The 71,003-nt window shown below is 45.1% G+C and overlaps 1 protein-coding gene and 1 long non-coding RNA gene across 2 annotated transcripts; one reads left to right on the top strand and one right to left on the bottom strand.

Annotated features, from left to right (window-relative positions):
* Nucleotides 1-16,934: 16,934 nt before the first annotated feature.
* LOC147436735 (protein STRUBBELIG-RECEPTOR FAMILY 8-like) lies at nucleotides 16,935-60,877 on the top strand. The gene is made up of 16 exons (XM_086486167.1): nucleotides 16,935-17,382; nucleotides 17,461-17,593; nucleotides 17,724-17,795; nucleotides 17,885-17,950; nucleotides 18,037-18,108; nucleotides 18,196-18,267; nucleotides 56,708-56,779; nucleotides 57,227-57,292; nucleotides 57,418-57,483; nucleotides 57,574-57,881; nucleotides 58,862-59,124; nucleotides 59,221-59,498; nucleotides 59,580-59,715; nucleotides 59,800-59,936; nucleotides 60,033-60,189; nucleotides 60,274-60,877. The coding sequence occupies exons 1-16, from the start codon at nucleotides 17,310-17,312 to the stop codon at nucleotides 60,373-60,375; spliced, it is 2,073 nt and encodes a 690-aa protein (XP_086342293.1). The 5' UTR covers nucleotides 16,935-17,309; the 3' UTR covers nucleotides 60,376-60,877.
* A 1,505-nt stretch (nucleotides 60,878-62,382) lies between these two features.
* Nucleotides 62,383-66,441, bottom strand: LOC147436734 (uncharacterized). The gene is made up of 2 exons (XR_015184754.1): nucleotides 65,225-66,441; nucleotides 62,383-63,675 (listed from the first exon to the last, which is right to left on the bottom strand). It is a non-coding gene; the product is annotated as an uncharacterized LOC147436734 (long non-coding RNA).
* Between the last annotated feature and the right edge of the window lie 4,562 nt (nucleotides 66,442-71,003).

The raw sequence follows: 71,003 nt of genomic DNA, 5'->3' as shown, positions 1-71,003 counted from the left end.
ATCACAACGACATCAATGGAGGAGATCAGAGAAGATGCTCAATCAGAAGCCGCTGCGGTGGTGCCAGACGAGCATCAAGATGCTACTACTCTATATGGGGTGCATGTAGAGGAGCTACAAAATGAAACAGAGGATATGTGTTTAAACGGAGAGCTCTATATAGATATAGGAAGTTATGCTGAGTTATACGAGGATGAGAGAGAGATCTCTTAAAGCCACAAATATTGTATTTGAACAATTTTGCTCCGTGTTGTAAAAGCTCTAGCTCTCTAAGTAGCTTCCATGGTGTGTAACGCTCTTTTCTACTCGCGCTCACATCTTTTGATTGAAAATTTTGAGTTTTCGACTTGCCTCTTCTACCACTCGATTCATTGCGTCATTGTATTTATATGCGTCATTACGTCATTGTATTTAATGGTCTTTGCGTCATTGTCTACTCTATTCATTCAATATTAAGTTTAAATATTCGTGTGTTTAATGCAGGTATGGATGATGAGGAGTTTCTTTCTTCTTTGTCACCGCAGCAGAGACAGTGGTACGCGGAGCGTCATCGCTCTGGCGCATCATCGCGCGTTCCTACACCATCCGCATCTCCCTCTCTTTCGGAGCATTCGGCGCGCTCCGAAGCTTCGGCGTCGACGAGACGAGCGTCACACTCGTCTAGACACCGGCGCTCTAGTGGTGGCGGTGGCGGTTGTTGTGGGGATTCCGCCACCGATGCCTCCACACCGCCTCGGTTCGACGAGGCTCTTTACCCTCCCCTTCTTTGCCCGCCCCCACACCAGCCACAGCATCGCCGTCTACGCCAGGTTTTGCACGGCTGACTGTTCCTAGAAGCTACACACCTCTACCTACTCCGCCAGGAGCCACCCCACTCGACACTCCTCGCTTCGGCGCCCAGACGCAGATGGAGACACCTGACGTCCGTACCCCCATCGACACGCCGCTAGAGACCCCTGCTGGGACACCCAGGTTCACGCGTCACCGGCCAGAGGGCTTGCCTTACTCCGTCGACATCAGCGGCGGCATCATCATGGATGATGACGGCAAGAAGGTGATCTCGCGCATGCGTGGTCTTTGCTCTCAGCTGTTTAGACACTATATACTAAACAAATGGAGTGAAGTACCAAGTGATTTAAAAAACAGAGTCATCAGCATACTTCATGATGAGTTTCCCGTTCCAACACGGGATCAGCGCTTCAATGAAGACCTGATGAAGATTCGAATGCGCGAATACTGCAAACACAAGCGTTCCGAAGTGCAAAAAGCAATCAAGAATGGGTGGAATAGGCCAGATTGGCTGGCCAAAGAAGATTGGAAGAATGCGAAGAAAGCAGCGCGCGAGAATCCCGACAAGTGGAAGCAACAAAAGGATGCAGCCAGAGCGCGAGTAGAGGCAGGGAGCTCGCACCACTCGGGGAGCGGTGGATGGGCATCATTTGAGGCCGATTTTGTAAGTCTTTTCACATTGCTCTTTATGCATGTTCGATAGTTTAGGGTTTATGAGTTTTTTAGTTCTAACATAATGAAATCTTTGTATGTTTTGACAGTGGTCGATGACAGGATGTGATCCCACACCGTACGAGCGCGAGTACGCAGGCAGGAAGGGCTTAAACGCCCTGATGGACATTCTCAGTTCTCGCGGCGGCATGGTTAGTATTAGGGTTTACTCTTTTTTATTTTTTGTATTGTTTTATAAATGTCGTTATATGTTTATATTTACTGAAAACTGTCTTATTGTCTTTTTTTGCAGAATCTGACAGATACGCCGCTTGGACGCGATGAGACGTCTGATTAGACGACGTCAGTTTAGCCGTAGCTAGATAGCATTAGTTTAGGGTTTCTCATAGCTTATGTATCATGAGACGGATTTTATACGTCTTTTTGAACCATGTATATTATTACATTTGTCACCGCAATTCCTTTTGCCAATCAATTCTTTATGCCTATGATGTTGTACAATTGTCATTATTACATTTGCCAATCAATTCAGTTTGTCTATGATGTGTACAATTGTCAATTTTGCAAACAATGCGTCTTGTGGGTGACTATTTTGGGTCTATTATTTACCTTTGCACTTTTTTAAAAAAGTGAATCAAGTACAATATGGTTGATGGGTGAATGCCCTGCCACCAAAAAAATATTCTCTCAGGCGTCGCTATAAGCGTCGCTATTTATGGCTCTGTAGCGTCGCTATATGCGTCGCTATACTCTTCTGTGAGAGCGTCGCTATCTGCGTCGCTATAGGCGTCGCTATGAGCGTCTCTATATAGCGACGTCTATAGCGACGCAGATAGCGACGCTCTCGTAGCGACGCTTTTAGCGACGGTTATAGCGACGCCGGGGGTTATAAAAACCCAGTGTATTTCCGTCGCTAAGAGCGTCACAAGAGCACACAACCTCTTGTAGTGCCATTTGTTTAGTATGTAGTGTCTAAATAGCTGAGAGCAAAGACCACGCATGCGTGAGATCACCTTCTTGCCGTCATCATCCATGATGATGCCGCCGCTGAAGTCGATGGAGTAAGACAAGCCCTCTGGCCGGTGACGCGTGAACCTGGGTGTCCCGGCAGGGGTCTCTAGCGGCGTGTCGATGGGGGTACGGACGTCAGGTGTCTCCACCGGCGTCTGGGCCCCGAAGCGAGGAGTGTCGAGTGGGGTGGCTCCTGGCGGAGTAGGTAGAGGTGTGTAGCTTCTAGGAACAGTCAGCCGTGCAAAACCTGGCGTAGATGGCGATGCTGTGGCTGGTGTGGGGGCGGGCAAAGAACGGGAGGGTAAAGATCCTCGTCGAACACGAGGCGGTGTGGAGGCATCGGTGGCGGAATCCCCACAACAACCGCCACCGCCACCACTAGAGCGCCGGTGTCTAGACGAGTGTGAAGCTCGTCTCGTCGACGCCGAAGCTTCGGAGCGCGCCGAATGCTCCGAAAGAGAGGGAGATGCGGATGGAGTAAGAACGCGCGATGATGCGCCAGAGCGATGACGCTCCGCGTACCACTGTCTCTGCTGCGGTGACAAAGAAGAAAGAAACTCCTCATCATCCATACCTGCATTAAACACACGAATATTTAAACTTAATATTGAATGAATAGAGTAGACAATGACGCAAAGACCATTAAATACAATGACGTAATGACGCATATAAATACAATGACGCAATGAATTGAGTGATAGAAGAGGCAAGTCGAAAACTCAGAATTTTCAATCAAAAGATGTGAGCGCGAGTAGAAAAGAGCGTTATACACCATGGAAGGTACTTAGAGAGCCAGAGCTTTTACAACACGGAGCAAAATTGTTCAAATACAATATTTGTGGCTTTAAGAGATCTCTCTCTCATCCTCGCATAACTCAGCATAACTTCCTATATCTATATAGAGCTCTCCGTTTAAACACATATCCTCTGTTTCATTTTGTAGCTCCTCTGCATGCACCCCATATAGAGTAGTAGCATCTTGATGCTCGTCTGGCACCACCGCAGCGGCTTCTGATTGAGCATCTTCTCTGATCTCCTCCATTGATGCCGTTGTGATTGGCACATGCACTACAAGAGGTTGTGTGCTCTTGTGACGCTGTTAGCGACGGAAATACATTGGGTTTTTATAACCCCCGGCGTCGCTAAAACCGTCGCTATATGCGTCGCTATTTGCGTCGCTATATAGCGACGCCTATAGCGACGCTTATAGCGACGCTACAGAGCCATAAATAGCGACGCTTATAGCGACGCCCGAGAGATTTTTTTTTGGTGGCAGGGCATTGAATGCCCTGCCACCCATCAACCATATTGTACTTGATTCACTTTTTTAAAAAAGTGCAAAGATAGATAATAGACCCAAAATAATCACCCACAAGACGCATTGTTTGCAAAATTGACAATTGTACACATCAGAGGCAAAATGAATTGATTGGCAAATGTAATAATGACAATTGTACAACATCATAGGCATAAAGAATTGATTGGCAAAAGGAACTGCGGTGACAAATGTAATAATATACATGGTTCAAAAAGACGTATAAAATCCGTCGCTTGATACATAAGCTATGAGAAACCCTAAACTAATGCTATCTAGCTACGGCTAAACTGAGGTCGTCTAATCAGACGTCTCATCGCGTCGAAGCGGCGTATCTGTCGGATTCTGCAAAAAACGACAATAAGACAGCTTTCAGTAAGTATAAACATATAACGACATTTATAAAACAATACAAAAAATAAAAAAGAGTAAACCCTAATACTAACCATGCCGCCGCGAGAACTGAGAATGTCCATCAGGGCGTTTAAGCCCTTCCTGCCTGCGTACTCGCGCTCGTACGGTGTGGGATCACGTCCTGTCATCGACCACTGTCAAAACATACAAAGATTTCATTATGTTAGAACTAAAAAACTCATAAACCCTAAACTATCGAACATGCATAAAGAGCAATGTGAAAAGACTTACAAAATCGGCCTCAAATGATGCCCATCCACCGCTCCCCAAGTGGTGCGAGCTCCCTGCCTCTACTCGCGCTCTGGCTGCATCCTTTTGTTGCTTCCACTTGTCGGGATTCTCGCGCGCTGCTTTCTTCGCATTCTTCCAATCTTCTTTGGCCAACCAATCTGGCCTGTTCCACCCATTCTTGATTGCTTTTTGCACTTCGGAACGCTTGTGTTTGCAGTATTCGCGCATTCGAATCTTCATCAGGTCTTCATTGAAGCGCTGATCCCGTGTTGGAACGGGAAACTCATCATGAAGTATGCTGATGACTCTGTTTTTTAAATCACTTGGTACTTCACTCCATTTGTTTAGTATGTAGTGTCTAAACAGCTGGGAGCAAAGACCACGCGTGCGCGAGATCACCTTCTTGCCGTCATCATCCATGATGATGCCGCCGCTGATGTCGACGGAGTAAGGCAAGCCCTCTGGCCGGTGACGCGTGAACCTGGGTGTCCCGGCAGGGGTCTCTAGCGGCGTGTCGATGGGGGTACAGACGTCAGGTGTCTCCACCAGCGTCTGGGCCCCGAAGCGAGGAGTGTCGAGTGGGGTGGCTCCTGGCGGAGTAGGTAGAGGTGTGTAGCTTCTAGGAACAGTCAGCCGTGCAAAACCTGGCGTAGATGGCGATGCTGTGGCTGGTGTGGGGGCGGGCAAAGAAGGGGAGGGTAAAGAGCCTCGTCGAACACGAGGCGGTGTGGAGGCATCGGTGGCAGAATCCCCACAACAACCGCCACCGCCACCACTAGAGCGCCGGTGTCTAGACGAGTGTGAAGCTCGTCTCGTCGACGTCGAAGCTTCGGAGTGCGCCGAATGCTCCGAAAGAGAGGGAGATGCGGATGGTGTAGGAACGCGCGATGATGCGCCAGAGCGATGACGCTCCACGTACCACTGTCTCTGCTGCCATGATTCCACAATCTTGAGTAAAACGCTTTTTGTCGATTCGTTCCACCCTAAAATGTCGACCTTTACACCATGCTGCTGTGTATAACTTATACTACAACGAACAAAGATTATGAGTGGCCGTTCAAACGTTTAGAAATAAATTCACTAGCTAGTCGTACATTGCAAACTTACCTTGGTCGCGCAACCCCGAGAGTACTCCCACTCTTCTTCAGTCACTTCGTCACCGCATTGTTGTGCGCTTTTCAATTGGTTGTGCAACCATCTTAAGCTCATGAAGGTTGGTAGGCTCTCCAGAACCGCTGGATAGTGCATCGGTGGTCGTCTTCCCCGTCTCCACTCGATTCGTGCCCTTTGTCGCTCTTGCTTTGCATCCTCATATTGTGAAATACACTTTTGCATCACTGGATTGTGAAGCATGCAAAATCGGTTGATTTTAGCCTCTAGATCTTCCGTCATCTTCTTCTCAACACCAAGATTGCACATGACAATCCCAGATATGCGCTCATCATCTATGGTTCGCCATAGCGTGTCCCGGGATTTATCAAATCCGTCTAGCCACTCTTCAATGTACACTAGGGACTCTGATACCAACCAACCTTCTGCCATGCTACCCTCCGGATGTGCCTTTTGACGCACATATCCCTTAAGCGTTTTCATGAAACGCTCTAAGAAGAACATCCATCTGGAATGAACTATGCCAACTATTTCCACCTCATCAACTATGTGAACAAGAAGATGCACCTGAATGGTTAGCATGGTAGTAGGAAAATGTTTCTCAAACATGCACACAAGCTCCGCAGCATTTAGTTTGGCGAATGGTATGGAGTCTACGTTGATCTCCTTTTGTGAGATCCATTGCACCAGCTTTGCAAGTTTGTAGATTGTGTTACGGATGTCGAGAGACAAACATCCCTCAATGGCAACCGGTAAAATAAACTGTATAGTATGTGCAGCAATGATATTAAAGTCCACATTTTATGCAATGATATTAAAGACCACTATGAACGTACCTGACACATTTTATGCCAATCGTGTGACTTCAAACCGGTAAGCTTTCCTTCTTTAGTAAAACACGTTCGGAGCGAGTGCATTACGCCAGTGGGGGTCCGCAAAGATCGATGGCCTCTTTTACTTTGCGTTCTTGGGCTCCTGTGAAAATCCATGGTGCTTTAGGGAGTTTTATCGATCCATCAGACGCTGTTTGCGGCCAATATTGCTCCATACGATCCACATTTCTAAGGTCAACTCTGGCTCCCAAAGTATCTTTCTTGCCGGTCAAATGGTCCCATAGTAGATTACCCACATTCTTGAATATGCGCATTGGATCGAGCAAGTGATTGATCATGAGTCGGGGCCAGTATGGTAACTCGTACCATAGAGATAGTCTCTTCATCCCTGGAGGCAATCCGTCATCGCACATCTCCTTCTGCTCTAACCATGCTTGTGCAGACATCCTTGGTGGCTCTCTTCCCAAAAAGCCGTCGCGTAACACATGATTCTCTGGAAGATACGCTTGATGACCTTCGTAGATTTGCTTCTTCAGTGAGGGCGCCCTCCGTGCATTCAGTCTAGGTCCACATGTGACACATGCTCTATATCCGCTTGTTTGAAGCCCTGCATGTATACACATGATAATAGATCAACTATGGGAAAAAACAATATTTACAGTGTCTGAGTAGTGAGTGTCAATAGATCACCTGAGCATTCTGTTAGCCCGGGATAGTCATGCATGGTCCACATTAGAATGCCTCTGATCAAAGCATTCCGTCGTCCTATGTGTCGGCTCATATCCACCACCTCTATGCCAATCCACAATTGTTGTAGCTCTTCCAATAGTGGACGAAGATACACATCCATATTCCCCACTTTATATCGCCCTGGCACAATCAAGCTTAGCCATAGGTGCCCCTTCTTCGTAGTCAACCACGGGGGAATGTTGTAGTTGACGATGACAACGGGCCATGCACTGTAAGATGTTGATCTTTGACCAAATGGATTTACGCCATCCATAGCCAGGCCTAAGCGCAAATTTCGAGCTTCCCTGGCAAAATCCGACCATGTTCCATCTATATGTTTCCAGGCTGTGCAATCTGCAGGAATTCGTAGCACACCATCCGAAGATTTATTCTCCTCATGCCATGATGCTAGGGCGGCCATGGACTTACATTCGAAGAAATGTTTGATGCGAGGAAGCAGAGGAAAATGTCGCAAAACCTTTTGTGGAATTTTTGCCCCGTGGAGATCTACTCGATATCTTTCGGAATCACATTTCGGACACTTCTCCATGTCTGTGTATTCCCCTCTGAAAAGAATGCAGTCATTAGGACAAGCGTGGATAGAATTGTAATCCATCCCCAAGTTTCGCAAAATCTTTCTTGCTTCATCTCGGGAATCTGGCATCACATTGTCAGCTGGTAGTATGTGCTCTTTCAGCAATCTACACAACATAAAAATATGATACAGTCGTGTAAAAATCTATCAGATCATTGTACATTTAGAGTTCTGTTAAAGTAAACTAATTGTAATATATCACCTGAAAAGCGCTGTGACGCTAGTGTCACTCCATCCAAACTTTGCCTGCATGTTGAGAAGAACCAGGAGTGCTTTCAATCTAGACATACGTGCTCCATTATACAATGGCGTATCGGCTTCACTTTTCATATCATCATAGATAAGCCTTTCTGAATCCATGATCGTCTCGATCATTTCATCAATCTCGGGCTCAAACATTGCCTCGTTGGGAATGTGCTCTGCATGATCATCCCCCGAGCTGTCAGAGGCTACATCTTGTGGCCTCACATATGCTGCTTGACCAAAGCGCCTGCGAACACGTCTATTGGGTTGCAAGATTGCTGCTTGTTGGCCAGCGTCAGAATCCGACGAGTTATAATTGGCAACAACTCGATCTATAATAGATGGATCGAACTCGCCAAATTCGCGAACGTGCTGCAAAGAAACACGTCTTGTCCGTCGCACAGCATGCTTGCATTGATTACAAGGACATAAGACCCTCGTTGAGAGATAGGTGTTTCGGTTGGACGGTCCCACATCCTCGTCGCTACTCATAATGAGGATAAAAAACTTATAACCTGGACAACAAATTTAATATTCTATTGGCATTCTTCGTCTTATCTCTCTCTCTCTCTCTCTCTCTCTCTCTCTCTCTCTCTCTTTACCTCACATTCTCTAGTCATGTCCAATCCCCGCACACCTCGGTCTAGAGGTGCACGGAGATCAGAACCACCGGGTTATAATCTCGTCTTTATTGGTCAATACTTATATTTGTGGGTACAAGAAATCTACACACCCACGTCTACATGATACTGCATGTAGTGGACAAAACCCCTTTGCCTCTTCTCTAGCTGTAGCACTTCACTTCATTTTAACATCTTTTCACTGTTCGTCTAACTCTAAACCCTAAACCGTAAGTAATTCTTGCGTGGACTCGATCTAACGTAAATAAGCGTAAATCTAAATAAACATAAATCTAACTAAAAATAAAGCTAAATCTAATTTAACGTAAGTCTAATGACTAGAGGTTGTCTAGATGGTCATTGTGTCGGGGATGTAGTGACTCTTGCCGCCCTGAAGATCCACCTTCTTCCCTATCTTCTGAAGACATTTCACCAGTACTTTTGGATCGACGGAGCCCACCATGAGTGAAGGCAGCAATACCCTATATTCCATTGAGGGCTTTCTTCACCCGCTTCATGCAGGCATCGCAGTCTATGGAGACCCGCATCTAATCTAATATAACGTAAATCTAAATCTAGCTTAAATAAACGTAAATCTAGTTAAAAATAAACCTAAATCTAATTTAATGTAAGTCTACATATAACCTAATCTTTAACGTCTTTTAAGATAGTTTCCTACGACGTTATAACTCTCTTCTTCCTGTGTGTGTGCGCGTGTGTGGATGTGTGTGCCAATAAAAAGAGATAAATGGTATAACCTTTCTATCACCCATGCCAAGTATGATAGATTGATTATGCCATTTCTCTCTTGAATAATAGGTCTTCAGTTCAACTCCTCGTCGGCTAGATCTTTAGGTCTTTTAATTTTAATTAGTTTCCTACGACGTTAAATTAGTTTCTCTCTCTTTCTCTCTCAATGTGTGTGCGTTTTTTTGGATCGTATGCATGTTTTCTCTCTCTTTTTCTCTCTCAATGTGTGCGTTTTTTGTTTATGCATGTTCTCTCTCTCTTTTCCTCTCTCAATGCGTGCGTTTTTTGTTTATGCATGCTCTCTCTCTCTTTTTCTCTCTCAATGTGTGTGTGCATTCTTTGTTTATGTATGTGTGTGTGCGTTTTTGTTTTTGTTTGTACTCTCTCTCTCTCTCTCTCTCTCTCTCTCTCTCTCTCTCTCTCAAAAACACTATGTGTGTGCGTATGTGTGTGTGTGAGAGAGAGAGAGAGGGAGAGAGAAAGAGGGGAAGGGAACATGAGAATGAGGAGAGGGAAGGAGCATACCTGGCTCTCCTTCCTCTCCTCGTGTGTGTGTGTGTGTGTGTGGAGAAGAAAAAGAGAGAGAGAGAGAGGGAGAGCGTTACCTGCTCTTTGCTTGAGGGCGCCGAAAAACTCAGATCTAAGATCTGAGTTTTTGGGCGCGCTCGGTTATTTTTTTTACCCCTGCCGGCGTCGCTATGAGCGTCGCTATAAGCGTCGCTATGAGCGTCGCTATAAGCGTCGCTATGAGCGTCGCAAATTTACAAAGAAATTTGCGACGCTCATAGCGACGCTTATAGCGACGCTCATAGCGACGCCGGGATTTATTTTTTTGAGCGTCGTTGTGTGAGCGTCGCTAATATGAAGAGCCTCTTGTAGTGATGGTAGCCTTCATACGTCCTTGCACTACGAGGGGCTACCTCTATGACGTACCACCAGCACTTCACAGCATCTTAACATCTTTTCACAGTAGATCTTTTCACTGTTCGTCTAACTCTAAACCCTAAACCGTAAATAATTCTTGCGTGGACTCGATCTAACGTAAATAAGCGTAAATCTAAATAAACGTAAATCTAACTAAAAATAAACCTAAATCTAATTTAACGTAAGTCTACATCTAACCTAATCTTTAACGTCTTTTGGGATAGTTTCCTACGACGTTAAAACTCTCTTCTTCTTGTGTGTGTGTGTGTGTGTGTGTGTGTGTGTGTGTGGGTAAACCTAAATAAACCTAAGTCTAATCTAATATAACATAAATCTAAATCTAACGTAAATTATGTTATATTAAAAACAAAGAACTAAACTAACAGGGATTACAAGAACCTTAAAACTGATTTAACACATAATTTTTCCATAAACTCGGCAAGAGTTGGCATTCTCATCACTAAAGATGTGAGAGTTAACTTCCGGCGGTGACGCTGCCTCATCTCCATCCACATCTGACGACAGCAATTGGCCCTTTAGACCGTTCTTGCTCTTGTTACTAACTTTGAAGTTGCTGTTGAATGACTAGAGGTTGTCTAGATGGTCATTGTGTCGGGGATGTAGTGACTCTTGCCGCCCTGAAGATCCACCTTCTTCCCTATCTTCTGAAGACATTTCTATCTTCTGAAGACATTTCACCAGTACTTTTGGATCGACGGAGCCCACCATGAGTGAAGGCAGCAATACCCTATATTCCATTGAGGGCTTTCTTCACCCGCTTCATGCAGGCATCGCAGTCTATGGAGACCTAAATCTAATCTAATATAACGTAAATCTAGTTAAAAATAAACATAAATCTAATTTAATGTAAGTTTACATATAACCTAATCTTTAACGTCTTTTAAGATAGTTTCCTACGACGTTATAACTCTCTTCTTCTTGTGTGTGTGCGTGTGTGTGGATGTGTGTGCCAATAAAAAGAGATAAATGGTGTAACCTTTCTATCACCCATGCCAAGTATGATAGATTGATTATGCCATTTTCCTCTTGAATAATAGGTCTTGAGTTTAACTCCTCGTCGACTAGATCTTTAGGTCTTTTAATTTTAATTAGTTTCCTACGACGTTAAATTAGTTTCTCTCTCTTTCTCTCTCAATGTGTGCGTTTTTTTGGATCGTATGCATGTTTTCTCTCTCTTTTTCCTCTCTCAATGTGTGCTTTTTTGTTATGCATGCATTCTCTCTCTCTTTTTCCTCTCTCAATGCGTGCGTTTTTTGTTTATGCATGCTCTCTCTCTCTTTTCCTCTCTCAATGTGTGTGTGCATTCTTTGTTTATGTATGTGTGTGTGAGTTTTTGTTTTTGTTTGTACTCTCTCTCTCTCTCTCTCTCTCTCTCTCTCTCTCTCTCAAAAACACTATGTGTGTGTGTATGTGTGTGTGAGAGAGAGAGAGAGGGAGAGAGAAAGAGGGGAAGGGAACATGAGAATGAGGAGAGGGAAGGAGCATACCTGGCTCTCCTTCCTCTCCTCGCGTGTGTGTGTGTGTGTGTGTGGAGAAGAAAAAGAGAGAGAGAGAGAGAGAGAGAGAGAGAGGGAGAGCGTTACCTGCTCCTTGCTTGAGGACGCTGAAAAACTCAGATATGAGATCTGAGTTTTTGGGCGCGCTCGGTTATTTTTTTAGCCCAGCAGGCGTCGCTATGAGCGTCGCAAATTTACAAAGAAAGTTGCGACGCTCATAGCGACGCCGAGAATTTTTTTTTTGAGCGTCGCTAATATGAATAGCCTCTTGTAGTGATCGTGCTTTTCGGGGGGGGGGGTGAACAGATTAGAGAAGTGGGCTCTTGCGATTTCCAGGTTTTTGGTCTCCGATGTTGCTTTACCATTGGGACCAACTAGTGGAGGAATGGATTCCCTTTTGGTTCTTTCTTCTAAGGTGCTTGAATATCTCCTTGGTGGGTTTTTCCACTTTCCTTGCCTACCACTCTTTGAAGAAATCTACAGTGTGTTTCATGGTGAGGTCTTTCTCCATACGGAGTTGCTGACGTAGAGTGGAGATTTTGTCCTGGGTTTCGGTGTCCTCTTTCTTGGATGATTCGAGGTCGATGAGGGCATTGTAGATATTGTCTTTCCTTCTGATCTCCATGAATTATTTCTTGTACTTTATAAGGGTGCGTTGGGTGTTTGAAATTGCTGCCACCTAGGCTTTGGCTGGGGTGCAGCCTTTAGAGAACTCGTGCAACCATATAGACTTCACGCTTTCTTGAAATTTCCCTAGTTGGAAGAGGGAGGAGTATGTGTGGAACCAGTGTTTCGAATTTTGTTGCACTTGTCATCCATTGTAATGACTAATGGATAGTGGTCAGATGCACAAGAGGTTAGTCTGGGTTTGACTTTAATTCGGTTAAAGTTCTTGGCCAATGGAACACTAATGTAGCATCTATCCAGCCTAGCCTTTCTTGCGTTTTTCCCTTTTGAGTAGTTCTGCCAGGTAAACTCCCCAGCAGGCGTCCCATCATCCCAAAGTTCAAGCTTGGATTTGAGGAGTTCCCATTCTTTCCTTTAAGAGGCTACCATGGTTTGCCCTTTTTGCTGGTACTTGTCCTCTGTGGCTTCTACCATGTTGAAGTCCCCAAAGATTATGACCTGCCCTTGTAGGCGGCTAAGGTGGCTCCATAGGCAAGTTCTGTCTCTGAGAGAGCCTCCTGCATATACAGAGACCAACAGACAGTGGAAAAGGGCTTCAATCGCCAAGGCCACCCAGTATTCACCTTTTGAGGAGAGGTGAGGATTAACCTTCCAGTTTTGAGGGACCCGAAGGGCTGTGCCACCAGAGCCTCTAGTGTGAGAAGAGCAGAACCAACTATGCTCCCTAGAAATAGTAAGGAGCCTTTGGTCTAATTCTGGACCAGTAGTCTTGATCTCTTGGAGGCCTATAACCTCGATCAGGTAGTTAACAAGCCATTCCTTGATTTTCTTGGCTTTGTTAGGGTCAGACAACCCTTTAATGTTCCAAGATAGAGCTTTCATCTAATATTGCGACTATCCTTATGATTTTTGCTATGGGTCTGCGAAGACACCTGCATCACCGAGTTGTGGGTCCTCTTGTTGTCCTTGTGCATCTCCATGGGGGAGGGGCCTGTCTCCGAGGTTCCCTTTAGTTTGGGGACCATGTTTTCTTTATTGTGGGGGATGGGAGAGGCTTTGTTGAGGTCGATAGTAGTCTCTCTATCAACCTTGTTTACTTGTGTCTCTAATCGAGACTTTGAGTCCTCATCCTCACCCGAGTCCTGCCTGATAGAATTTGCCACTTGCAAATCTTCCCACTCAGGTAGCAAAGCCAGGATAGCATATCTGTTGGGGGCTCTGGGTCTACTCCTCTCGTTGGATTGCTTCTCAGCAGGAGGACTGTCAGCCTTAGCCGGGTTTTTTTTTTTTTTTTGGGGGGGGGGGGGGGTGTCCTAGCAGGGCCTGTGGTCTTCTGATTGTTGTCGGTTTCTATAGGGGTGGTAGGTTTCTGCGCCAGTTTAGGGTTCTTGACAGAACAATCACGAACGAAGTGACCCTTAATGCCGCAGTGGAAACATGCATTTGGAAAGTATTTGTATGTCAGAGACTAGACAAAGAATTCACCATCATCTAATGCTATCACCATCTCTTGAGGAAGGTCCACTGAGGTATCCATCTCTATGAGAGCGTGCGGATGCCAAGCAGGAATATAATCTCCCCTGGGGCGACCCCCTAGCACTTTCCCGAGTTGAGCCCCTATGACCCTAAGGTGGTTATGGAAATGCAAAGGGAGGTTAGGGAACTCCACCCAAACAGGGAAGTTTGAGAGAGCATTCCTTTCTGCATTGTAGTCCTTGTGCCACTTGAATAGGCACAGGGGAGAGGTTCGGAGTAGCCATTGGCCAGAGCTAAGCACACTGAAAGCCATATCAGAGTTTCAGAAAACAAGCACATATTGATTTTTTGGGAGGGCTTGGATGGTCTCAACCTCTGCTCCTATAGGACCCCAGTGGTTCCTGATCCAACCTATCAAGACGTCGGCCGGGGGGCGGGGACCATCCAGAAGACCTATTAGAGCTGCGTTCTCTAAATCTACTTGAGTTTTATGAACTTGGGCAATAGGAAGAATAACAAGAGGCTTACCGTTTGTAGCTTGTCCAAAGCCTCCTATAGCAGTGCTTCCGCTGCCTCCTTGGTGAGGGACTGGGGGAGTTGTAGAGGCAGTTGGAGCGGTAGAGCCCTCAGCAGTCGGAGGATGAAACCCTGTTGTTGGATTGGTAGTAGTTGTCTGTGAGAAGAATCCTACTCCATGACAAGCTAGTCGGGTTGCTTCTAATCTGCTCATGCTTTCAGGTGGGAGAAGATAATCGCCTCCATTAAGGAGCATGGTTAGGTGGTTGTGGTGGGATAAAACTTCATGGTTGAGGCCATTAACTCCCCTGACGTGGGCTACAGGGGAGTTATTGTGCACTGGAGAGTGGTGAGGTAGCTTGCCCTAGGCCCATATGTTAGGGGGTCTGGAGTCGGGGCCTAGCGGTGGTGAGATGACTTGGGAGGTCATCTCCCCGATGGGACAGATTAGGCGAGGAAGCAGCAGTGCTGTGTAACCTTCACGCCATCGCTCTTAGGGTTTTCGAGTTCTCTCTCTCCGTTCTAAGCGCCACCTTTTTTTTTCCATGAAAAGCTTTGGGAGTGTATTAGATAAGAAACAAGGTTACAAAATTCTGGGGGAGATTACAAAACCAATGAAGTGCCCTTCGAAGGGTGATACTGCTCGATCGAAACACTTTGATCAAAGTTACATAGACTTTTTGTTTACTACAATCAATCACCAGTTATTTCCATTGGGTAGTGATCTAAGAACTTCCTCGAGGTGAGCTATGAGCCGCAGCCCATTGAAGTGCTGTCGCCTTAGCTTTTCTTTTTCTGCCTTGCAGTCATCTATCATCCTCTGCAGTCCTATCACCTCTACAGGGTAGTTAGCAATCCATGCTTTGATTTTGTTAGCTTTGGTAGGGTCAGATAACCCTTTGATGTTCCACGAGAGGACTTTCATCTAGGGTTTCTTCGATCCTTGCGGCTTTTGTTCTGAGTCTGAGGAGACGCCTGTGACGTTGAGTTGAGGGCCTGTCCATGGTTCCATGGGCGAGGGGCTTGTCTCCAAGGTTCCCTTTGGTTTTCCTTGTTGTGAGGGATAGGGAGGGGCTTGTTGAGGTCTATAGAGGTTTCTCTGTCCACCTTGTTGACTTGTGCCTCAAGGCAGGATACTGAATCTTCTTCTTCTCCGATTCTTGTCCTATGGAGTTAGCCACATCTGATTCTTCCCACTCCGGGAGGGAGGCCAGGATATCATACTTGTTGGGTCCTCTGGTTCTGTTCCTACCATTAGCAGGCTTTTTAGCAAGGGGGAGTCCCAGTCCTTTGAGTTTTGGGGGGGGGGGGGGGGGGGGGGGGGGGGGGGGGCTAGCAGGTTCTTCTTTGTTTTTGTTGATGTCTTTGTCGACAGGGGTGCGGGGATTAGGAGTGACTTGAGGGTTCTAAACAAGGCATTCTCTGACAAAGTGTCCTTTAACCCCGCTGTGAAAACATGCGTTAGGTAGGTATTTATACACCAGTGGTTGAACAAAGAACTCTCCGTCGTCTAGCGCCACTACCATCTCCCGTGGGAGGTCTACCGAGGTATCCATCTCTATAAGAGCCCGTGGGTGCCATGCCGGGATGTACTCTCCCCTGGGTCTTCCCCCTAGGACTTTCCCTAGTTGAGCCCCTATAACCCAAAGGTGGTTATGGAAGTGTAGAGGGAGGTTTGGAAACTCCACCCACACAGGGTATTTTGTGAGGGCGTCTCTTTCTGCGTTGTACTCCTTGTGCCATTTGAATAAGCACAGGGGAGAGGTTCTTAACAACCATTGGCCGGTACTAAGCACTCTGAAGGCCATTTTTGAGTTTTTGAAAAGAAACACGTACTGATTTTTTGGGAGCGCTTGGATGGTCTCCACCTCTGCACCTAGAGGACCCCAGTGGTTCTTCATCCACCCTCTTAGGACTTCCGCAGGTGGGCGAGGCCCTGCTAGCATCCCTATCAGTGCTCTGTTTTCTAGATCGGCTTGAGTTTTGCGAACTTGAGCAGCAGGGAGAATAACAAGGGGCTTATTGATTGCGGCTTGTCTGAAGTTTCCTGAAGAAGAGCTACTGCTTCCTCCCTGGTTAGGGTCTGGGGGAGCTACGTGGGCGGTTGGAGAGGCAAAGCCCTCAGCAGGTGGAGGATGAAACCCTGCTGGTGTATGGGCATGAGGCGCCTGGGTGTAGAAACCTGCATCATGACGAGCTTGCCATGCCGCTTCGAGTCTGCTCGGGTTGATAGGGGGAGACGAAAATCGCCTCCGTTCAAGAGCGGGGTTAGGTTATGGTGCGAAAGGAGTAAATAAAATTGAATTGGTAGGTGCATCGCAGTCAAGAAAGGGATGCTAGCCTAATAACAGCAGAAATGAAGGCTTTTTCGTTGAAAGAACTTGTTCAATAATGGGTGTACACACACTGCACGGTGCATTGTGCCAAGACGTGATCGTCACACCCCACACAAGAGCCTCACTGTCCTCCTCATTACAAGGACCCAAGCTGGCTCCTGTAGGCCTCCCAACACATGGCAGCCTACACGCAAGCAGCGGGCTGGCGCGCGTGCCCAAGCACAGACTCTCTCTCTCTCTCTCTCTCTCTCTCTCTCTCTCTTCGTCCTCAAGAAAACTGTCCCTTTCGCTGTCCCCTTCCTTTGCTCCAGCTGCTGGTACTCAGGTCGCACCTTTCTTGCGTCTCGCAGTGGCAGAACAGCAGATGGTACATCACCAGCAAACAAGCATACGGGCGCACACATTGTCGTCCTTCAATACAAGCACAGCAGCAACACAAGTCCTTCGATTTCCGTTCTTGCCCTTCCCCATACAACGTACTGCTATCTTTCCACGAGGCACCAATATTAGCATTTGTCAACGTTGATCCTTGCGAACGGCCACCCCGGCTCACACACCCATTTCCATTTTCTGGTGGCATTGCGTTATCGCATCTAGCGCAATGCGGAAACGGCTTCTTCTCATTCTCTCGTTTCTCATCTCTGCTGCCTCGGCTCTCACAGATGGGGATGATGGTAAGGGCAGTCTCTTATGGGGGTTTCCTCTTGTCAGTGCATGCAATCTCTTTGACCTACTTCTTGCGAAATTTGCAGCGACGGCTCTTCAAACACTATACAGCAGTCTTGGCTCACCTTGGTCCTTGACCTCCTGGGTCGCCAGCAACGGCGATCCATGCGGACAATCTTGGAAAGGAGTAGTTTGTGCTGGTTCGTCTGTCAAAGAAATGTAAGCTCTGCTACTCCACCCTACTGTTTCAGTCAATCGCATCCATGGCTCTTCAACATTCAAGAGTGGAAGCCCTCTTTGATGTAGCCTTCACAGCAGGATTTCATTCAGACTCTTTTTCTCTATGCAGCAATCTTCCGGGGCTCAGTCTCAATGGCCAACTCAGCTACAATCTGGGGTTGCTTAAATCTCTTCATGTCATGTAAGTTTTAATGTGTGGTTTGTTAACTCTATTGTCAAGGATGACAGTACCTCATTCTCGTTTCCACTTTTTAAAATCTATCGATGCAGGGATCTTAGCAACAATCAGCTATCTGGAGACGTGCCCTATTCTCTTCCTCCCAATCTGAAGACTCTGTATGCCTAATTGACCACCTTGATATTGTTTGTTTACTTTCTCTTGAAGCAATTCTGAGCATTTTCATGTCATTCAAGCCAAACAGAAATCTTGGAAGTAACAGCCTTGCAGGGAACTTACCATACTCTCTCTCCACGATGACTGGCCTGGTGAATCTGTGAGTAGTATTGGCACAGGGTCTATTTAGGTCAAGCGCAGGACTTGTTGTGAGTAGTTGCAATTTATTATTTTTACTCGAATGTAGGTACCTGGGCAATAATCGATTTAGTGGGAACCTTGTGGATGTGTTTTCAAACCTGGGCAACTTAACTGTCTTGTAAGTGGATTTTTTTTTTGGCTCTTTTCATCTTTCCTTGGATAAGTTAGAAGGCTTTTTGATACACTTTGAACCTTTTATGGCAACGCTTCTCGCAATTTAGTGTTGGCCAAATGGAGCTTCGTGACATTGCAAACTATCCTACCTTGAACAATTTTTATACTTGTTTGGTTACTTTGGTAGGAATGAAAGTTATGTCTCAACTAAAAAGATTTTCATAACTTTACATAGAGTCCATTCCACTTAACAATTTGGGACTAATTGGATGTTTTGGCAAAACGTAGAACAACAAAGGTAGTTTGTTTGATTGCATGGGCCCTTTCTTTGTTTTGAATACTAGTACTGTGCTTGGAGGATTGACATGTTGGGTCTTATCAAGTGAACATGAGGGAGCATGCTAACCTTTGATCAAGAGTCTAACATTTTCTCATTCTATGGGATTTGGGAGTGTGTAGCTATTATCTAGGTGTTGGATGTGGAGGATGATGTCCAGTCCCCTTTTGTCTGCACGGAGATGCTTATACTCTTATTGTAGCATCAATTTTATAAGTTGCTCTTTAGGAAATGCTTGCACCTTGGAGAAGGACATGGACAAGCATTGAGTCTCACCATTTTGTTTGCGACTTTACCCTGCAAGTTTGAACCATCTTAACCATGCAAGTTTGAACCATCTGAAAACTATTCAAGCAAAGAATAGAAACCCGATTACAAGGTCGGTAACCCAGATAAGAGGACGATGGCCATTCCTTTAAGGCAATTTACTTCCCCATCCATCACTTGCAATGCTTGCATCTAGTTGATAGGTTTCCTCACAGATTTAGCACGAGATGCATCTAGGTTAGTCAAGTGCTCTTTCAAAGCATTACACTTCTTAGGGGTATAATGCTCATAGATGGACACCAATTGAGCCCAAATCATGTGCCAAGACTTGTGGAGTATGTTTCAAAATTATGAAGGACCGGATAGAAGCATTGACTTGCTCCACAGGGCCCCCTTTTTCGGTAATGCTAGCTTCACAATCTTCTCGGTTATGCAAAATCCAAGATTGTATGAATCAAGCATTGTTATCATTATCCTCCGCCAAATGCAATAGTTGGTATAATCCAATGTCACTTAAGGAGACATGCTTGGAGAGTAGATATCTTGCTTGGGTCATTTACTACCTCGATGGTGTGTAGGATCCAGGGAGCAATTTGAATCATCTATTATGCCTCCAGGCTCCTTCGTCTATACTATCTGTAAGTGAATTATTGTGTGATGAGGAAAGAGTGTAGCACTTCGAAGCATTCGCTCCAACCCTCACAAATTTAAAATCAGAGCCACATTTCAATCCCATGTGAGACGGCCTAACAAATCTTCAAATCCTCACAACACGTGATGAAGATGACCGTTTCGAATTTGAGAAAAGATGCGATTGATCTGGCTCCTGCACCAATCATCTGGGACTCTTGAAACATTGTATCATTGATGGCGGTTAAGAAGGGAAGAAGGCCGTTTGCCGAGATGGTAGGGTCATCATTAATGGCAAGACCATTGCATAGGGACTCGTGGCCTATGGGACACATGAGGAGATCCACCTCGCAGTTTGGAACTGCAACGGGATCTATGGACACATCTAGAGAGGCTTGAGGAGGTGATGAGAGGACGAGACCTCATCCTTTTGACAGAGGCACATGAGAGTCCAGAGTGGAGTCTACCAAAGATCCACAACTTTTAGTGGGAGTCTTCACATCGAGGGAGCACTTGCCAGCACACCATAAGAGGGTAAGGAGGGATGGCTATACTCTTCAGATAGGGACTCTATAGCAGGATACAGATTGTTGCACGGAACCCACAGGCCCACTATCTTTGGATCCGCTTTGAGCTTTCACCGGCAAGGATTATCTACATCGCCCTTTGCTACTTTGCCCCCTTAGGCTCTAGATTTGCTACCACAGAGACGACAGGAGAGATCATCCCCATATACATGCCTTTTCAGATGAGATTATGGAGTACTCTACACTAGGGGAAGTCTTCCTTATGGGCGACTTTAATGCCAAGCCATGTCGGGATCAGTGTGAGACATAAGACACAGGGAACCTGGTGGCACTATTCGCCATACAGGAGGAGGCCACCATGAGAGATTCAACAGACATAGCTCGCACTATAGAGTCCGACCATCGTTTCCTCAGGCTAGGCTCTCAACACCGTCTCTTTATAACGGGATGGCCCAGTGGCCTACTTCAGGAGGGCTGACATGCATACCACATGGAGTTGCAACCGGGGGGGGGGGGGGGGGGGGGGTTTAGTACCGTAGATTACATCATGGGATCCGAGAGGCCACCCACCTACTTAGCTCTTTCACCATCCCATCCATACCGATTGGAGCCGACCACACCTATCTTGCACTCTCCCTCACCGGCGACGCCACACCCCACACACCCTTGACACGCTTCCCACACCATGATTCACTTCACACCTGAACTAGCCCCCTTATACTTGATAGAGGTTGAAAAGAGACTCCTTTTGCCAGACCACTGTACAGCACTCGTCACAAAGTGATGACGTGGCTGTCGGTTGCAGGAAACCCTAATTGCAGGAAACCCTAACCCTAACTGCAAGAAAATCGCAACCCTAATTGTTGGCTGTAGAAATGACACGTGGCATGCTGTACGGATGTCAGCGCAAAACGCAACGCAAATTTTGGAATTCCGTACTGCTGACGTGGCAGTGCTGTACGACAGCTTTTTGGCAGCTTTTGTGCGGCATTTTTTGGCAGCCTTTGCTTTATTTGCTCCACGCAAATGGGAGGGAGAGAGAGAAAGCCTCTTTGCTTTATTTTATTAAGCAAGAGAAAAGTCTTCTGCTTTATTTTTTTTAGAAAGCTTTTGATTTTCAGCTTTTGGGCTCTGCTTTTGGCATCCCATGTAACCTCTAAATAAACGGGCTGGCCTCTCACAACTCAAAGCTTCTGGACGTAGAGTTTGCGTGTGAGTGCTTGCTCGCACTCCTGGGGCCAATATCTCTAGGCACGGAACTCCGTCGGGCCAGTGTCGAATAAATTGTGAACTGTGAACTGTTTTGAAGTGGTTATTTGGTGCTGTCGTGGTAGATTCTTGACTTGGAGCATCCAAGTCTGTTACAGTGGTATCAGAGCACGATCGATTTCTCTTCTACGGGAAATCCGATCCCAATTTTTTCCTGCAGCACCTATGGCTTCAGGCAAAGATCAATCGACTCCCTCTACATCCGAAGATGCGGGAAGGGATCACAACGAAGATTCAGGCAAGGAGTATGGCCTGCCTCGGCCTACTCAGACGGAGCGTCGAGAGATGGAGCGTCAACGATTGATCGGAGACGCGACAATGATGTGCTTAATTTTGCCAAGGACCCGAAAATGGCAAAATATATGAGCAAGACCTCTTTGGAGGAAGTGCACGCGCAGTGGCAAAAAACCACACCACCACCCCAAAACCCGTTCTCAAGAAACCTCCTGCTCCCAAGAAGTATTCAAAGAAGGAATTAGAAGAGGTGGTTGATGCATGAATTGCTCAGCTTTTTGACGCGCAAAACAAAGCTAAAAAGCACGGCAAAAAGCAGAAGAAAGGCACTGACTTCCCGGGTTATTTGGGTCGTTAGTCGACATTTGAAAAGGCGAAGAAACAGAAGAAGCGTGTTCGATTTGAAGAAATACCCAGTTCTTCTTCTTCTTCTTCTTTTGACAGTTCCTCTAGCTCATCTGACTATAGCGAAGAAGACCGAAAAGGCAAAAAGCGAAGCAAGAAGCAACGCTTCGGGGAGGGTAAGAAAAGGCAAAGAAGTCTAAATCTTGCCCTGTGAGAGACAGTTCTACAGAGGACTCGTCTACAGATAGTTCAGACTCTGACGAAGCAACTTCTATGCAAAGAAGAAGAATTTTTATAAAGCCAACCAATATGACTTTCTTGAAGACAATATCAAGAAAGTTTGAGAGTTTAAGGTGGACAGTCAATTAAATTTGACACTTTTTCTGGTTACAGAGATGCTTCGAAGGCTTTGTCTTTTGTACAATAGTTTGACATCGCTTTCGCAGGAGGGAGTTTCTTAGAGCTCTGTAAGATTCGGAGAGCTGCCTCTTACTTTAAGGGGAATGCTCGAACTTGGTGGTCCACGCTTCTATTAAGCAAGACTGCGCCAGCTAATTGGCTGAAATTCAAGAGGCTTTTTATTTCTTCTTGGCTGACTCGAGAGCATGAACGTGATATACGAGTTGCTTGAAACCATCTTCGGATGACCAAGAAAGATACAGTGGACGCTTATTGCGAGAGATTCTAGAGAGCCTTTTTCTACCCGCCTCTTCATTCAAGAAGATCTCGTTCGAGGAACAAATTGAGCGGTTTACCTTGGGTCTACCTACAGAGATCCGAGATCATTGCTTGGAACAGAAGTCAGCTTCTATTCAGGAGTTGATGAGTCATGCGAAACGGGGTTTTGCCATCCACTCTGGCAGTCTGACCTACCCCACCGATGAGATCATGACACAAAGAGCTTGTAAGGTGCAACGGAATGAATGTTGTATTTTCTCAAGATTAGTGATCTTTATTGCTCAAGGTTCCTTTTAGTTCTTAGGGAAAGAGAGAGCTTTCCGTCTTATGGAGAGTGCTATGATCACGAACAAAGTGAGTGGATATTGTGCGTGCAAGTGAATGAGATTGAGAGAAGGAGAGAGAAGAGATACGACACCCGAGAGGTTGTAAAACCCTCCTCCGAAGGCCCCACTCTCGTCGGCAAGAGTGGTCTACTTGACAAAAGCGTACAATGCGAATGCAATGGGACTATGCCGATGACGACGACGGTGATGACGACGGCGACTTAGGCTGAAATCTGTGACTTTCTTGGTGGCTTAAAATGACTGTTTCTCGCTGTTTTAATGGCTGAAAAATGACTGTTTTTGTCGGGGTCGAAAAGGTGATGAAAAACGCTGCTGTCATCTGCTCTTTGGCTGCGTTTTTGGGGAGAAGTTCCTTGCTGAAAAACGCTGGGACAGCAGAGGGTTTCTTGCTGAAATTTGCAGGTTTTCAAGTGCTTAATAAACCCTTACCGGCTACGGTGCAACTGCTTGATGAAATCGCTGAAGTGGCTGAGGTTTCTCTGGCGTTAATAGTGGTCAAAAACGCTGATGTGATCAATGGAAAAACGCTAGCTTTCACTGCTTGCTGGCGATAGCTGCATGGGAGGAAAACGCTAGACAGCCAGTAGATTGGGCGATGGCAGATCTTGGAAACGCCAGGGAGGGAGAGGTAGTCTATGATGAAAACGTTGGCCTTGTGGGAGTGGCCTCGCCAAGGGAATGGAGAGGGTTCTGCTGAGAGAGGGTGGGACACCTGTTGCTTGGGGAAGCCTGCTGTGTCTTTGCTCATCTGCCAATTTGTGCTAACTTGGGTTTGCTTATATATTAACTTACCCAATTTTCCCTACTGAGTACTCAACAAAAGTCACTTAATAAATAAGTGAAAAATGTCAAAAATAGGGAAAAATGGGATAAAGTCATCTGAAAAATCCCCAAACTGACTCTGATGGAATCTGATGGAAATGCTTATGCTTATGCAAGGTGCAACCAGAGGATATGCATCTACACTGAGTGACTGGGCATGCACAGTCTACGAATAGACTCACAAAAGTGCCAGATCACTTCTAATCTAACTTGATTGGACTTGACGGAAAACCCTGCTATGGTGTAGCTTGTCCACGGACACATAGGGTTGGGATGTGTCACGTCACATCCCCTCCTTTTTAAAGTGAGGTACTGGTATCGAGCTGCATGGCTTTCTTGTAGTCTGCCAACAATTCTGGATAATCCTTGAAGAACTCTTCGTCTACCCACACCGCTTCATGGGTTCCTCGATCTTTGAACTTCAAAAAATACTGTCGTACTTGTTTCTTCGAACCATGGCGAAACTGATGCAACAAGACTTGCTCCTGCTCCATGACTTCTGCTTCATCGATGATCTCCGGTTCTTCTTCTTCCGAAACGTCCTTTGGAGGTGTTCCTTGAAACACTTTCAACGAAGAAACATGGAAAACGTTGTGCATTGTCCGTGAGTTAGGCAACTTCAATTTCATTGAAACCTCATTAATCTTTTTGATGACTGGAAATGGACCATACATACGAAAAGATAATTTAGGACATTTCTTTCCAACTTGCTTAAGACGCTGTTTCATAATTCGTAGATACACCCAATCTCCTTCCTTGATCGAGACCTCCTGACGATGCTTGTTAGCTTGTCGAGAAGAAGATTCCTGAGCCTTGCTTAGCCGAAGCTTCACACTCTCAGAAATCTCATCCAATGACTGACTCTCAGCATTGGCATTAAGCATGTGACTGACCGATCGAGTCAAGAGTGACTGGAATCGGCGGCCAAAAGTTGTCTCATACGGAGTTCGACCAATAGCAGAAGAGAAGGAATCATTGAGAATAGCTTGAACCAATGGGAGATAGAGCTCCCATTGAGACTGCTGATCATGAACATAAGACTTCAACACATCAAAAGCCAACTGATTATAAATTTCCGTTTGACCATCTGACTGTGGATGAAAAGCGGATGAAAAATTCAACTTTGTGCCAAAATTTTTAAAGAGTGCACGCCAAAAGTTGGACGTAAACTTAACATCCCTATCTGAAACAATGGACTTTGGCCTTACAAGGAATCAACATGCAGAATTTGTTGAAACGATCAACAATAGTTAAACATTGAGTGTTCCTTGAATGCTGACTTGGTGGTAAGTTAGTCACAAAATCCATAGAGATATCCTGAAAAGGTCCCTCGGGAATAGGCAGCGGAAGCAAGAGGCCTTGCTGCTTACCCCGAGGAGCTTTCACTTTTTGACACATAGTGCAATGTGTGACATAACTAAACACATCTTTTCGCATTTTAGGCCAATAGAAAAATCGTTCAATCTTTTCCAATGTGGTGTTCATACCCCTGTGCCCACCCGTGAGAGAGTCATATGCATCATGCAATATGGCTGGCCTGAGAGAGGGCAACACACATAGACGCTGACGAAAAAATAACAATCTATCACGAATGAGATAGTTGTTGGGCCCTTGGGAAGCAAGAGCCTGCAACCAGTACTTACCAAACTCCGAATTTGCATACTGATTCTTCATGCTGTCGAAAGACTCACCCTGTATCGAAAAAGTGGTTCTTGACTTAAGAGCCAAAATCTGTCCTTTGCGACTCAACGCTTCTGCAATAGGGTTAGCTTTTCCAGGCACATACTCAATCAAACCGCCAAATTGCTCAAAAAATTGTGACCACCGCGCTTGGCGATCACTCCAATGTGCACTAGGCATAGACTGCAGCTACTTGAGGGCTTAATGATTTGTGCGCACTATAAACTCTCTACCATACAAAAAATGCTTCCAATGCTTAAGAGAGTGAATGACAGACGAAAGTTCTTTATTATAAACTGAATAATTCTTTTCCGCACTATTGAGCTTCCGGCTAAGGAAAGCTACTGGGCGACCATGCTGCTGGAGCACAGCGCCTATGGCGACATTGCTCGCATCCGTCCATACCTCAAAGGGATCATCCCAAGAAGCAAGGATAAGACACGGAGCTTCCGTCACCGCAACCTTGAGAGCTGCGAAAGCCTCAATGGCTACCTCGGGCAAGTCTACGGGCTGGCAGCGAGTCTTTACCCCTTTCAAAACATCAGTCATAGGTGCAGCAATGCGTGCAAAATTCTCTATGTGCGAACTATATGCTTGACATAACCCAAGAAAGGAACGCACATCATTTGCAGTTTTGGGCAAATCCCAATTACGAACCTGTTCCACCTTCGCAGGGTCGAGCTTGACGCCTTCTGCAGAAATGATATAACCCAAATAAGTGACTTCAGTGAGAAAAAATTCAGACTTCTTAGCTGCAATGTACAACTGACACTCATCCAAACGAGTTAGTACCCTTTCAACATCTCTTTCATGTTCCCACGATGCAAAAAAAATGAGAATATTATCTAAAAAGATGAACACACATACGCCTACCATATCGCCGAAACGACCTACCATGAGACGATTGAACGTACCCACGGCTCCTGTCAATCCAAAAGGCATAACAATATACTCCCATTGCCCTCGCTCGGTGCGAAAGGCGGTCTTGAAAATGTCGCCTTTGAATACCCGTACCTGATGGTATCCACTTTACAGATCAACCTTGTTGAAAACCTTTGCCATCGAGGATATACTCAATGCGAGGCATCGGAAACTTGTTGTTGACGGTCATCTTGTTTAATGCCCTGTAATCAACACACAAACGAGACGAACCATCCTTCTTGCGAACGAACAAAATAGGGGTAGTAAAAAGACTTACACTAGGACGTATGAATCCTCTAGCCACCAACTCCGTGAGTTGTTGCTCTAACTCTTCCTCCTGTGACTTGTTCAAACGGTAGGGAGCCTTGCTGCGCTCCCACCATAAGCTCGATGCGATGGTCCTCCGGCTGAGATCATCCTGCAAAAAGAGATGTTTAAATTTCGTAAACAACTCCGAATACTTACCTGGAGCCTGAATGCTCTGGGAAACTGGGACAGCATAGATGAATGCCGCTTGTGCTCCTCGTCGTAATTCACGCTTTACCCATGCGAGATGAGAGGCAAAGAATGCAAGCCCTCCTCAGCACGAATGATGAGGGGGGAATCTGTTTTGGCATGCAAAGTGAGAGTGAGAGCCTCCCAATCAACGAGAGGGTTCAGTTCACGAAACCATTTCGTGCCTAAAATCATATCACATCCTGAGAGAGGAGACACAAGAAATTTCCTACGAAAAGAAGCTTGCTGAACGGTAAACATCACATCATGCATACTGCCTGGATCAAACAATATGATAAAACGTTGTCCTTTTACATGACCATAACACTTCATGAGAGATTCATCAAGGTGTGTGTCAGAGTCATGAGAAGATGCAGGTTGTGTTGTGACAGAGTTTGTGGTAGTTGTGGGTGCCTTTGGTTCTTTAGGTGGGACTGTCTTAGGACAGGCCTTCTTAATGTGACCCTTGACATGACATTGAAAACATCTACCTTCTTTAGCATAAATCACTTGTTCTTCTGCCGTGATGTATCCTCCTATAATTCCTTGAGAAGCTTTTTCATCAAGGGTTAGCTTAGGTTTTGCTGGTGTTTTAGCTTTACCCTTAGATTCATTGTTAGAGTTCTTTTCCGAGGAATTAGAGGAAGAAGGGCTAGAAGAATTACCATTCTTGCCATTCTTACCGTTCTTACCATTCTATGTGGTCTGAGAATTCTGAGATGTCCCTTGAGGAGACTTGTTCTCCTTAGGCTTTCCCTTGTTGTGCTTCATCTCTTGGGCAAGAGCGATTGCTACCGCCTTGTTGAGATCCGCGGGGTCAAAGACTTCAACATCAAACTTGATGTATTCGTCTAACTCAAAGAGAAAAGCCTCTTTGCGCTCATCATCCGACTTGTGTAGTTGAGTGCCTAGCTGCAAAACACGGTTAGAAAAAGACATGATTGGCATACCATGTTGCTTGAGATTACGCCTATCCTCTTTCAAGCGTGCAAGGTACTGAGGTGGCATAAACCGCGCCTTGAGCTTGTCTTGGAAATCAGCCCAACTAAAAGAGAGGGACGTGAAATCGTCGGCTACCTCTAGGTGCGTGGCTAGCTGTGCCTCTTGCCATGCATGGTATTAATTGATGGCATCACCGGCAAGGTACATAGCTGCCGTCAAAACTTTGCTATTTCCTGTTTTCTTAGTTGTCGCAAAATAAGCATTAAATTGATGCAACCAAGAATGAATAACTGTAGCATCCATCGTACCGTCATACTTACTGAAAGTCAACTTTTCTGTAACTGGATGGTTGGAATCCGCATCGTGGCTTGCACCACTTGACGAACTTCCATGATCTTTGGGTGGTTCGGTCTTCGAGGCTAGGACATGGGAAATAAATTCTTGATTACGAATCTCCCTTTGAGCTTCTCGCTCGGCGTCCCTTTCTGCTTTGCGTTCTTTTCGTTCAGCGTGCTCTCGTTCGAGAGCAAGTCAATTTTCTTCTTGTTGTGCGGCCAATCTTGCGTTTCTTTCGTCGCGCTCACGTTCTAAAGCAAGGCGCTTGTCTTCCTGTCTATCCATCATGGCCATCATTTGCTTCATCATTGCCTCCATAGGGTCTGGCGTAGATGGCGAAGGGGGAGGGTTGGAAAAATCTCCTGGTGGGGAAAATCCTTCGTCGCCTCTCTCATGCTCATCACCAGAATGCGAAGTATCCATGCCGCTTCGGGTGACGACCATACACTATGATCTTGGGGTTTGAAGCTCGCGAGGAACTTGGGTTCTTGAGGGTCTTGAGGTCCTTGATTCGTGAGAATCTTGGGTTCTTGAGGTTCTTGAGGGGTTCTTTCGCTTGCAAATCGCGTTGGAGAAGGATCCGAGCTCTACTCCTTTCTGCGGGCGCACCCCTTGGCGGCCTTGCGCTCACACCAAGGTTGCTTTTTCCCACCTCACGTTGATTGGCCGGCCTCTAAGTGCACGGTCCTCTCTCAATGAGTGAAAAGAGACACAAGGGGAGGCTGGACAAGCCCTTCTTTCTTGGGATTCCTGTCACTCTTCAACAAAACATGATTAGGAATCGCCACGCCCAAGTAAACTTGGGTTCGTGCGATCGCAACAAGCAAAAAAAATTCTTGTGGTTCTTTCCTTGAGTAATGCAGAACACTTCCAAACCTCTGATAGCAATGTAAAGTGCTGCGGAATGAATGTTGTATTTTCTCAAGATTAGTGATCTTTATTGCTCAAGGTTCCTTTTAGTTCTTAGGGAAAGAGAGAGCTTTCCGTCTTATGGAGAGTGCTATGATCACGAACAAAGTGAGTGGATGTCACCAGGAGGTGTATTTTTCCTGTTGCCTCTCGTAAATAAGTACTAGATATTTTGATTTATTTTTATTTTTACTTGTTTTCCCCGTAACCCTTGAAAAGGTGCAAGTGGACATTGCATGGCTAGTGTGAAACGGCTGCGGCCGAATAGGTTTCTCACAGCGGGAGTCTGGGTCGGTCAGTCTGGGATTGGTCGGGCCTGTTAGCACTGAATTCTGGTGAGTATGGAAGCTTGTGTGCGCCAAATGAAGTCTGGGCCACTCAGAAAGTCACTTATAACTTTATAAGTCAGTGGGAACTAGAGAATTAACTCAAAAAGGGCAAACTGGACACATGGCGGCTCTAGGCAGTTTTGCCACTTCCAGCATGAAGAGGGGGCGCCCAATTTGAAAGGAGGCTGATTTTTGAACACAAGTGACCTACAGTGTGTGTGTGAATAGTGGGTGCAGGTCTACAGCTTTAATGGAAAGCTTGCCTTCTCCTCTGTCTCATGTAGCGCGATGACTTGCTCTCGTGCATCTCTCTCTCCCCTTTGGCACATATGGTAATGCCCCACTAGTTATGCAAGGGAACCCTGGGGGAGCCTCGTGAGAGCCTTGGGATGTGTGTACAGGCTTTTGGGCACCCGGCAGTGAAAAACAGGGAATTACAGCCGGCTGAATTTCTGTGACAGCTACTAGAAAGCATCCAGATAGCGAGGGAATCCGTCATAGACAGGTGCTTTTGACCTACAGGGGTTTTTACGTCGTTATGTTGCCAAAATCAGGTCGAAAACCTGCGTTTTCAGCCCTCGCCCAGGTTTGGACAGCTTTGTGAAGCTTGTGCTAAGTGGTCGGATCGTCTACCTTAATTTGAATAAAGAAATACCGAAAGGGGTGCCAGTCTTTGGGGCCTACAGGGTGTCGGTCTCGTGTGCGCAGTGACATTCTAGTCGTTGGACGCAACTATGTTCTCTTCCCTTCTCAGTGCTCTGTGTAAAGTTAACAGGTAATTGAAATAGTACCGCCCTCTACGTTGTACAGGCCGGTTATAGTGGATATTGTGCGTGCAAGTGAATGAGACTGAGAGAAGGAGAGAGAAGAGATACGACACCCGAGAGGTTGTAAAACCCTCCTCCGAAGGCCCCACTCTCGTCGGCGAGTGGTCTACTTGATTGCACAAAAGTGTACAATGCGAATGCAATGGACTAATGCAATGGGACTATGCTGATGACGACGACGGCGACTTAGGCTGGAACCTGTGACTTTCTTGGTGGCTGAAAATGACTGTTTCTCGTTGTTGTAATGGCTGAAAAATGACTGTGTTGTCGGGGTCGAAAAGGTGATGAAAAACGCTGCTGTTATCTGCTCTTTGGCTGCGTTTTTGGGGAGAAGTTCCTTGCTGAAAAACGCTGGGACAGCAGAGGGTTTCTTGCTGAAATTTGCAAGTTTTCAAGTGCTTAATAAACCTTTCCCGGTTACGGTGGTTCTGCTGCAACTGCTTGATGAAATCGCTGAAGTGGCTGAGGTTTCTCTGGCGTTAGTAGTGGTCAAAAACACTGATGTGATCAATGGAAAAACACTAGCTTTCATTGCTTGTTGGCGATAGCTGCATGGGAGGAAAACGCTAGGCAACCAGTAGATTGGGCGATGGCAGATCTTGGAAACGCCAGGGAGGTAGAGGTAGTCTATGATGAAAACGTTGGCCTTGTGGGAGTGGCCTCGCCAAGGGAATGGAGAGGGTTCTGCTGAGATAGGGTGGGACACTTGTTGCTTGGGGAAGCCTGCTGTGTCTTTGCTCATCTGCCAATTTGTGCTAACTTGGGTTTGCTTATATATTAACTTACCCAATTTGCCCTACTGAGTACTCAACAAAAGTCACTTAATAAATAAGTGAAAAATGTCAAAAATAGGGAAAAATGGGATAAAGTCATCTGAAAAATCCCCAAACTGAGTGTGATGGAATCTGATGGAAATGCTTATGCTTATGCTTATGCAAGGTGCAATCAGAGGATATGCATCTACATTGAGTGACTGGGCATGCACGGTCTACGAATAGACTCACAAAAGTGCCAGATCCACTTCTAATCTAACTTGACTGGACTTGATGGAAAACCTTGCTATGGTGTAGCTTGTCCACGGACACATACGGTTGGGATGTGTCACGTGACAGAGCTGAACAGACTTTGACAAATGAAAGTAGAAAGAGAAAGAGCAACTCAGAAAAGAGAGATGCACGACCCAAGCTTATTCCTCAGGAGCTGTGAGGTGCAGCGGAATGAATGTTGTTCTTTCTCAAGACGAGTGATTCATATTTTGCTCAAGGTTCCTTTTAGTTCTCATGGAAGCGAGAGCCTTCCATTCTTAATGGAGAGTGCTATGATCACAAACAAAGTGAGTGGACATTGTGCGTGCAAGTGTATGAGACTGAGAGATAGAGAGAAGAGAGATATGACACCAGAGACGTTGTAAAACCCTCCTCCGAAGGCCCCACTCTCGTCGGCAAGAGTGGTCTACTTATGATTGCACAAAGTGGTACAATGATGATGCATGGAAACTGATGCAACTCGGGGCTATGTCGGTGACAACGACGAGGATGGCGACAATGACCTAAGAGGCTGAAATCTGCAAGCTTTTCACGGCTGTCCAAAAATGCTATCTGCCTTAGGACATGTTCTTTTTATGTGACCCTTATTTTGAGAATGAAAACAACGACCTTCCTTAAGATTGGTGCTTTGCTCTTCCGATGTGATGTATCCTCCTACAATTCCTTGTGCTACCTTTTCATCTGGAGTAAGCTTAGCTTTAGCAATTGTGTTAGCCTTACCCTTAGATTCATTGGAAGAATTCTTTTTTGAGAGACTGTTGGAAGATTGGTTAGAAGAGTTACCATTCTTACCGTTCTTACCGTTCTGAGAAGTCTGTGAGGTACTTGTGGACGTCTTGTTCTCCTTAGGCTTGCTACCGCCTTGTTGAGATCGATTGGGTTGAGCACCTCAACATCGTACTTGATATACTCGTCCAATCCATAAAGGAATGCCTCTTTGCGTTCATCATCCGACTTGCGTAATTGGGCACCTAGCTGCAAAACACAATTAGAAAAAGACATAACCGGCATACCATTTTGCTTGAGAGCGCGCCAATCGTCCTTCAATCGTGCGAAGTACTGAGTGGAATAAACGGCGCCTTGAGCTTGTCTTGGAAATCAGCCCAATTGAAGGCTAGCGCTAGCACTTTCTGGCAGGAGAGGCAGCAGGAGCACCTTGCTCAACAGGCAACTTCTCAATAGAACTCCACAGAGGCCTAGCGTTTTGCAAGAGACTACAACACCTAGCGTTTTTGGACCAGATCAGCCAGCGTTTTTGATGTTGCAGATTCTTGGCGATTGCAAGAAGCAGAAGCCCCAGTGTTAGCAGATTCACCGCCGCAGGACCATTTCAGGCTAGCGTTTTTGCATCAACCTGGAGCCATCAGCTTTTTTGCACATCATCGCGACAGAATCAGCCATAAGACCAACGTTTTCAGTTTTCAGCATTTAGAACCCGCAGAAGAACCACTGAACCTCGCAGACCTCACCTTCCCGCAGCATTTTCTCTCCGCACGGTCAGATTCCGCAAGGTTTACAGTTTCAGCCCGGAAAACGCAGATTTCAGCATCTGCGTTTTCAGCGCGTCGTCGTTGCATCGTCGTCATCGCCGTCGCACCGACATAGAGTCAGAATTCAGGAGATAAAGATTTGCAGATTTCAATCCCTTAGCATTTTCAGATTCAGCCCGACTCGTCGTCGTCCTCATCGTTGTCGACATCGTCGGCAAGTCCAAGCATTGTAGAGATTTGTGCAATCACAAGTAGACCGCTCTCGCCATAGAGAGTGGGGCCTTCGGAGAAGGGTTTGACAACATCTCTGGTGTCGTATTCTCTTCTCTCTCTATCTCTGAGTCTCAGCACCTTCATTCACAGTGTTCATCACTTTGTTTGTGTCCATTGCACTCTCTCACTAAAGGAACAGAAGGCTCTCCCATCCGTAAGTAAAAGGAATCCTTGAGCACAGTTCGGAGCACTCATCTTAAGCAAAGCTTAACATTCATTCCGCTGCACCTTACATTGGTATCAGAGCTTTGGCAGTGTTTTAAATCATTGAGGAAAGAACCACAAGAATCACAAGATTTTTTTTGCTTGTTGCGGTCACACGTAACCCAAGTCCTCTTGGGCGTATCGATTCCTAATTGTGTTTTTGAAGAGTGATAGGAAACCCAAGAAAGAAGGGCTTGTCCAGCCTCCCCTTGTGCCTCTTTTTACTCATTGAGAGCGGACCGTGTCCTTAGCGGCCGGCCAATCGACGTGAGGTGGGAAAAAGCAACCTTGGTGTGAGTGCAAGGCCGCCAAGGGGTGCGCCCGCGGAAAAGAGCAGAACTTGGGTGAAGAGAAGATCCTTCTCTGACACAGATTGCAAACGAAAGAAGAACCGCAACAACTTAAGAACCTCAAGACTCTCAAGACCCTCAAGAACCCCAAGAAACCAAGACCCCCAAGAACCCAAGTTCCTCGTGAACTTAAGGACCCAAGAACCCACAAGAACCCACGACTTTAGTGGATGGTCATCACTCGAAGCGGAATGGATACTTTGCTTGGAGGTGATGAGCATGAGAGAGGCGGAGAAGAATTTTCCCACCAGGAGGTTTTTCCGACCCTCCCCCTTCCTGATCTACGCCAAGGATTGCACTAACTCCTATGAAGGAGTTGCCGCAGTTGTTTCTGGACAGGAAGTTAGAACACGAAGAAAAAAGGGCAGCCATAGATCGTGACTACGAAGAAAGAGTGACAGCCATAGAGCGCAAGTACGACTTGGAAGTCAAAGTAAGAAAAGCAGAAAGAAAGGTCGACTTGGAGTGTGAGCGTGAGCAAGCGCGCTTGGCGGCCGAACAGAGCGCCCGACACATGAAAGAGATGTTCGCGACTCTTTTCTCAAGTGCAGGCGTAGATGCAAGTGATTCGGGAAAAGGAGACTCTTTCAGTCTCTTCTTCTCCAAAGCATGACACACAGGATTTGCATGATGATAAGCATGATGATTTGAATGATAATGACAAGCATGATGAATTGATGATAATGATGAGGATGATCATTTGCATGATGATCACGATGTGATTTCTCACGAGAATGATGATTTACATGAAGATGATGTGATTGTTCACAAGCATGATGGGTTAGTTGATACTGGTTCTAGTGAAGTTAACCTCATTGCAGATTCTATCAATCACGAAGAACCGATCTTGGCTCTCGAGCCTAGGTGCAAAGAACCCTCACAGGAAGTACTATGTGTTCGCATGATTAGTCAGCACGCATTGTATGAGTGTTTCATTCGTGATCGTTTCCTGTATTTTAGTCAGCGTCTTTATGTGATCCCTTTTCCTAAGCATGATATATTGTACGTTGAGCACGTTTCACTCATGGATGAGCACGGATGTGTGCGGATTTCTCATGAAAAGATGAAATGTTTGTATTCAAGGAATTCACATTCCATGTCTCTTCCTTGGCATGACACAGTATCCGAAAAAGCACAAGAAGGATTGAGCACCAAGCATGGGCATTTCCGTTGTGAATTGCCACAATTGATTGATTTAGATCAGCAAGACAAGATTCGATCTCATTGTTTGCGTGTGTTTGATGAACGGTTTGGCACTCCGTCTCTATTGTCATCTCCATTGCATATAGAGTTTTTTCGAAGGAATAGTCTTTTTCCAGTCACTTTACATGGACTGGGTATGTTCACGTTTTTGTGTTGGAAGTGTTTTCAGGAATTTTCATCCTCGGAGATTCTTGAAGAAGAAAGAAGCATGACTCTAGACGAAGTTGAAGCATCGAAGGAGCCACAAACGATTTTGTCGCTTTCGGCGCGGTCCAAAGAAACAAGCATTACAGACCTTTATGAAGTTCAAGTATTTCACGACCCACACATCGGAGTGGGCCGGCGAAGAGTCCCTTCCTGGATTCCGGATGCTATCGGCGATCTCCCTCAATGCCATACAGTTCGGTACCAGTACCTCTCTTTGAAAAGGAGGGGATGTCACGTGACACATCCAACCCTATGTGTGCGTGGACAAGCTAGAGCATGACCAGGGTTCAATTTAGTCAAGTCAGTCTAGAATAGGAAGTGATCTGGCACTTTTGTAAGTGTTCGCAGAACGTGCATGTCCAAACACTTAGATTAGATGCATATCTCTGGTTGCACACAACATGACCATCAGATTCCATCAGTAGCATTTTTACAGTGCATAGACCTATTTTCCCTATTTTTGATATTTTTGACTAATTATTTTTTATGTGACTTTTGTTGGAAAGTAGGTAGGGCAGTTTTGCTAAGTTTGTATAAGTAGAAACCTAGCGCTAGCACTTTCTGGCAAAAGAGGCAGCAGGAGCACCTTGCTCAAGAGGCAACTTCACAGTAGAACTCCACAGAGGCCTAGCGTTTTGCAGAAAGAAGCATGACTCTAGACGAAGTTGAAGCATCGAAGGAGCCACAAAAGACTTTGTGTCGCTTTCGGCGCGGCCCAAAGAAGCAAGCGTTACAAACCTTTATGAAGTTCAAGTACTGCACGACCCACACATCAGAGTGGGCTGGCGAAGAGTTCCTTCCAGGATTTCGGATGCTATTGGCGATCTCCCTTGACGCCATACAGTTCGGTATCAATACCTCACTTTGACAAGGAGGGGATGCCACGTGACACATCCAACCCTATGTGTGCGTGGACAAGCTAGAGCATCACCAGGGTTCAATTTAGTCAAGTCAGTCTAGAATAGGTCGTGATGTGGCACTTTTGTAAGTGTTCGTAGACCTTGCATGTCCAGACACTTAGATTAGATGCATATCCTCTGGTTGCACACAACATGACCATCAGATTCTAGTCAGATTCCATCAGTAGCATTTTTACAGTGCATGGACCTATTTTCCCTATTTTTGACATTTTTGACTTATTATTTTTTATGTGACTTTTGTTGGAAAGTAGGTAGGGCAATTTTGATAAGTTTGTATAAGTAGAAACCTAGCGCTAGCACTTTCTGGTAGAAGAGGCAGTAGGAGCACCTTGCTCAACATGCAACTTCTTAGCAGAACTCCACAGAGGCCTAGCGTTTTGCAAGCGGCCTTCCCGCAATAGTTCCTCGCCACACGGTCAGATTCTGCAAGGTTTACAGTTTCAGCCCAAAAAACGCAGATTTCAGCATCTGCGTTTTCAGCGCTTCGTCGTTGCATCGTCGTCATCGCCGTCGTCACTGACATAGAATCAAAATTCAGCAGATAAAGATTTGCAGATTTCAGCCCCTTAGCATTTTCAGATTCAGCCCGTCTCGTCGTCGTCCTCATCGTCGTCGACATTGTTGGCAAGTCCAAGCATTGTAGAGATTTGTGCAATCATAAGTAGACCGCTCTCGCCATAGAGAGTGGGGCTGTCGGAGGAGGGTTTGACAACATCTCTGGTGTCGTATTCTCTTCTCTCTCTATCTCTGAGTCTCAGCACCTGCATTCACAGTGTTCATCACTTTGTTTGTGTCTATTGCACTCTCTCACTAAAGGAACGGAAGGCCCTCCCATCCGTAAGTAAAAGGAATCCTTGAGCACAGTTCGGAGTACTCATCTTGAGCAATGTTCAACATTCATTCCGCTGCACCTTACAGTTGCCTCATTGATGGGGCAAAGGTGCGTAAGAAGAGGCTTTACTGCTGCTTTATGGATTTCCGCAAAGCGTTTGACACAGTCTCACGGGAGAGGCTCTTTTTACGATTTCAGAGTTTGGCGATACCTTCAGAGATGATATGGGCCATCTATGCTGAAACCGGCCTGTTCAATCCAAAAAGGGCGGTAGACTTTACTTTAAATCTTGATTTAGCTTTCACCCATTATTAGTCGTCTATTTTACCTGTACTTTCAAGACACAACAAAGGGGAGAGGGATACAGGCTGCTAGATTGCACCTGTATGAGTAGACGGACACTAGATTGGCCCCTAACTTAGGCGCCCCTTTCGGTATTTCTTTATTGTTCAAAAGAGGGAATAAACGCTGTGGTTCCCTACAAGCTGCCCCGCACAAACTCGGCTGAATTTCCACTGTTCCAGCCCGATTTCGGCAGCATAACTGTACTAGAACCCTTCACAGTCAGTATTCCCACGCATAGGCCGACTTTCCCGACGCATACGGGCACTTTGCAAAACCTGGCGAGAATCTGCAGCACGCTGAATTCTCTGTTTTCAGCCCTGAAAATGCGCCAGATCACCTGTACAGCGGTCCCCTTGCGTCCCCGAACCTCCTGGGGGTATTAGGGTCCGTTTAGGGCCAAAACCCTAAACCTGCAAAAATACACAGCAGGCTGTAATTCACTGTTTCGGGCTCCGTTTCGCGTGCCGGTCGCATCCGTAGCAAGTCCTCGAGCTCCCGCACCTGTAGGGCTACTTGCCCTTTGAATCGGACGAGATTTCTGGCGTGAAACCTCTCCGAATTCACCTGTACCTGCGGGGGGATTAGCCGCTAGCTAATCCAGTACCTGTGCAAGAGGCTCTTGCCTCGGCAATCGCGCATGAACCCACACAACTGTACATTGGTCAAATGAAGAGCCCACTAGAGGGGCATAACATACTGCCAAAGGGGAGAGAGAGGGCAGTGCGTAGCGTGCAGGGCATCACTCCTGGCACCGCACTGTGCATAAGAGGGAAAGCAAGCACTCCATAGCTCTTAACCTGTGACAGAGACTTGCAAAATGAGCCTCCCAACTATAAATCACGTTTTTGCCTTCTCTATAAGTAGTAAACTGGCCTCAGAGTGCCAAGTGTCACTCATTTGTGCATTTTCCCGCTTTAGACCCTCGGGTCTAAAAATATCTCACCTGCAGCCTCTGTTGACTTGGCCACAGAGTAACAAAATGATCCCCATGTCAAACTGCACGTAATGACGCGAAGACATTTTCAGGTCCCAAAATAGCAGTTCCCTAAATTTTAGGAGATGCTGCCATTGTATCTTTCTAGGTCATCCGACCCTCTTTGTACACTGCGGCCACATCGAGAACTGAAATGTAGCCTCTGTAGCAAAGGATTCCACTTTGGCTAGTCAATGACCCCACTTGGCTAACCATAGTCCTTGTCCAACCTTAGTGCTCTTTTGCCCTCAGGCCTGGACTCCCTCTGGACAGTTCCACACTAGCTATGCAATGCAGGGTAGTTAGATTTCCCGAGGGGTGTTTCCAAAAAGTGAAAGTAAATAGATAATAAGAAAGAAATCAACAAAAATGATAGATAGTAGTCATACGCTGGTGACATATCCCCCTCTTGAAATCTCAAACGTCCTCGTTTGCATCTATGTCGTACATGCTTACTGTCAACACTGATGTATTCAACACCTGTCGACACATATACGACACATACATGCTCATTGTCAACCCTCGTGTATTCAACACCTCGTCGACTCATGTATTGCCTGCGTGTGAACCCTGTCCCAATGACATAGTGGTAGCTTCGCACTGTGCCATTGCTTTGAGTCACTAACTTTCTAATGACAAAATGGTAGCTGCACATTTTGCCACTGTCTTATAGTACACGTTGGATCCCGTAACACTTTCGAGCATACTTAAACCGACAGTTTAAGAATGCAGTTACACATGTACTCTTCAATAGAAGCAATCACTTTATCCTTGACAAACTGACAAGAAATACTCACTTCTATAGCACTAACCAAACTTTTGGACATTCCATAAGAGCAATTTGCCAAACTGACAATCTGTACAGCTCTAACATTCATGTAACAGGTATTTCATTTGAGCTCACTTTAAATACCATGTACATCATTTGTTTCAGAAGCCATTGTCACACTGACAATCCATTTAGCTTTGAAACTCAAGGGGTCAAGGTAGGTTGCAAATCGAAGGCTTCTAGGTAAAGTGATAACCCAGTTGGTGACTCTGCAAGTTCACCTTCTTCCATCCACTTAGCATCCATTGGTGGATAGTTTCTGAACTTTACCAAGTAACGCCTAGCAACCTTGCCTTTCACTTTCCTTTCTTTGTGTGCCAAAATCTGTTCAGGGACCAAGATCTCGTCAAGTTCCTCGACTTCCGGCTGATCTTCAGCTGGCATATCTTCTGGCACATCACCCACATAGGGTCTGAGAAGACTCACATGAAACGCATTGTGAATCTTCCAACTGTCAGGCAATTTCAGCCTATATGCAACATCATTGATTATGTCGCACACTTGAAAAGGCCCATAGTAACGCATGCTGAGCTTTGGAAACAGTCTTTCCTTGCCCTTCATCTTCTTTAACCTTGCCTTTTCAAAGCGTAAAAGCACCCAATCACCAAGTGAATATACCACTTCACGACGGTGACGATCAGCTGCTTTCTTTTGCTTTGCCTGAGTCCTTTCTAAGGCCACTTTGACCTTCTTGTACATTTCATCCATGTCCTGAACATACTTATCTGCTTCAAATATCTTGTCCTTTGTATGCAGTATGGGAGGAACTTTCTTGCCACCTTCAACTATCTCAAAGGGTGCCTTGCCAGTTGATGAATGCACTGTATTATTGTATGCATACTCCACCAATGGCAAATACTGCTCCCACTTTCCTTTATGCTCTGACACATAGCACTTCAGCAGATCTAGGACAGTAGAATTTGCCTCTTCTGACTGCCCATCTGTTTGAGGATGAAATGACGAAGAGAATTTGAGCGTGGTGCCCATATTCTCAAACAAGCCTCTCCAGAACAAACTTGTCATGCGTGGATCACGGTCGCTAACAATCGACTGTGGCATGCCATGATACTTGAAAATATTGCTCATAAACAAGCGTGCCATCTGATCTGGCTTTATCTTCTTCCTGACAGGAATAAAATGAGCCTGTTTGCTGAATCTGCAAATAATGGTCCAAATACCATCGTTTCCTGTCTGCGTTCTCGGAAGATCAAAGATAAAATCCATAGCAATACTTTCCCATGGTTTATCTGGAATAGGTAGTGGTTGCAATAACCCTGGTGCCTTTTGCCTGTCAAACTTGACCTTTTGGCATATTAGGCATTCTCGCACAAAGGCATCCACATCTCTTCTCAATGTAGGCCAATAGAAGAATGTCTCAACCGCTTTAACTGTAGCATCAATACCACGATGCCCTGCATACGGTGGGACATGACTCTCTTCCATAACTTTGTGTCGCAATGGCTTTGTGACACACAATCTGCCATGCATCATCATGAACCCGTCTTTAAGAAGATAGTGTTCATGACGTTGTCCATCCATTAGTTGCTCGAAGACCCTTGCAAAATCTTCATCATTTGTGTAACAAACTTGGACACTCCAAGTCAAGAATCAACCGCGACAGCACCAAATAACCACTTCAAAACAATTCACAGATCACAATAGATTTGCACTGGCCCGGCGGAGTTCCGTGCCTAGAGATATTGGCCCCAAAGACTGGCGCCCCTTTCGGTATTTCTTTTTGTATTAATCAATCATCAAAGTACAAGAGAGCGGTTAGGGTTTCACTCTCAGACTCTGCGTCCAGATGCTCTGAGAAGTGAGGCCCTCACCACTAATTTAAAGGTTACAAGGGATGCCCAAAAGCAGAGCCCCAAAAGCTTTTAAAATCAAAAGCATCAGTTCTCTCTCTCTCTTAGAGAGTCTTTTCTCTTTTTTTTTTATAAAAAAAAAGCAAAAGCAAAATTCGCGTCGCTCATCATTTTCCAAAAAAAAAAAAAATTTTTTTTTTTATAATAATCAGCCTCCGCGATTTCCGGAATTTAGGGTTTTTGGCAAAAATTAGGGTTTGCAGGAATTTTAGGGTTTCTGGCAGAAATTAGGGTTTCTGCTGTCCGCCACGTCATCACTTTGTGACATACCCCCCCCTCTTGAAAGCATTGTAATCGACCGCGATTACGCCTGCAAAACCGACAAAAGCCATAAACCGTCTTAGCAGACACTGACTGTTAGTACCTACGTACTAGGAACACACATCTAGCACATGTACAAAATCGACAGTCACATCACACGACATCACAGGACATCACCAGACATCACAGGACATCACATGACATTCAACATTCATTCGGATCTTAGACCATGATTTATCGGCAATGTAGCTAGCAATCACATCTAGGTCCAATCGGGACCTCATCGATGTCCGATTGACTAACCCCTATTGCAACCATGTCTATTCGAGATCAATCAGACCAAAATGCTGCAGTCATTTCGGCTATCAGTTCCTGCACTCACAAGAAGTCAAGAACAAATCAGTATCATAATCAGGAATTCCATTTCATAAAGTCATCCAGCAGAATACTGTCAGCTCTCAGTATCCCTGAAGCTCAAAGAGACATCAGTGACTTTAGTATCAAAATCGAGGCATCTGTTGACAAAGGAGTGGAGCGACTCCCCTCTTGTGCATCCCACTGCACCAGATCTTCGGCCAAGCTGAGTTTCTGGGTTCCGTTTGGAGTAGACTATGCTAAACCAAAACATCGAGGTAAAGTTTCACAATCTGAGGAGTATCTGCTAGGTCCTCCTCCTCCATCCACTTCGCATCAAGTGCAGGATAATTCTTGAACTTAACCAAGAACCGCCTTCGAACTTTACCCTTATTCTTCGTATCCTTATGTGCCAAAATCTGTTCAGGAACAAGGATCTCCTCGTTTTCTTCCACTTCGGGTTGCTCATCAGGCTCCCCATCATCAGGCACATCACCTTTAAAAGGTTTCAAGAGATTCACATGAAATGCATTATGAATCCTCCAAGTATCTGGCAGTTTCAATCGGAAGGAGACATCATTTATCTTGTCAGTAATCTGGAAAGGTCCGTAGTATCACATACTAAGCTTTGGAAAAAGCCTCTCCTTTCCCTGTTTCTTTCTTAGGCGTGCCTTCTCAAAAGTAAGAGCACCCAATCATCCTCCTTCGGTTTCCAGTCGCGACGATGGCGATCCGTTGCCTTTTTCTGTCGTTCTTGAGACTTCTGTAAAGTCTCGTGAACCTTGGCAAAAGCCGTATCCAGATCTCGCGTATATTTATCCGCTTCAAAGATCTTATCTTTCGTGCTCAGGAAGGATGAAACCTTCGCAGCAGTTTCAACAATCTCACATGGCATCTTCCGCGTCGAAGAGTGTATCGTGTTATTGTAGGCAAATTCCACCAAAGGTAAGTTCTTTTCCCATTGAGTCTTCTGATGCGAGATACAAGACTTCAATAAATCTAAAATCACTGAATTGGCAATCTCAAATTGCCCGTCAGTCTGCAAGTGGAACGATGACGAGAACTGCAACCGCGTCCCAATGTTCTCCCAAATTGCCTTCCAAAACAAACTCATAAATTTGGGGTCTCTGTCGGAGACAATCGTCTCAGGCATGCCATGTAATCGGAAAATCATCGTGATCATTCTGTATTCTCGGGAGATAAAAAAAAATGAAATCCATTTCAATATTTTCCCAGGGGCGGGTGGGTGGGTATGGGTAAAGGCTGTAACAATCCCTGTGCCTTATGCCTGTCAAACTTGACCTTCTGGCATACCAAGCAACTGCGCACAAACTCTTCCACATCCTTCTTCAGTCTCCGCCAAAAGAAATATCTCTCTACCCCTTTCATGGTGGTAGCAATGCCGCGGTGACCCGTAAAAGGTGGACAGTGGCAATCAGTCATAACCTTTTCCCTCAACGGCTGTGTAACGCACAACATAGTCTTTTTCATCAAGTAGCCTTCCCAAAGGGAAGTATCCAGCTACTGTCTCCCCATCCCGTATCCGTGTGAAAATATCTGCAAAATCTGTATCTGTGGCACACTGATCGACCATATCCTCGAAGCTCCTATGATGTATCGCGGAAATAGCCAGAACCAACGGTTTCCGAGACAAAGCATCTGCCACCACATTCTTCTGTCCCTGCACATGGACAATCTGGAAGTGAAACTGTGACAAGATGTTCGCCCACCGCATCTGCTTTTCTGAAAGCTGCTTCTGTGACAAGAAGTAGCGCAAACTCTGATGGTCTGTAAAGACAATAAAATCCGCTCCGAGTAGGTAATGCCGCCACTGAGTAAGAGCATGGATAACCGCCAAAAGCTCTTTCTCATAAATCTGTGCTGTCATCTCCGGCCTAGAGAACAAACGGCTCTCGTAAGCTATGACATGGCCTTCTTGCATCAAGACCGCACCCAGACTACGACCACAAGCCTCACAATATACTTCGAATGACTTCTGCAAGTCCGGCAAAGTCAAAATAGGTCCCGTAGTCAATTTCTCTTTCAATGTCTGAAAGGCAGTCACCTCTGTGGGTCCCCACGAAAAAGGTACTCCTTTCTGTGTCAAGATATGCAAAGGGGAAGCAACCTCTGCAAACTTTCGTATGAACCGCCTGTAGTATGAACATAGTCCCAAGAAGCTTCTAACTTCATGGACATTCCTCAAATCGGGCCAATCACGGATAGTCTCTATCTTGGCCGGGTCCATTTGCACTCCTGTTGTGTTGCTGACACAATGTGTCCCAAAAAGTGTATCCATGGTAGGAAAAAATTCACTTTTCTTTGCATTAATCACTAGCGTGTGATCTCGTAATGCCTAAAAGACTTGAAGCAGATGATCTCTGTGTTCTGCCTCATTCTTCGAGAAAACAATGATGTCGTCAAAGAAAGTGCCAACAAATAGCCTGTACTCTCGAAAAATCCTGTCCATCATCCGGTTAAATGTCGCAGGAGCATTGGTTAAGCCAAAAGGCATCACCAAAAACTCAAATAACCCAAAAGTCGTCCGAAAAGCTGTCTTGTAGACATCTCCTGGCGCTATCCTGATCTGATGATATCCACTCTTCAAGTCAATCTTGCTAAAGCACGAGGATCCCTGTAACCTGTCGAGTATATCATCGATCCTAGGAATCGGAAATCTGTTCTTGATGGTGATTTCGTTGAGAGTGCTATAATCGATGCACATTCTCCAAGATCTGTCTTTCTTCAAAATCAACAACACTGGAGAGCAATACGGTGAAGTACTAAGCTGGACAAGACCCTTTTCCAAGAGGTCTTTCACTGAGTTCATAATCTTTTCATTCTGTACTCGGCTCACACAATAAGGTGGCCGATTCGGTGGTGTGCTTCCAGATATCAGATCAATGGTATGATCTTCAGGCCCTCTCAAAAGCAATCGGCATGAGCGTGGAGAAAAAAATCTTGGCGTTCTTTTCTTCAGGTCAAAACATATTCAACTTTTATCCATGGTTCAGTTCTCCCAAAAGAATGAGTAAGAAAACTGAAGTTCATCAAGTACAATCTCTAAGCCCTTCATTTATCAAAGTCGCTTTCTCGGCCCGGTAGTCAACCACGGCGTAGTTCTTGTGGTACCAAGGGATCCCGAGTAGAACGTCACTCACGTGCCCTGAACACCCCTGTCATTGCAAACGAAGTTTGCCAATGCTCGGTGTAATGGCAACATCCCATCCGGGTGCCAGTCGAACTACCTCCGCCTGTGGCGTCAGTCTGTCGGGCGTAGTTCCAAATCGAGCCGCCAATTCCAAGTGAAACGAAGTTGGCCTTGGCTCCTTCAAAAGAGCTTCCTGATCCTTCACTTTGCCCCAAAAAAAAAACGGCAAAGTTTGTACTTTCATTCATTTGATTCGGTGCAAGTCCCACGCCATGTGGTACCAGTTCTGCTGTTCTATCTGCCTTTTCTGCCACATTCCTCAGCTGCTCTCGAACTCTCAGACCTGTCGTCATCTTTATCATTTTGTTCTTTCTGTGCCTTATCAGGGCACTTTGCGGAAATATGTCCATGTTCCCCGCATCCAAAGCACTTCCCCTCTCTGATGAAGCGAGCTCTCTCCTCAGGAGTAAGCTTGGGTCGTGCATCCTTTTTTTTTTTCTCTGGATTGCTCTTTTTCATTCTACTTTCATTCCCAGAAGTCTGTTCGGCTCGTTGTGTCATGGCCTCATCTGTGGGGTAGGTCAGACTGCCAGAGTGAATGGCAAAGCCCCGCTTCGCATGACTCATCAACTCCTGAATAGAAGCTGACTTCTGTTCCAAGCAGCGATCTCGGATCTCTGTAGGTAGACCCAAGGTAAACCGCTCAATCTGTTCTCTGAACGAGATCTTCTTGAATGAAGAGCTCCAGAATCTTTCACAATAAGAATTCACTGTATCGCTCTTGGTCATCCGGAGATGGTTCCAAGCAGCTCGTATATCTCGCTCAAACTCTTGAGTCAACCAAGAAGAAATAAAAAGCCTCTTGAATTTCAGCCATGTAACCGGCACAGTCTTGCTTAATAGAAGCGTGGACCACCAAGTACGAGCATTCCCCTCAGAGTAAGAGGCAGCTCTCCGAATCTTGGAGTGCTCTGAATAGCGTCCTCCCGCGAAAGCGATGTCAAACTGCTGTATAAGAGACAAAGCCTTCGAAGCATCTGAGTATCCTGAAAAGTATCAAACTTGATCGAGTGGCCACCTTCCTTAAACTCTCGGACTTTCTTGCTGTTATCTTCGAGAAAGTCATACTGGTTGGCTTTGTAAAAATTCTTCTTGTTTGCATAAAACTTTCCGTCATCGGAATCTGAGCTGTCTGTAGACGAGTCCTCAGTAGAACTGTCAGTCTCTGGGCGAGATGTAGCCTTCTTTGCCTTTTTCTTGCCCGTTCCGAAGCTTTGTGTCTTGCTTCGCTTTTTGCTTTTTTTTTTCTGTCTTCTTCGCTCTAATCCGAGGAGCTAGAAGAACTGTCAGAAGAAGAAGAAGAAGAACTGGGTACTCCTTCAAATCGAACACGCTTCTTCCTTTTCTTTGCTTTGTCGAATGTCGACTGACGACCCAAATATCCCGGGAAGTCAGTACCTTTGTTTTCTTTTTGCCGTGCTTTTTGCCGTGCTTTTGCACGTCGAAAAGCTGAGCAATCCGTGCATCAACCACGTTCTCCAGTTCCTTCTCCGTATATTTCTTGGAGGTAGAAGGTTTCTTGAGAGCGGGTTTCGGGAGTGGTGTTGTGGTTCTCTGCCACTCCATCTGTACCTCTTTCAAAGAGGTCTGGTTCATATATTTTACCATCTTCGGGTCCTTGGCAAAATTGAGCATCATCTTTGTTGCATCGCCAATCAATTGACGACGCTCCATCTCTGTTTGCTCCGCCTGAGTAGGCCGAGGCGGGCCATACTCTCTGCCTGAATTTTCGTTGTGATCCCAGCCCGCATCTCCAGATGCAGAGGGAGTCGACTGATCATTGCCTGAAGCCATAGGTGCCGCGGAAAAAAAATTTCGGAGATCGGATTTCCCGTAGAAGAGAAATCGGCCGTGCTCTGATACCACTGTAACAAACTTGGACACTCCAAGTCAAGAATCAATCGCGACAACACCAAATAACCACTTCAAAACAATTCACAGATCACAATAGATTTGCACTGGCCCGGCGGAGTTCCGTGCCTAGAGATATTGGCCCCAAAGACTGGCGCCCCTTTCGGTATTTCTTTTTGTATTAATCAATCATCAAAGTACAAGAGAGCGGTTAGGGTTTCACTCTCAGACTCTGCGTCCAGATGCTCTGAGAAGTGAGGCCCTCACCACTAATTTAAAGGTTACAAGGGATGCCCAAAAGCAGAGCCCCAAAAGCTTTTAAAATCAAAAGCATCAGTTCTCTCTCTCTCTTAGAGAGTCTTTTCTCTTTTTTTTTTATAAAAAAAAAGCAAAAGCAAAATTCGCGTCGCTCATCATTTTCCAAAAAAAAAAATAATTTTTTTTTTATAATAATAATCCGCCTCCGCGATTTCCGGAATTTAGGGTTTTTGGCAAAAATTAGGGTTTGCAGGAATTTTAGGGTTTCTGGCAGAAATTAGGGTTTTTGCTGTCCGCCACGTCATCACTTTGTGACAATTTGCATACTGTTCTCTCATATCATCAAGTTCATGATGATAAGGAATCGACACAGCTGAAATTTGTGGCTTCCTTGACAAGGCATCAGCCACAACGTTCTTCTTGCCTTCCACATGCACAATCTGAAAATGGAACATGGACAAGATATTTGCCCATCGCATATGCTTCTCAGATAACTTTGTTTGTGTCAAGAAGTATCGCAAGGTCTGATGGTCCGTTTGGACAACAAAATCTGCACCTAGCAGGTAGTGTTTCCAACTTAAGAGCGCATGAATCACAGCCAGTAACTCTTTCTCATAGACCTGCATGGTCATCTCTGGCCCTTGCAAAATTCTGCTCTCATAGGCTACTACCCTGCCATCTTGCATTAGCACTGCACCAATGCTACTACCGCAGGCATCACACTGGACCACAAATGACTTCCTAAGATCTGGCAACACAATGATTGGATCTGAAGTCATCTTTTCCTTTAAGAGATTAAAAGCTGAAATCTCTTTTTGTGTCCATCTAAAGGTGACTGCCTTCTTTTGAAGAGCATGTAAAGGTGAAGCAATCTCAGCGAAATTTCGGATAAACCTTCTGTAATAGGAGCATAGTCCCAAAAAGCTTCGGACATCATGCACCGTCTTCAAATTTGGCCATGACTTGATCGCTTCAACTTTTGCAGGATCCATTCTGACACCATCCTTTGAGACAATGTGTCCCAGAAAGTGAATCTCTTCCAGAAAAAACTCACTTTTCTTTGCATTGATGAGCAACCTATGACTGCGTAGCTCTTTGAACACAATGGCCAAGTGATGCCTATGCTCCTCTTCATTCTTTGAGTAGACTATCATGTCATCAAAGAATGTACCAACAAACTGCTGGTGTGGACGGAAAATTCTGTCCATCATCCTATTGAACGTAGCAGAAGCATTTGTGAGACCAAAGGGCATCACTAAAAATTCGTAAAGGCCAAACGTCGTTCTAAAAGCAGTCTTGTGCACATCCTCTGATCTAATGCGGATCTGATGGTACCCACTCTTTAGATCTATCCTGCTAAACATAGCTGCTCCTTCTAATTTGTCCATAATATCATCAATTCTAGGTATAGGGAACCTATTCTTGATGGTATTCTTGTTCAGTGCACGGTAGTCGATGCACATACGCCATGAGCCATCCTTTTTCTGCACCAACAACTCTGGAGAACAGAATGGAGATGAACTAGGCTGAATCAGCCCCTTTTCTAACAGCTCCTGTACTTGGCCCATTATCTCTTTCTGCTGAGCCGCACTAACCCTGTACGGAGGCTTATTTGGTGGGCTACTGCCTGGCACCAAATCTATCGCATGGTCCTCGGGTCTCTCTGGCGGTAATTGAGACGGTAATGAATCGGAAAAACAGTCACTGTACTGTTGTAAAAACATTGACCTTTCTTTATCTAGCACAGATAAATTTGATTCATCACAATCTGACACTTCACGTGCAAAAACCAAGTACGCAGAAAGATGCTTTTTCATTACAGAAGTAATAGCAGAAGCTGATACAGTAGGAATTGACTCTCCTTTAAGCTTTACATCCAGAATGTGAGTCTTTCCCCTGCTCTGTACAGTGATCTTTTTGTTGTAGGCATCCATGATTCCCTGTACACGAAACAACCAAGGAATACCTAGCAACACATCACATCCGTCCAGTGGCATGATGTAAAATTCTTCAGCATCTACATAGGACTGGATATGTAGACGCAACTTTCCAATGATGGGTGTCACAGCCTCTGTATGGCCAGGACATGCCAAACCTGCCTCTGCTGTATACCCCATCTCTTCAGGTCTGATTCCCAACTTTGAAGCCAATTCTGGGGAAATAAAGTTGGCTTTGGCACCTGGATCAAAGAAGATAAGCACTGTTTGATCCCTGACCTTTCCCCATGCTCTGCAAAGCTCACTTGCATCTGAATTTGGCTTGTCGCCCACCATATCTGGCACTAGACCAGCCATGGGCTTCTTTCCTTTCCTGTCCTCCTTGTCTTCAGAATCAGCTGGCCTTTTCTTTGTAGGACAGTTATAAGCAATGTGGCCAGGCTGCTCACATATAAAGCATGTGTTCTCTGTCCTCAGGACCTTCTTTTGCTCTTCTGACTTGCGAGGAAAACGTCTTTTCCATTTCTTTGCTGGTCCTTTTTCTGATTCAGCCGTAGCTTTGTCTTTCCCTGCGTTGGCTGACTCCTGAGTCCCTTTAGGAGCCTCATTGGGAACGTGCTTCTTGGCTGAATTTTTCTTGCCTGATCCTGCCTTGACGCCAGTGTTAAATTCACAATCTTCTCCCTTGAGCAAACCATTGCCAGTGTTTGCTACCTCGATGAGCTGTGTCAAAGTAGTGACTTTTGTCTTCGTATAGTACTTTCTCAATCCTTTAGGTAGGCCACAACAATATTTTTCAATCTGTTCTGTCAATGGCACAAACCTATAGGAAGTTACTGGAAGTAGAGCTTTCCAAAACTTCCGATTGTAATCATCCAGATTTCTGCAAGTGGCAGCATTTAGCTGGTGCCATTCTGTCATGACATCTGCTTCGAAATCATCAGATAACCATGCTGCTGCAAAAATCTGCTTGAAGTAAATCCATGTGGACGGAGCTTGCCCTTGAAGCAATAAAGTTGTCCACCATTGTCCTGCATTCCCAGTCAAGAAAGTGGCTGCCTTGCGGACCTTTGAAGCCTCTGTAAAGTTTCCCCCTGCATAGGCCTTGTCAAACTGCTGGAGGAATGAGAGAGCCTTCTTCCTGTCATCAAACCCTGTAAAGGTCGTGAATGACACACCTTTGCCACCTTCTTTGTACGGAGTTGGCCTCTCCAACGGCGTTAAATTGTCATATGGAAGTGACTGAAACATGGGAACACTATTAGGGTTCATCTGTGTTCCTTGGCCGCTATTAACTTGACCTGGAAATGCCATATTTGGCTGCTGATTTGTAATTCCAGCCATACCAAAATTTGCTTGTGGCATCCCAAATTGGCCCTGAGTGCTTTGAAACCCTGGTAGCATACCCATGACACTGTACATGGGGTTAGGCATCATCGTTTGAGCACCCCCAAACACTGTTCATGGCGTGTAAAACTGATTTCCAGGTGCATGACCAGCCATGCTCTGGAATACCGATCCACCTCCAAAATAGCCAGGGTGTACTGAAGGTGGTGGGAAGACCTGTTGCATAGCCTGTAGGTTGCTTCCCTGCCCATTAGAACCAGCTATAGGCTGCTGAAAGGTGGCGGGCTGAACTGGTACAGCCTGAAAGACTGGCATCTCAGCCACCTGTTCTTGCACCTTAGGTTAAGGTTGTGGAGACTGCATGTTCTCCGTCAAGTGTACAGGTGTTTCCATTGACTGTGCGGTATGAATCACCTGTGCTCGAGCCTTAACAGGCTTTTGAATATGATCCAGTGACCCAACTTGCTGAGACGGAACAGGAGGTTGCAGAAAGGCTAAAAACCTCGGATTCTGCATTACTTGTGTGAACATAGCCACAGCAGTAGCCAACTGGGTCCTGAATATATCGTCATCTGTCTGTGGTGGTCTTGAGGACTCACCCACTTCATGTGTCTGTTGACCCTGTGAAGAGGAGACCTCTTCAATCACATCATCTGGTCTGTCAGCCATAATTGCAATTCCCAGTGTCTGGTCTATGATCCTCTGTGTCTTCAAGCCCAAAACTGACCAAGGCTCACTTCTATGGGAAAAAGTGATTTAATCCCGTCGATGGAACCATGAAACCGGCCTGTTCAATCCAAAAAGGGCGGTAGACTTTACTTTAAATCTTGATTTAGCTTTCACCCATTATTAGTCGTCTATTTTACCTGTACTTTCAAGACACAACAAAGGGGAGAGGGATACAGGCTGCTAGATTGCACCTGTATGAGTAGACAGACACTAGATTGGCCCCTAACTTAGGCGCCCCTTTCGGTATTTCTTTATTGTTCAAAAGAGGGAATAAACGCTGTGGATCCCTATAGGCTGCCCCGCACAAACTGGGCTGAATTTCAATTGTTCCGGCCCGATTTCGGCAGCATAACTATACTAGGACCCTTCACAGTCAGTATTCCCACGCATAGGCCGACTTTCCCGATGCATACGGGCACTTTGCAAAACCTGGCGAGAATCTGCAGCACGCTGAATTCTCTGTTTTCAGCCCTGAAAATGCGCCAGATCACCTGTACAGCGGTCCCCTTGCGTCCCCGAACCTCCTGGGGGTATTAGGGTCCGTTTAGGGCCAAAACCCTAAACCTGCAAAAATACACAGCAGGCTGTAATTCACTGTTTCGGGCTCCGTTTCGCGTGCCGGTCGCATCCGTAGCAAGTCCTCGAGCTCCCGCACCTGTAGGGCTACTTGCCCTTTGAATCGGACGAGATTTCTGGCGTGAAACCTCTCCGAATTCACCTGTACCTGCGGGGGGATTAGCCGCTAGCTAATCCAGTACCTGTGCAAGAGGCTCTTGCCTCGGCAATCGCGCATGAACCCACACAACTGTACATTGGTCAAATGAAGAGCCCACTAGAGGGGCATAACATACTGCCAAAGGGGAGAGAGAGGGCAGTGCGTAGCGTGCAGGGCATCACTCCTGGCACCGCACTGTGCATAAGAGGGAAAGCAAGCACTCCATAGCTCTTAACCTGTGACAGAGACTTGCAAAATGAGCCTCCCAGCTATAAATCACGTTTTTGCCTTCTCTATAAGTAGTAAACTGGCCTCAGAGTGCCAAGTGTCACTCATTTGTGCATTTTCCCGCTTTAGACCCTCGGGTCTAAAAATATCTCACCTGCAGCCTCTGTTGACTTGGCCACAGAGTAACAAAATGATCCCCATGTCAAACTGCACGTAATGATGCGAAGACATTTTCAGGTCCCAAAATAGCAGTTCCCTAAATTTTAGGAGATGCTGCCATTGTATCTTTCTAGGTCATCCGACCCTCTTTGTACACTGCGGCCACATCGAGAACTGAAATGTAGCCTCTGTAGCAAAGGATTCCACTTTGGCTAGTCAATGACCCCACTTGGCTAACCATAGTCCTTGTCCAACCTTAGTGCTCTTTTGCCCTCAGGCCTGGACTCCCTCTGGACAGTTCCACACTAGCTATGCAATGCAGGGTAGTTAGATTTCCCGAGGGGTGTTTCCAAAAAGTGAAAGTAAATAGATAATAAGAAAGAAATCAACAAAAAGGATAGATAGTAGTCACACGCTGGTGACATATGCTCTCTATGAGAGAGTGATTGGGAAGTTTGTTGCCCAAGCGGTATGCGAGAGTCTATTGCTAGCACCATTGGTGTTAAGCAAGGATTTCGCCTCTGCCTGACCCTCTTCGGACTGCACATAGACGAGATCTCCGACTACATCCTACGAGCGGGAGGAGCGGGAGCTTACCTAGCAGGTACTCCAGTCCACATTATGCTATATGCTGATGACTTGTATTGATCTCAGAGTCACCGGAGGGCCTACAGAGCCATATGGGAGCTTTGGATGAGTTTGGTACAGACAAGGGACTCACAGTGAACCTTGGGAAAACCAAGGTCATGATCCTGTACACGTCCACATCAATCCGACGAGCAACCACATTTACCGCAGTAGCAGGACAAGTAGAGGTGGTCACCTCCTATATCTACATAGTAGTCACACTCACTAGCAGACATGGACCCTTCTTCGTGGCACATGCCACCATTGACAGACTTCGTATGGTTCGGCGCACACGGCCTTGACCTTGAGAGTTTGCCACCTTTTCAATACGACCCCGGTCCTTGACCCCCCTCATGTAGTAAGAGAAAAATAGTGATCCGACAGGATCTCGAGCAGCTCTATATCAGACAAACTTGATCACATCTCCCTCCAACGGAAGATGTCACATAACAGAGATCATTTTCTTACCATATTGGAGGACAGGTTCATACAACCACCACACTATATGGATACCTACATGCCGCACAGCTCACGTGTAGCTATTGGTCAGCTCAGTGTCATCAATGATCACACAGACTAGAGATCGAGGTGGGGTGAGCTCATGATCCCAAGGAGGAGTGTGTCACAAAATCATGACGTGGCACCCAACTGACAGGACAGACTTATAAGTTGTTCCAACTTATAGTGTCCCGTCCGATGGGACCCTAGGGACACTAGAAAGATTAAAAAAGGACTGACACAAAGCAGTACGGACGCCACAATTTACGCTGGTTGACGTGATAGGCCGTACGGACGCTTTGCGTTTTACGGGCTGTACGGAGAGCAATATGGCAGTTTCGCGTTTCACACTACCAGCTTTTGGGGCTTGTTGCTTTTGAGTTTGAAAGCTTTTCATGTAATTGCTTGTCCATGGCCAAGGGCCTTTAAATAAAACCTCGGGCCACTCTGGCTCAGAAGTGCCTCCGAGCCTCCGAGCAGAGAGGACCCGCGGGCAACTGTACTTTGCTCAAGCATTAATATAAAAAGAAATACCGAAAGGGGCGCCAGTCTTTGGGGCCAATCTCTCTGGGCACGGAACTACGTCGGGTTGTGTCAACTCAATCGAATTGTGATTTAAGAGTGTGGTATTTTGAAGTGATTCTCGTGTGTCGTGCCACATTCTTGACTTGGGGTGTTTAAGTTTGTTACAGTGGTATCAGAGCTCAATCGATTTCTCTTCTACTTGGAAATCCGATCCCTTTTTTCGGACACACATGGATTATGGTGATGATTCTCGCAAGAATCAGACGAACCCTCTTGACACTTCTGGAACGTGAGGCAGAACGGGAAATTCGAATGGATCAACAGATCAAGAATACGGGCCACTTCGGCCTACGGGGTGGAGTATCAACTAATGGAGATGCAACATCAGCAACAACAGGTTGATGACTACGCGAAGCAGATGCTCCAGTTTGCGAAGGATCCACAATATGCCAAATCTTTGACCCGGCACCTGATTGATGAAGTGCATACTCAGTGGTAGAAAGCCATTGATACCCCAGTACAGTCGGCCCTCAAGAAACCTCCTGTCCCAAGGATGTTTACTAAAGATGAACTTGATGACGTTGAAGACGAGTCAACCAACTTTTGGGAGCGAAGAAGCAACTGAAGAAATGCAACAAGGGAACTGACTACCTTGGTTATTTGGGCCGTTAATCTCCTTTTGCGAATGCAAGAAAACAGAAGAAGCATGTACGCTTCAAAGGATTGTCTAGTTCGTCCGCATCTTCTTCTGACAGTTGGGATCTCTTCCTCTTCTGATTCGACTGATGAGGACAGAAAGGGCAAGAAACGAATAAAGAACCAGAGGTTTGGAAAGAATAAGAAGGCGGCCAAAAAGAGCAGACCATATTGCCCACTTGAATTGGTGGCTCGAAGTGGAATTACGCCCGACAGAATAAGGCCACATGCGGAGGCAGTTCTAGTGACACCTAGATGTGATGTTGCCATTACACTTGTCATTGGCAAACTCCGTTTCCATTGTCCGGGGTATTTAGGGCACGAGGACTTTTACCCAGTAGAAGTCTCCACGGAAAAAATCCCAAGTAAATATGGACTTTCCACGCACTTTGCAAAACCTGGCGAGAAATTACAGCTCGCTGAATTCTCTGTTTTGCGCTCCGATTTGCGTGCTGATCGCTTTTGTGGATAGCCCTCGAGCTCTCGCACCTGTAGGGTCACTTGCCCCTTGAATTAGACGAGATTCCTCTACAAGCACCCAATGCTTTCCCGAGGCTCCCCTGGCAAATAAACGAGCCAAACGCTTTCACCTAACCCTCACCAAGCTGTCCAAACCTGTCCATGGCCGTAATTGCAAGTTTTTGACCCAATTTCGCCAACATAACGGTGCAAAAATCCCTGTAGGTCAAAAGTACACGTCAAGGACACTTCCCCTTGCGGTATGGAAGCTTTCTAGTGAGCTGCAGGTCAATTTCAGCATGCTGTAATTTTCTGTTTTGCCACTGTTAGGTGCCTACTTCCCTGTACACGCATCCCAAGGCCTTTCTGAGGTTCCTTTGGCGATTCCCTGCAGTTCAGGTGCGAAACCATAAACCTGCAGAAAAACACAGCAGGCTGTAATTCTCTGTTTTGGACCGTTTCGAGTGGAGCGAGCACACCTACGCGTGTCTCAGGTGCTCCCGCACGCAATGGGACAATTCCCCTATAAATTGGACGAGTTTTCACACGAGAAAACTCTTCGTTTTTGCGATGGAATTGTGCGTACCTGAAGGGGATTAGCAATTAGCTAATCCGGTTTCTGTACAGAAGGCTCTTGCCTTGGCAAACGCGCATAAATCCCCCAGAACAGTACATGGTCATCTGAGAACCCCAACTAATGGGGCATACCATATGTGCAAAGGGGGGAGAGAGATGCGCGAGAGCAAATCGTCGGGCTACATAGAGCAAGGGAGAAGGTAAGCTTTCCATTAAAGCTGTGAGCACCTGCACCCACTACTCACACACACTGTAGCACACTTCTCAAGTCAAATCAGCCCCTTTTCTTGAAATGAGCGCCCCCTCTTGCTGATGCTTTTGGCAGATGCATCTGGAGCCGCTATGTGTCCCTTATGCCTCTTTTGAGTTAATCTCCTAGTACCCACTGACTTATAAGTGTAACGAGGGGCCTAAATGACTTTGAATTGAGCCTAGACACCCTTTTACTGCTCGGATTCCAGTGGTGATTGGCCCGACCAACTCGTGGTGACCTGTCCTTCATGACTGCGGGTGAAACTCTCGCTCGTCGGCCGTTTCACACTGGCCATACAATGTTCGGCCATTTGCAACTTCAAAAAGAGGGTCCCAAAAATTAAACAAAAATCATCAGAAAGAAACCAACAACTCAAGTTAGCAATTGCTACGTCTTGGTGACATGAGAGGGTCGCGATGACTTCCCCGCATGAGGCTAGAGGGTAGAGATGGTTTTTCTCTCAACTTGCAAGAGATGGGAGAGGGTATGGGAAGCTTGAAATGGGAGTTGGAGGTGCCAAGGCCCAAGGGTGGATGCTTGGATCTGTGAGGCTGAAGGCTGAAAATGCAAAACGCTAAAGGAATTGCTAATTTGCTAGGGATTAGCAAACTTGACGAGGCTATGGGCTAATCTGTTCTTGGATCACTTCCTTGATTACTCCAAGTTTCTTTGTGTATATGCGAGAGGAGCGTGTGCAGTTGATTTTCAAGTTCGGAGAGAGATGAAGGCACCATCAGCTCTCGAGACAAAGAAAAAATGTCAGGAGTTAGAGATCCTATTGATATTCTCAAAATCAAACCATCTTGGTTAGGAAAGCAATAAAATCTTTGATTGCAAAGAAGAAATTGAAGATTTCAGCGGTCAAGAAAGACCCCTTGAGGTGAAGAAGTGAGACGGATAATTTCTTTTGTTTTCAATGCTGCCTGTAAAATGCGTCGGGATTTGTGCCGCAAAATGTTGAGTTTGTGCTCGTTGACATGGTCTGTATGTAAATGGCGTGACAGTGCTGACGCTTCTCTGGGTGCTTCAGACACAAATGTTTTATGTGCTTTTCGGGGACTGTTGTAGATTGCAAGCGATTTTAAGTTGCTTGTGGGGCCAAGTGCCTACAACAACAGGCCAAGGTGCCACTAGCACTTAGTTTTATATCAGATTGTGTGTGTGGTCACAAAACAGTTGTAACTGGGACAATTCATGAACAAAGTAAAGAAATTCCGCTAGGAGCGCCTATTTTTGATAAGCTATACATGACTCTGTGAGTAGAATGTGCATAATGAGCATGAGCTTATCAATGTTTCTTAATTTCTTGAACTTCTTTTCTGCAGAGATTTATCTTTCAACAATATGTCAGGCAACTTGCCACAGTCTTTTTCCTCGTTGTACAGCTTAAGCTCTTTGTAAGTTCCTTTATACACGCTCTCTTCCATGTACATTTTGCATTTTTAAAAAGTTGAGGCAAAGAATGTTGGAAACTGCAGTGTTTTATTTGGTTGAATTAAGGTTGTTGTTTTATATTACCCAATATCTGTCTATTCTTTTTCAAAAATGTCAAATTTACCAAGCATTCCTAAATTTTGCAAAAAAATTAGCTTTGAGAATTGATTTATTTCTTAGGGAGTTTAGAGTCTAGACGCTAGACATGCACTGCCATCTTTTTAAGATTCCCGCAAATTCAACTTTATACACACTCAAAAATTGTCTGGAACTTTTGAATTTATTATAAAGCTCCTTGTAAGGTTAAGGTGAACTAAGTTTATGGCTTAATTAGGAGTCTAATGGTGAAGTTCCTTCACCTATCCTGACTATGCTGTGCAGCCTCAGATTCTGATAGTGCACTTTCTCAGGTATCTGCAGAACAATCATTTGACTGGAGATTTGAACATGCTGGCCACTTTGCAGCTCCAGAATCTGTAAGTTCTTTCAGGATTGGAAGAGAAAGTGTGAATCTATAGACAAGGGCCATGCATTTGTGTAACAAGTACAATGGATCGGATCTGTGCATGGGAATGATGTGGTTTGTGCTTAATCTTTCCAGGAATATTGAGAACAATCAATTCTCAGGCTGGTTGCCTGCTTCTTTCAGCTCCATTCCGAATTTAAGGCACGATCTCCATCCTTTGTATTTGTCTAAGCATCTGCTATCTGACCTGTATTTTATTGGGCTTATCAGTTTGATGAATGAATGAAACAGGGTTGGTGGCAATTCTTTCAGCTCTTCTCCAGCTCCTCCTCCCCCACCCTTTACCCCACCCCCTCCAGTCCCAACATCTGGACGGGAACCTAATGCAAAAGCTAGTTCAACAAATGCAGAGAATGGCAAGAAGCCCTCCATCAATGGTGGAGCTATTGCTGGAATAGTGTTTGCTCTTATTCTAAGCATCATTGTTGCTGGTCTTGTTGTTGTATTCTTACGCCGAAGATCAAGACACAATGGTAATGATGAAGAAAAGTTCCAATCAACAGCTCCTGTATTAGGATCCTATACTCCAGAAACACCAGGTAGTATAAAGTACCACATTCACTTTTCTTCTTTTCTTGTTTGTGCTTGTTTCAATCATGTCCAGGTGGTCAACTAGGCTTGTCTCCCTCCTGGGATGTACACTTCACCTCATTTGCCTCATGTTTAGTCAGGCTTGGCAACGATCTTGCTAGTAATGTGCAGGGTTATAGTTAAATCAAAGTTGGATGAAACTTCACATTTCTGTCAAATTTGCCTATATCTGCTTGATATCCTTCATTTTTCAATCAAGTAGACTTTTAGTCAAGGCAAAGGTTTTTGTTTTTGCTTTTTTGTGTATGATTTCTTGACTATGCCTTATTTCCTTGTTGCTCAGTTTTTTTAGTTGTGGTGTGTTTTGCTCTTTGTAGTTTGTGAGTTCAGATTGTTTTTCATCTGATAATGTCAATATGAAGGTAACCGTGCATGTAAGACATCGTTTGTCCAGTGAAGGCAGAATAGCATGTTTGAGCCCCTTCTGTATCCAAACCAATTGAGAGGAACTAAAAAAGTTGTGGTGTTATTCGTTTGATCGAACAGACAAGTTTGATCATCACTTACTGATTATAACCCCCCCCCCCCCCCCCCCCCCCCCCCCCCCCCCCCCGCGGGAAAATTGTAGTGGCATAGGTAGCTGCACTCAACGGAGCAGAGTTTAGCAATGTCTCTCTTTGTATCGTCGGAATTCCAATGAGTTTTCGTGTGGTGATTGTAATATGCTGTGTTGTTAGGAGATGCCACTTTGTACATATTGATCACTGGAAGATGTCCTTGGAATAACTTGGCCATAACCATGGGCAATGTTGGTTTCATGGAATCACATCAAACCTGGTTACATTCCCTTGTGGATGACTTTCCTGAGTCTGTAACTTGCACTTTCCTGTAAAGTTGAATGTGGAATTGATTTTAGTATTTATGCTATGTGCATGCATCTTAGTAAATGTCCTGGTTCTGTTGGGCTGATTGTTTTGTTTTGAAGCAGCAAAAGAAAAACATGAGTTTATGGCGAGCCTGCTGCCTCCAGAGACTGTACTAAAGCCACCTCCTTCAGAGAACTTCAAGGAGCCTATCATAGAGAAGGTGCTGGGAAGGAAAGCTTCAAGCAGAAGAGGGAAAAGTCCAATTTCTGCATCGGCATACTCTGTCGCTGATTTGCAACTTGCCACCAATAGCTTCAGTCAAGAGCAACTCCTTGGCACAGGTGCCCTTGGTCCGGTATACAGGGGAGAGCTGTCAAATGGCAAGGTATGGCTTCTATTCATTTGGAAGCTGTGTGTGAATGATCATGTATTCAGGACGTTTTTGTAATTTGGATCCACTCTCATGTGTTCTATATGGCAGATTTTGGCAGTCAGGAAAATCGATCTTTCTTCTGCTCCATCAGTTCAGAAGGAGGATGATTTTATGGACATTGTATCAAGTATTTCACGCCTCCGACATGCTAACCTTGCAGAATTGGTGGGATATTGTGCTGAGCATGGTCAGCGATTGCTGGTTTATGAATATTTCCAGAGGGGGGCATTGAGCGACATTTTGCATACATGGGATGAGTCATTCAGAAGTGAGCTAACGTGGAACATTCGAGTAAAGATTGCACTGGGCACAGCAAGGGCTTTGGAGTATGTAGTTCCTTTTCATGCTAATAATTGGGGTTTGGCTTTCTGATGTGGCTGCAATATTTACGCTTGTATATGGGGCAGGTATCTTCATGAAGAGTGTCAACCTGCTGTTATCCACAGGAACTTAAAATCTGCCAATATCTTACTCGATGATGAATTAAACCCTCACCTCTCTGACAGTGGGATCTCAACATTGTCATCTAATCCAGACATGCAGGTAGAGCAAGTGAAACATAGTTTGGTCCAAATTTGTTAATTTTATGCTTCATGTTTAAATATACCGTTGTGTTTACGTGAGTAGGTCTCCACCACGGTGTTTCCTTCTGGATATAGTGCCCCTGAATGTATAATGTCTGGAATCTACACTTGGGAGAGTGATGTTTATGGTTTTGGTGTGGTGCTGCTCGAGCTGTTGACAGGGCGCAAACCGATGGACAGGTGAGTCTTTGTTTGAGCAAATGGTAGTCGGCTTGCAATGTTTTTGGAGTTGCTAGAGGCTGTGCCTAATAGACGTGGAATGCTGGTGGATTGCAGTACAAGGCCCAGAGCAGAGCAGTCCCTTGTACGCTGGGCGACTCCACAGCTCCATGACATTGATGCTTTAGGAAGCATGGTCGATCCATGCTTGAATGGCATGTACCCTGCAAAATCACTGTCAAGATTTGCGGATATCATTGCACAGTGTATACAGGTGAGGGTAGCTCTGACATTGTTAATTTAACTCGCTCAATAGAGTCTGTTATGCTCATTGTGTCTCTTGTTTCTTGGTAAACAGCCTGAAATGGAGTTCCGACCACCAATGTCGGAGGTGGTCCAGTCCCTAGTGAGGCTGATGCAACGGGCATCTCTTAACAAACGGCGACCAGGAGAAGATTAATGTGCAGAACACAAGAATCATGAGTATGGACTTCTACAAGGATGACGGATGTGCGTGGCACTGGTTTGAGCAGGACAGCATCATTCTTTGTGTTCAGAAGGACAATTTTTGGCAACTGCTCCAGGAATTCGTACAAAAATCAATGTTATCATTACGGTATACATCTAGATCTGTGCTTAGGAATCATACAGATGAGACAAAGCTGCTGCAAACACTGCCTAATTAAGTTCGCGATACATAGCAAACATTCTCATAAACTATTCTTTCATTCAGATACATGAGCCCTAGATCAAGCAGTTTCTTGCGATCAACAGCATGTGGAACTAGATATTTGATATGTTTCTTTATGTCAATGGGTCTACGGCTTGAAGAGTATCGGGCTTAAAGGCTCCAGTGTCCTCAACTAACTTATGAGAACCACAAGTGGATAATATTCGCATCACTCTAGGCTGTGGATTTACACTGCCTGCGGTACAATGGAAACTACCAGAATTTCCTTTAATGAGCATACCTGGAACCGTGTCATCATACACCTGGTCTTAGTGGACCAAGGATTGAAGTTGTCTTTCTTCTTTTATCTCTAAACATGCCTTCTCCGTGAACCTTAGTAAAAGCAGAAACCTAATTCCTTACGCAGAGAGCTGGAATTTGCAACAACCAATGTTCATGATTGCTAATCACTGATTGGAAGCTGATGAGCAAGTGCATGGCCTGAGTTCTCCACACACACACACACACACACACACACACACACACACACACACTCACAACTCTTGAAGGATCTTATATTGGATAAATAGTGTGCTTGCCAAGACAATAAGGCTTGCCCACAACCTTGTCCTTAACAGCCATTCACACCACAATATGCTTTCCTATATTCAATTTTTGACAAAGGGCCAAGAAAACCGTACTTCAACATACACTTTACAATCTTAAGGGTAGCAGCATAAAATTGTATAGATGTCAAGGAGTGCGAATACATGTAATTTGGGTGCAAGATGGTCAACTACCGAGAGTGGATGATAGTGACGCAGTACATGTGTTACCCAGTACTTCGGATACATTTGAGTTGCATGTCTCTTCCAAAAATTACCATTCTTGTTTAACACGTCGCTTCAGCTGTTTGAAATATCCAATCCTTCATGGTGCCATTGAGGCACAGCTTTACCATAGCTAACAATCCCATAGCCTGTTTGTGTTTATTTTTCTACGATGTGCTCAAGATGTCTTGACTGGCCAATGGAGTAGTGGTTTGAAGAATTGATTTTATGGCATCATACAAATTGATGCAGAGCCTGCAACAACTCAACTTAGTGTGTGTATGCTAAAGCTCATACTCCCCACTTGTATGGAAGATCCGGTTTTCATGCCCCAAATGTGTTCAACTAATTCTTAAGACTGTGTCTATTACCTATGAGCTATGAAGCCTTTGTCACATGGAGTCACTACCAACTTACCTAGCTTCAGCCACTTGGATGGGTCGTGGATTCCAACCATCCAGCAACCCCATGATTCCCTCCTTCAGTTGATAAATCAACCCCTACTTATTGGAAACCCTAGCTTCTCTACCTCTCTAATAAAAGGGCCACTTCTCTACTGAATGTGTGTGAGCATTGTACCAATTCTTGTGTTTAATCAAAGTTATGCTTGGTCACATCATTTTGGCAATCTTATTAGCGTTGTGTAGACTTGATTAAGAGTGTTTAAGCTGTCATTAATACTACGAATGCCGTCTATATTATCCTCCCTAAATACTTAACAAATGCAACAATAGAACATAGCCGCACCATGCATAAACGTCCATCATGGATGTGATATGTATTATGGACTCTATTAGGTGATGCTATGGCAATGGTACCAACAATCACTTAGTAGTTCAGCTACGTTCCTTTGCATTATATTACATTCAAATGATCCATATAAAGTTGCAAGGGAAAGGCATAACAAAACGCACTTGTAGGACATCTTTGCAGCATGAAATACTGATGGGACCAAGCTTAGTGATAATTACGCCAAGTATACAACAACCTTCATTCAAGTTGTAAAAACCAATCTAGTCACAGTGTTAACTATGTAGAGGGGACACTGGGTGGAGATTCTTTCTTTCTCACTCTGTACGATGGGGATGTCGATTGACACCTTACATGTATTTCTTTTTTGTTGAGGCCATGTCGCTTTTCTTGATAGTAACGATCAAGGTCTGCACCGATTAGTGATTGGATTTTGATATTGTATTCAGGAAGAATTTATGTGCATTAGCTACTCCATTCTCCTTTCTTGGGCGATTACGGCTAAACATTAGAATAGCTACATATAAAACAAATAGGATAATGATTGCATTGGGTTATAATAATTTGGTTGGAGCTTGAACATAAAACTTGAAGGTGGCATGTAACTCATACAAATCAACCCTGCTTTCTCGCCTTTCAATTGCAATTGTCACTGCCTCTGCTATCTTTTTTTTTGATCCTGCATGCTACCAATTGTAGCGTATTGCTGGCCCGAACAAAAGCGGACAATCTCCAAGCCAATGCGCTCGGGTGGTCGCTCGTCCAATGCTGTCCAAAGCCCTCCAAGTATCGCAGTCTGCTGTTAGCACCGATGCTATCATGCCACCCGCTACCAATCCCTCTCACTGTTGGCGCCAGCTCTCTCTCTGTCAGGCTTCGCCACCATCGTTTACCGCCGCACCTACTTCTCGTGGAGGCCCAGCAGTGCAGCCACGCCGCTATGGTGTTCTACCCAGCATTTTCGCCCACTGCCCGCCATCTTGCCACAACAGTTCCGTTGTATTTCCCTATCCCCTTACTCCTGCACGCGGAATTGAGCCTGTCCACTGATTGGCGCTCCGGTGTGCGAGTCATTGAATCCATGATTCCCGCCCGCTCTTGACATCGACGTCCTTGCATCCTATAGTTGTACAAGGTGTTCAACTTGAAGACCACCGTCCAATTTGACCAACTTAAAGAAAACGTCTTCGTTAGCCGTATTTGTATTGAATTGAACGAGATCCGAGGAGGGTAATAGAAAACAAGAACGTAGAAGAGAAAAGTTGTGTGTATGTGTGTGAGGGCACCAATTCGACGTACATATCTAGCATACATATTCTCATCCATTTTATTAAGGTGCAAGATGCATCATATCTAGCATACATATTCTCATCCATTTCATTAAGGTGCAAGATGCATCTGGAGACTTGCCTCCGCGTCTTCTGAAGTATACGATCTCATCATGAACTCTCTCTCAATTGTTGCTGTCCTACTGTTGGGTCGAGAGGTGCCTCAATTCAAGACTTGCACTCTGCAAAACAGAGAGCTGTTTAGATTCAAGGAGTTGTTCAACAATACGAAGACCGTCGCACGTGAGCATTAAGCAGTTGTATGTACGCTTTCTTGTTACTTCAGGTGACGCAGGCCCAGGAGATTACACAGGGTGGAGGTAGCCGCAGGCAAATAGAGCCAAAGGATGATGGCGTAGTGCTATCGAAAAGCATACAAGCCATATTAAACGGCATAAATAACAAGCGAACCTATTGTTTGAAAGTCCAACACGTGGATTAACGAGAGGGCAACATTGTGATTTTGCTTTCTACGCTAACGAAGTAACGAAGGGTGGCCTTCCACCTTTAGGCTTGACGCCAGTGAACATAGAGCACCTAAGTCAATAATCATGCATTTAAACCAAACACACTCACTCGTAGTTGTGAAAGCTACTTTACATTCAACCCCACAAGTAGCAGTGGCCACCCTAGTTTGCTTCTTGCTTAACCACAATATGTATGAGCTAACATGAGCGTGAAACAAAAACCACTAGTGACCACTTATATGTCATACCGAATCTGAGTCTGAAAAAGCATGTAACTGTAGCACATATAAATCCACCTACTGGTTCATTGCCTTTTCTTGTTCGCTTGGCCTATGCATTGGTGCCTGAGCAACAATGCACAAAATTAGATGGTTGTTGCCATGTGTATGTGTGTGAACATAATTAGAACAATCGGGACACTTTTTTTCCCTCATTAAGAGGTTCTTTTCTCCATGCTTTGTACATACACCCATCACTTTAAGGCTATTTTACTTTGTGTTCACACTTAGGGTGTGTTTAGACTGCCAGTATTCTTGGTCCGTTGACCAGTCTGCTCTTCGAGTTCACACACACCATGTGTGGGTTGCACAAACAGACTGAAAAACACATACACTGATTGGTTGTACATGGAGAGTCCATTGCATGGGCAGGGTGGAAAAGCCGGAAGCCTCACTACAGCTCTTGGGCGTGACTCATTCTAACACGGGGGCATGGCGGGCAGAGCTCCTTGTGCAGTCTGAATACACATGAAGAGGCGCACAATCTCATTGGTAAGCACTTCCAAAAGCTATGGCAGGTAGGCTATTGTGAACCCAACCTTAGTAATACATTCTCCATCGTGTGCTTTGTAGACTCCGAGCAAAATTTTCCAAGCTAAAGAAAACTCCAGCGAAATATTGCAAAAGTACCTTAATATGACATAAATAGTAAGAGTGATAGCCAATTGAAATACACTGTTTGGAGCGTATGAGAACCTTCAAGATTTTGTCTTTTTTAATGAGTTTCAATTTGTTTTGTTATGAACAAAAATGACGATCAACAAGCCAAATATAACATCTATAGGATGCAATGTAGGCACATGAAAAACATCTTCTCACATGGCAAAAACATTACAGGGATAATTTAAGAACAAATCTTGTCTTGAAAAGGGTTGTGTGTGTGAAATAACTTTGCAATTGTTTAGCAAGTAGGAACAATGAACAAAAATCCAAGTATTTTTCCTACAAGATACACTAGCAGCATAGAAAAACATATTGTAACGTACCATAAACAAACATTTTTTGTAGGCTCTTCGACTTGAATACACTAAAGGTCGGTTTTGTGTGAGCACTGATCCAGAGCCTCAGGCTTCCTTTTAATAATGCGTTGTTTCAGCCTAGTATTATCGTTGACTACATAGAGGTGGAACCCAACCGATTCAGCTGCTCTGAAGAAGTGTTCCGCCCACAAGAGTAGAAGCCACAGACTGGCGCTGAGCTCCCAAAATACTTCGTCAAAAGTTTGTTGATCACGAGCATGGTTCGATCTTCCCTCAAAAAGCAAGAATGCAGACAAGGATCAAACACACAAAAGTAAGCCTTCAGGTTCACCCTTTCCTGGTCTTTCTGTCGCTCGCTGATGACAGAAGGAGAATCAAAGATCTGCAAAAGGAGCTTGAGCATGCAGCTAAGTTGAGGTGATGATAGAACTGATAGCAGAAGAGAATGCGACATGATGGTAGATGTGGCAGAAGGATGACAACGGAGATCACAGTACACATGATTAACATGATGATGCATATAGCGTTGGACATGAACGACATGAGAGAAGGACACAAAGGATGAATGAAGGGATCGAAGCCACATGAATGGTGGTCGAAGGACTCACACGAGAAAGCATGACGACCACAGGGATATATATGCAATCTGAGCAAGTTCGAGCTTGAGCAGGGTACACAATAAAAGGAAAGATTGAGCAGGGTGAATGGCTACAGGTGGGTGTCTCACGAGGAGGTACGTGGTTCCTATAGCTTCGAGCAATGGAGCGACGTGCCATGAAGCCTTGATACCTTTGCGCAAGAGATGAGGGGCTCCTACAGGGTCACAAAAGCTACCTTGTATGGGATACTAAACAATCTCTCATCATTCCAAAAATAATTAAACCACAAGCAGCAACTTGAGGGGTCAAAGACACTTAGGGCTATCAAAAAGGTCAAAAAAACTACACCGACTTGTCCTTGGCATCACCATCGTCATGGGGATTGTCAACTTTCAACTCTCTAATCACTTTGAATTTAGATCCAAAGATTTTTTTTTTTGGGGTAAGCCTAGCTTGCCCTATTGTGTGAACGCACCCAATATGCAACCATATGGTATCATGACTTATGATGTAAGTGGAATGTGTCCTGCTAAAAACTCCCAGACCTGATCTCTTTTGAAGAGGTGTATCGTATTACATGGGTTAGTTGGCAAAGATTGCGCATTAAAAAATGTATACTTTATGTTTTTGTTAAAGGGGAATGACAATTGTGAAAACACACACGGTGTATGTATAGCATTATTATGACAAGTGAGCTTACCAAGAGAAGCTGAAGTTGGTGACAAATCAAATCTACACCCAATCATCTCTTTAGTACTTCATACCTTGCGTATCCAAAAGGATTTAGCCTAGACTTAATAGAAAAAGTGGTTGTTACCTTGAGTGTTTGGCAGGATTGCATTAGAAGGCAACCACCATGGTTTTTACTTAATAGAAAAAGTGGTTGTTACCTTGAGTGTTTGGCAGGATTGCATTAGAAGGCAACCACCATGGTTTTTTAAAAATCACCTACTCTATTTTTATTATTACACCATGGTTTGGGAATTTCAATATTGTAGATCTTGAACATCTTTGATCAAAATTTGGATTGAACTAGATAGCCCAATAAATGGCATTGAACTACTAGACGCCAGATAGTTGGGCATTCTCAAGATTGCACACCATCATATTCCTATGATTGCACTTCATGAAAAGGGCCAAAATTTGGATTACCCTTGTACAATGCCATATTCTGCCATCATTATATGCTTCATATGTGGGAGAATGATTATTTTTTGGTTTGAAATAAATCTTGAGATCTTCAAAAGCCTTGAGCAAAACTTTGTTCTTAAGCACCATTTTCCAAAGTGTGCATCTTCTGTTCCTGGTGCGTACATCCCTTGTATGCACTGCAATTGGCATTGGCTTCTATGGCAAGGTGCTTTCCCAAATAGGGATACACGCTTTCTGTTGGCTCGACTGACCCTGAGGAGGTAGCGCACTCCCTCTTGGCCGGGGAGTTGCCTATTTATTATGGGGTGTCTTTTTGCTTTGCCAAACAACTCATTGTAATTGGTGTTGCAGTCAGGGGGAGGGAAAGAATGGATGCATGGACATTGGAATTTTACATGGATTTGAGCTTTTTAGGTGTCTTGGCGTGCACACAAGGCCAAAAAAGGCAAAATAAGGAGTGGCCGTAAGGGCACGCAAAATAGCCAAACAAGGAGCCCTGTTTGGCTGATCTACGGGTACTGTGGCCATCTCCCATTTTGCCTTGATTGGCCTTGTGTGCACCCCAGGACACTAGAAAAAGCTACAATTGTGCTTAAATTTAAGTTTCCATGCATAAATACACCCCCTTCTCCCTTGACACTGGTGGCCCCACAGGTTGTACAACATCATTTAACTTAAAAACATTAAGAAGCTAAGAACTTAAGTGATTTTGGACATAGAAGATAGAAAAATCTAAATACTTTAATTATGAACAAAATGTTTGGATATAGAAGTAGGGTGGGTAATACCAGAATATAAGTTTCACTTCGGCTAATGATCAAAGTCTCCCCTCAATCGGCATGCAAGTTGCATGTCCTTTGGCTGAATAGTCACTCTCTTTTCATGCATGACAGAGAGGTTTGTAAACGCCCTAACACAAAATGGATATGGATCTCCACAACTTCTTCAATCACCTCCTGCACCATTGCTTGCATTCTATATCGATTTCCAAAGCTTTGGATCACCTTTTTCACTATGCGAGCAAAGAGGGTTTGATGAATGAGCAACTCGGTTGTCTTCTGGTAGTTCCAGATTTCCACAAATGAAATTGTGATTTTGTGATGATGTTGGGGTTGTTTGGGGGACACTTACACATTTGCTGGTCAGAGATGCTTGGGATTCTTAAAAAACTTGGATTTGTAGCAATTTACACGCTTCATTGCTGGTGGTGCCACCTCCTCCAGCTCCTCATCATCTTCCTCTCTCATTACCTCTCGATATTGTGTTGTACAAAGAACTCCTTGACCATAGGGTAGTGTCTTCCCCACCACTGGCACCCGATGTGTGCGTGGTATCCCAGCATGCTGCCATGGTGGATCTATCTTGGAATCACTATCTGTACGCACCACTTGAGCTCAAGACCCTCTTGCTTGTGCTTGTTGGCATGGCAGCTATTCCCTGTCACTTGAGGATGACGATTCCTCTTCTTCTAGCCACCGTTTGGCAAGTTGCTTGAATCTTCAAGGTGGTGTCTGTTATGCTTGTTGTTGCTATGATTGTTGCTCATGTGCCTATCGCTAATGAGCCCATGATGATTCATCTCCTTGACTACCTTGCATAGAGCTTAAGGAGCATGAAGAATGGGCAGGTGTTTGCGAGCATTTTTTGGTTTTTAAAAGCCACGCCGGCTTCTCGCAACCTGAAAGAGTGTTTCTATTAGCAGGCGGATGCTCTTGGTGGTTTGTTTGGTGCACACCATGGGATATGGTGGGAGCTCACTTGTGGAGAAAAACCAAGTGACAAGTGAGTGGATATATTTATTAAGGTCCATTTTAGAAGGGCCCTTTCACATTATAATTTTCTTTGAAAAGCTATTATTTTTTAAAAGGGTGCCCCCAAAATTTAGTAAAAGTAAACGTACAGAAGAGTAATTATTTAAAAGGGTGCCCCCAAAATTTAGTAAAAGTAAACGTACAGAAGAGTAATTATTAGCGCTACATCCACCTTGATCCTTGATGGATGTTGCGTTGGCATGGAGTAGTTATTGGCACCAAATCCATCTCGACCCTTGTCAGAACCTACATTGGCGCCCTGCTACATGCTTAACGACGCCTTGAGACATTTGCCACTTGTTGTTGTGCTCTTGACGACTCAATTTTCACACTTCTTTTGTAATCTTGGATTGTTGCACACGCTCCATGGTGAGATTATGAGAAAATGTCATGCAAAAGAACCATATGAACATCTCTTCCAAATAATTAGATTGTACCACATTACCACCATGTCAAGTATTTTTAGAAAACACCCCCTAGCTTGATAATGGGACTTCTTTGTGCTTTGAGTGCTAAAAATCTTAAGCGAACCATATTTGTGCATAAAAAATGCTTAATGTGCAAATAAGATATGCTGGTCACATGAGAATATGATGCAAATTATGAAATGAAAAAAATCTCTTATAATACTTTCACTATGTGACATGGTTTACCATAAAACGTGTGATGTTATTCTCACCCCAAGCAAGGGTAAAGACCTTGGTGAAATCTGTCAACACCACTTGAAATGATTAGCATTGCTCCTCTGTTGTGCTAATAAGACCCATAAGCTTAACCATTCTATCTGTTACCATATACATGTGGTAGTGATGTGTGTGAACACACTAGGACTGCCGGGGCATTTTTTCCCTCTTTAGGAGGTTATTCCCCCGTGCATTGTATATACGCCCATCACTCTAGGGCTATCAATCTTTCCATTGCATACTAAGAAACACACTCTCTATTGTGTGCCTTGTGCTTTCTTCGTCTTCTCCAAGTTGTGTGCATTTCTCTGCAACCCTAATTCCAACAATTGGTATCAGAGCAGGTTGCATCCTCTCGGGCTTAGTCACCAGCTGCTCCAGCACACGCCTGCTCACTTTCTCCGATTACAGTGAGGTTTGGCGAGTGTTCGCAGGTCGACAAATATTTCAGGTGAGCTCATAGAGTTCAGTCTGCTCAAATTTTTGATTCGGGCTCATTTCGGCCTCCGTTTCCACTACAGGCAGGTCTGCACAGGCAATTTTGTCATTTTGTGCAGAATTTTTGTCAGTGCCGTTTTTTGCATAACAGGTGCACGTGTTGTTCTCGCTCCGTTTCTCCTATTTTCGGGTAGTTTTCACATCAGGTGCAACATTTACCATGGCTGACAACAACACAGATGTCTTCATGATGTTTGCTGCTGCTGCTGAGGACAGGTTGGATGGGGACAATTACCCTATGTGGGCTTATATGTGCAACACGTTTTTGTGTCAAAGGGCGTCTGGAATATTGTGCAGGGCATTGATGTACGTCTTGGTTCTGAGGATGTAGGCGATGTTGAGGATGTTGCAGGTCTTGCTACAAGGATTGCTGCTATTACAGTTGTTTTGCCTACGGCAGAACAAGCTCATTGGGATGTAAAGTATGAGCAAGCTCATGCATTAATTGCATTGTCTGTGAAGCGCACCATTGTTCCTCACATCCGTTCAGCAAAATCTGCAAAACAGGCTTGGGATATATTGGCTGGTCTTTATGCAAGTCACAATGAGGCTAAAATTTCTTTACTGTGTAAAGAGCTGGAGTCGAAGATTATGCATGAGGAAGATGATATGGACACTTTCCTTACTGGTGTCAAGGATATCAATGAGCAACTTATTTTTGTAGGTGAAGTCATTTCAGACAGTTCCCTTGTGCAGACTGTTCTTGATGCCTTACCAGATTCTTACCAGACTTTTGCTAGTACTTGGAGACTTATGACCCAAGGAAATCCACAAGTTGTCAAGTTTGATGCATTATGCACATTGCTGCTGCAAGAGTCACTCTCTAGAAAAAATAGGACTAGATAGCGTGCAGTTGAATAGGCTTTTATTGCTTCTCAAAGAAAGGGCGGTTTAACAGCAATGCAGCCACTTCTTATGGTTCTACTGCGAGTGGCAAAACTTCTGTTCCCAATGCTTCTGCTGGCAGCACTTCGTCTGGCAATTCTGGTGATAAGGGAAAAAAGAAGATGCGTTGCCATTATTGTAAAGCTAATGATCACTT

The sequence above is a fragment of the Adiantum capillus-veneris genome, chromosome 17 (genome assembly GCF_014529385.1).
Source record: "Adiantum capillus-veneris isolate H3 chromosome 17, ASM1452938v2, whole genome shotgun sequence".
Classification (NCBI taxonomy): Eukaryota; Viridiplantae; Streptophyta; class Polypodiopsida; order Polypodiales; family Pteridaceae; genus Adiantum; species Adiantum capillus-veneris.
Note: the sequence above shows the minus strand (reverse complement) of the source record. Positions and strands in the feature narration are given on the sequence as shown.

Bases quoted from the DNA above. Each gene is read 5' to 3' on its own strand.
- LOC147436735 (XM_086486167.1), top strand. From the start codon at position 17,310: ATGCGGAAACGGCTTCTTCTCATTCTCTCGTTTCTCATCTCTGCTGCC. The intron at 18,109-18,195 runs GTGAGTAGTATT...ACTCGAATGTAG, and splicing joins ATGACTGGCCTGGTGAATCT to GTACCTGGGCAATAATCGAT. The intron at 59,937-60,032 runs GTGAGTCTTTGT...GGTGGATTGCAG, and splicing joins GGGCGCAAACCGATGGACAG to TACAAGGCCCAGAGCAGAGC.